The sequence below is a fragment of the Lissotriton helveticus genome, chromosome 1_2, assembly GCF_964261635.1.
Source record: "Lissotriton helveticus chromosome 1_2, aLisHel1.1, whole genome shotgun sequence".
Classification (NCBI taxonomy): domain Eukaryota; kingdom Metazoa; phylum Chordata; class Amphibia; order Caudata; family Salamandridae; genus Lissotriton; species Lissotriton helveticus.
The window spans coordinates 322,378,063-322,450,151 of NC_136058.1; the positions used below are offsets into that span (position 1 = coordinate 322,378,063).

General features: G+C 49.2%; 2 non-coding genes across 2 annotated transcripts; both read left to right on the top strand.

Annotated features, from left to right (window-relative positions):
• The first annotated feature begins 6,150 nt into the window (after positions 1-6,150).
• Positions 6,151-6,222, top strand: TRNAP-AGG (transfer RNA proline (anticodon AGG)). The gene has a single exon. It is a non-coding gene; the product is annotated as a tRNA-Pro (tRNA).
• A 12,522-nt stretch (positions 6,223-18,744) lies between these two features.
• On the top strand, positions 18,745-18,816 carry TRNAE-CUC (transfer RNA glutamic acid (anticodon CUC)). Its single transcript has one exon. It is a non-coding gene; the product is annotated as a tRNA-Glu (tRNA).
• Positions 18,817-72,089: the final 53,273 nt, after the last annotated feature.

Genomic DNA, 72,089 nt, shown 5'->3' on the forward strand with positions numbered 1-72,089 from the left:
TGGAATCAAGATACCACTTTCCACGAAAGGACTTCACGATTTCTTCTTCAAGATTCTCCCTTGTGGCTAAGGAGTAGTCACCCTGCATCCGCAGGCACCATCTAAGAACACTGCGGTCTGCTGCACGTCCTTCCTCCGGAATCCGACTGCCCAGCTCGACGAAACCCAGCTTCCCTGGCACCTCTGACCTCTACCCACCTCTACAGCACAGCTGAGAACCGTGGGTGCGACGAGACCTCGAGGGACCGGCCATCGCCAAGACTGCACGACTTCTGCACAGCAAGCCCACCGAGTAATTTCCTGGTGAGTGCTTTGGGGTCCGAGAAGCCCCCACCCTGAGCAGCTCCAGCACCGAAGAGCAGCCCCCCAGCATCTCCACGATCGGCGTGGGGCCCTTCTGCTTTTTGCTGCTCACCGCGTTGTTTGGCTACTAGCCCGCTGGCTTGTGGCCTTCGGAACGACGCCCAACGACAACACTACTGCTAGTCTGGTTGCTCCAGACTGGCCCTTGCTTCCCTCCATCGGAGAAGTACCCTGGACCCTCCTGGTCCGGCTAAGACGCCATTTTAGGTCCACCGCGTGGGCCTTGCATTTGCCAAGACTTGTTGCCCAATCCTGGGTCCAGCGACGTCGACAGCAAGAACCTTCGTGGGACAGCTCGCACCTCCATCCTGGTCGCCGACAACGCCTCCTGGTCCGAGAGACTGCAGAGCCCAGCAGCACCCACTCACCTGACTGCGGTGACTTCGCCCGGTGCCATCCTGGTGCCCACTTAATCACTGGCTAGTGATTCAAGAACTTGGTCCCCTCTGCTTTCAGGTTTCCTTCTGCCTTGATCCAGGCTTGGATCCATCGAACTTTCCTTCACTGGTCGCCTGCCAGCAACTTCCTTCTTCCAGGCTCCTGGTCCGGCACGAGGATTCCCGACGTCTTTTCAGACCTATGCAGCTGCAGCCCCTGGGCTAGGTAACTTCGGCACTTCGGTGTCCCAGCATAGCCTCACTATTCAAGGGTCAGGATCCACTGTCGTTTTCTCCCTACCAGGTCGGGTTCGCCCGTGAACACTAACTTTGTGAATTCTAGCTTCCATAGACTTTGTCCCGCATCCCGCGTGAGAGTTCACACTCTGCACCCGAGATCCCTAGGCCTCCTGCTAGTAATCTAAAGGTTCAGTAGTCCAGTCCTAGCGATCCCAAAGCCTCTGAGAATCGTTACTTACCTGCTAGTAATTCGCATTCCACTTTTAGAGTATATGGTTTTTCGTGCCCCTCGGGCATTTGTGTATAACGTGCTAACTTAAGTATTTTCATAAGAGTTTTGTTGTGTGCTTAGCACCCTGTCCTCATAAAGAGTACAGGGTTGTTGTGATTCTAATAAATACATTGTTTATTTTCATAACACTTGTGTGGTGTCCTTTCACTGGGTGTTCAAGGGGTAATGTGATGGTAAAACAGCTGGCTTAACACGCCCTCTAGAGTCTTAGCCTTAGACTGCTCGTATCCACGCTACTAGGATAGCTGGTCTATATGGTTGACTTACAACCAATCATCAATAAGGGTTGTTTGGACTGATATATAGTGATCACTAGAATAGTGAACACTGCACATCAGGCCAACTTCTCACAACCTGAATAAGTAGATGCCCCCTGGCAGAGAGGGCGGACATTGCACCTGGATAAGTTGACGCCCCCTGGCAGAGAGTGAGGACATTGCACCTGATTAAGTAGACGCCCCCTGGCAGAGAGGGCGAATATTGCACATGGATAAGTTGACGCCCCCTGGCAGAGAGGGCGGACATTGCACCTGGATAAGTAGATGCCCCCTGGCAGAGAGGGCAGACATTGCACCTGGATAAGTTACGCCCCCTGGCAGAGAGGGCTGACATTGCGCCTGGATAAGTTGACGCCCCCTGGCAGAGAGGGCGGACATAGCACCTGGATAAGTAGACGCCCCCTGGACAGAGGGCGGACATTGCACCTGGATAAATAGACGCCCCCTGGCAGAGAGGGCAGACATTGCACCTGGATAAGTAGACGCCCCCTGGCAGAGAGGGCGGACATTGCACCTGGATAAGTAGACGCCCCCTGGCAGAGAGGGCGGACATTGCACCTGGATAAGTAGATGCCCCCTGGCAGAGAGGGCAGACATTGCACCTGAATAAGTAGCCGCCCCCTGGCAGAGAGGGCGGACATTGCACCTGGATAAGTTGACGCCCCCTGGCAGAGAGGGCCGACATTGCACCTGGATAAGTTGACGCCCCCTGGCAGAGAGGGTGGACATTTCACCTGGATAAGTAGACGCCCCCTGGCAGAGAGGGCAGACATTGCACCTGGATAAGTAGACGCCCCCTGGCAGAGAGGGCGGACATTGCACCTGGATAAGTTGACGCCCCCTGGCAGAGAGGGCGGACATTGCACCTGGATAAGTTGACGCCCCCTGGCAGAGAGGGCGGACATTGCACCTGAATAAGTAGATGCCCCCTGGCAGGGAGGGCGGACATAGCGCCTGGATAAGTAGACGCCCCCTGGCAGAGAGGCCGGACATTGCGCCTGGATAAGTTGACGCCCCCTGGCAGAGAGGGCGGACATTGCACCTGAATAAGTAGATGCCCCCTGGCAGAGAGGGCGGACATAGCACCTGGATAAGTAGACGCCCCCTGGCAGAGAGGCCGGACATTGCGCCTGGATAAGTTGACGCCCCCTGGCGGAGAGGGCGGACATAGCACCTGGATAAGTAGACGCCCCCTGGCAGAGAGGGCAGACATTGCACCTGGATAAGTAGACGCCCCCTGGCAGAGAGGGTGGACATTGCACCTGGATAAGTTGACGCCCCCTGGCAGAGAGGGCGGACATAGCACCTGGATAAGTAGACGCCCCCTGGCAGAGAGGGCAGACATTGCACCTGGATAAGTTAACGCCCCCTGGCAGAGAGGGCGGACATTGCACCTGATTAAGTAGACGCCCCCTTGCAGAGAGGGCGGGCATTGCCCTGAATAAGTAGATGCCCCCTGGCAAAGAGGGCAGACATTGCACCTGGATAAGTTGACGCCCCCTGGCAGAGAGGGCGAACATTGCACCTGGATAAGTTGACGCCCCCTGGCAGAGAGGGCGGACATTGCTCCTGGATACGTTGACGCCCCCTGGCAGAGAGGGCGGACATTGCGCCTGGATAAGTTGACGCCCCCTGGCAGAGAGGGCGGACATTGCACCTGGATAAGTAGACGCCCCCTGGCAGAGAGGGCGGACATTGCACCTGGATAAGTAGACGCCCCCTGGAGAGAGGGCGGACATTGCACCTGGATAAGTAGACGCCCCCTGGCAGAGAGGGCGGACATTGCACCTGGATAAGTAGACGCCCCCTGGCAAAGAGGGCGGACATTGCGCCTGGATAAGTTGACGCCCCCTGGCAGAGAGGGCGGACATTGCACCTGGATAAGTAGACGCCCCCTGGCAGAGAGGGCGGACATTGCACCTGGATAAGTAGACGCCCCCTGGCGGAGAGGGCGGACATTGCACCTGGATAAGTTGACGCCCCCTGGCAGAGAGGGCGGACATTGCACCTGGATAAGTTGACGCCCCCTGGCAGAGAGGGCGGACATTGCACCTGAATAAGTAGACGCCCCCTGGCAGAGAGGGCGGACATTGCACCTGGATAAGTAGACGCCCCCTGGCAGAGAGGGTGGACATTGCACCTGGATAAGTAGACGCCCCCTGGCAGAGAGGGCGGGCATTGCGTCTGGATAAGTTAACCCCCCCTGGCAGAGAGGGCGGACATTGCACCTGGATAAGTAGACGCCCCCTGGCAGAGAGCGTGGACATTGCACCTGGATAAGTAGATGCCCCCTGGCGGAGAGGGCGGACAGTGCACCTGGATAAGTAGACGCCCCCTGGCGGAGAGGGCGGACATTGCACCTGGATAAGTAGACGCCCCCTGGCGTAGAGGGCGGACATTGCACCTGGATAAGTAGACGCCCCCTGGCGGAGAGGGCGGACAGTGCACTTGTATGTGCTCCATAAACCCAGATGCCCTTTCACCCTGCTCCGGAGCAAACACCATCTGACCCATTCCTGACCGGGCGTTATCTCTCATTAGAGTTATACCAAGACGTCACAACCAGTTAGTGTCTTTAGTCTTTATCAGAGTGATGGGGTGTTTATCAGGCTCAGCTCAAAACCCCCCGACTTGACCGTTTGAAATTTAAAGTTCTGGAAGTCTGCACCACCGCTACTTACCTTGGGTATCCTGCATTATCGATGCTCTCCCCTGTAAGTATTTTGGAACTCCGACTCTGCTCCTGTAATTTAGTCTTATATACTAGTGTGGATGTCTCACACCCAGTCACTCTTGTTATATGCAGTAATCAAGGACTGTGCTGCACTGTGAACGACAGATTGATGTTAATATCTCCATTAGTTGTATCGGCGCATTACTTCGTCACTTCTTTGCTGTTTCTTCTCCAAGTAAGTTCTGGGAGATCCGTACTTCGCCCCTAACTTCCAGCCGGACGCATTAGCAGGGATGTCTCACACTCTATCCATCCCACTTGTCCTAACGTATGGCTGTACTGCCCGAATTCTCATAGACACGTCAGGATTATTGCTCATATAACTAGTCTATCTTATGTCTTATGACCAATTGACCTCCAGTCTAGCTAGCAATATATGTAGAACTTTGATGGTTTTCATCATACACTGGCTTAATAAAGTTTTCCCTTGTTCACAGTTTGGGCAATCTATGGATGCCAGTGATCTCTGTGCATAGGTTATGGTCTTCAAGAGACCTCATCTATTTAAAAGTATTAGCCCCACATCCTTGAAACCTCTGTAATGTTGAAACTCCAAGGGAGTAATTGGTATGTTTTTATTATTTTTTTCCCTATATCTACTATATTGTGACACAGGTTTATTCACTTGAGCTTTGGCTTGCACGGTATATTTGGTATTTCATGAATTTCAACACATACCTTCCTGATGTTTTTTCCATCAATATTTCCCTTGCACTTGACTCTTTTAGCACCCACTATTCTGGAGTTATTTTGTGCTCTGGTGTTGGGTTTATCCACAGCCAACCATTATAGTTCTGAACTTTGTACTAAGAGTATATAGCTTTCAAATTATCTCATTGTCCCCTACAGATGACTTACTTCTTTTCACTGAATTTTGAGATTGAGCCCCTTTTGTTTTGCTGCAACAACTTGAATGATTCAAATTGTTAAGGAAAGTCTCGCCCCTTCAGAATTGTATCCATTGCGCCCTGACGAAGGAACTGTGAACACGGGTCCTACTCCGAAACGCGCGTCGGCGCACTTTTCTCTGATGTTACGTTGTTAGTGTAGTTTTGTGAAGTATATTGTTTTTGTTTGTCTTAATTGTGTTATTGACGTTGTGTTGTGTATGGTATGCTTGATGCTTGTGAGGATGTGTGGTGCCTTTGTATGTGTGAATGAAATTTATACATAATCATTGTTTTGGGGCTCCCTTATGTATATGAATTATGTAAACACATGAATTGAACTTCAAGAATACGATATTATTGTACAATGAACATATTTTCTGTTTTATCTAATAATAAAAGATAATTCTGTTAATCAAATATCTTGGACTGGGACAATGTTGATACATATGGAATGAAGGATATGTTTACCTATGTATGATTGTAATACCTGTTTTTGTTCTAGTTTTTTTTCCCTGCCCTCCTCTCCTGGAATCCTTTTATTCGGGGGCCCTCTTCTGTTCATTCAGCTCAAAAACACGCAACACCTCTGCTGCGGGCCCATTGATTATGATGAAAGTTCCCTGTAGGAGCAGTACGATTTTATATTTTCCAAAGGAAAACCCTTCAGGCCCAGGTGAAAAAAGGACTGAACTTTTATAAAGTTGACAGACGCAATGTGTGATCTTCTCCTACAATAGTCTGTGTGGAGCTGTGTTTGGTGGATGTTTCCTTTCTCTTTGCAGTGTTGAATAAAAGGAAGCAGGTATTTGTACTATCGGAGTCAGGAGACCCCGCCATGGAGCGTCCTTCTGTCCTTTGGGAGTCCCGGGCTGTGTCTAAGGTGGGGACAGGCTACAAAGATGTAAAAACACACAATAGAAGTCTGGTGCTTCGGGACACACGATATATTGCATTCCATATGTCACCTGTATCAGCTGGCTCGTTGGTCTAGGGGTATGATTCTCGCTTAGGGTGCGAGAGGTCCCGGGTTCAAATCCCGGACGAGCCCACTTTTGTGTGTCCCCTGACTATGTTGAAAGTCACATTTCGATAAACGATTTTGAAACAGCATTGAGCGTGTTTTGCATTTTAACCCAAGACCTGCCGCGCTCAAAGCAGGAATTTTTGCCCTGGACCACCGAGCCAGCTGCAGAAACAGCTGGAGGGAAGGGGGGGGGGGGCAGCGACGCGCCACATCAGCAGCAGGAGGGATACATTTCTGTTACCTGCGCTGAATGTTACAACAGGGGATGCACTCTAGGGGGCAGCAGTGTGAGACACACTGAGAGGTGTGAGAGGACACCAGCAGCGGGGCTGAGACCCCTCCAGCTGCAGGGGGGGGACGCTCTAAAGGAGTCCAGAGGGAAGTTAGGACGGTCTCTGCCCTCGTCCATTCTGATTGGTGCATCCCGAGGTTCCTCCTCTCACAAGGTGTGAGTGACCCTGCAGCCGGGACTGGGGAGGCTTGGCTGCTGCTCTGGGCAGTACTTCTTCTGCGGGGGTCATCAAAGGCCCCGGGGCTTATTTACAAACCCATTGCGCCACTTTTGCGTCAGTTTTAACGTGGGAAAATGACGCAATGGGGCGGGGCTTGTAAATAGGCCCCCCCCCCATGTGTTTTTCGTTGCAGCCCTGACCCCTGGATGTGGTTGGAAAAGTGTGTAGCTGCATTTTGTGCAATTCAAACTGATGATTTACAGAGCGTCGATAGAAAGACCAATCACCATCCTGAGAATATTTGGTTTAACTACTGTTGTTAGGTCATCAGGTATTGGAGTAAAATTCGCGACCACCCCCTCACCAACGTGCAGCTGATGAGAGAGGATGGTGGACCCCTGAACCTGGGATGAGACACCTGGGATGAGACCCCTGAACCTGGGATGAGACCCCTGAACCTGGGATGAGACCTGTGAACCTGGGATGAGACCTGTGAACCTGAGATGAGACCTGTGAACCTGTTGATGAGACCTGTGAACCTGGGATGAGACCAGTGAACCTGGGACGAGACCTGTGAACCTATTGATGAGAACTGTGAACCTGGCGATGAGACCTGTGAACCTGGGATGAGACCTGGGAACCTGGCGATGAGACCTGTGAACCTGGGATGAGACCTGTGAACCTGAGATGAGACCTGTGAACCTGTTGATGAGACCTGTGAACCTGGGATGAGACCAGTGAACCTGGGACGAGACCTGTGAACCTATTGATGAGAACTGTGAACCTGGGATGAGACCTGTGAACCTGGGATGAGACCTGTGAACCTGGGATGAGACCTGTGAACCTGGGACGAGAACTGTGAACCTGGGATGAGACCTGTGAACCTGGGATGAGACCTGTGAACCTGGGATGAGACCTGGGAACCTGGCGATGAGACCTGTGAACCTGGGATGAGACCTGTGAACCTGAGATGAGACCTGTGAACCTGTTGATGAGACCTGTGAACCTGGGATGAGACCAGTGAACCTGGGACGAGACCTGTGAACCTATTGATGAGAACTGTGAACCTGGGATGAGACCTGCGAACCTGGGATAAGACCTGTGAACCTGGGATGAGACCTGGGAACCTGGCGATGAGACCTGTGAACCTGGGATGAGACCTGTGAACCTGGGATGAGACCTGTGAACCTGGGATGATACCTGGGAACCTGGCGATGAGACCTGTGAACCTGGGATGAGACCTGTGAACCTGAGATGAGACCTGTGAACCTGTTGATGAGACCTGTGAACCTGGGATGAGACCAGTGAACCTGGGACGAGACCTGTGAACCTATTGATGAGAACTGTGAACCTGGGATGAGACCTGTGAACCTGGGATGAGACCTGGGACCCTGGCGATGAGACCTGTGAACCTATTGATGAGACCTGTGATGAGACCTGTGAACCTGGGATGAGACCTGTGAACCTGGGATGAGACCTGCGAACCTGGGATGAGACCAGTGAACCTGGGACAAGACCTGTGAACCTGGGATGAGACCTGTGAACCTGGGATGAGACCTGTGAACCTGGGATGAGACCAGTGAACCTGGGATGAGACCTGTGAACCTGGGATGGGACCAGTGAACCTGGGACGAGACCTGTGAACCTGGGATGAGACCAGTGAACCTGGGACGAGACCTGTGAACCTGGCCATGAGACCTGTAAACCTGGAATGTGACCAGTGAACCTGGGATGAGACCTGTGAACCTGGGATGAGACATGTGACCCTGCGATGAGACCTGTAAACCTGGGATGAGACCAGTGAACCTGAGACGAGACCTGTGAACCTGGGACGAGACCTGTGAACCTGGGATGAGACCTGTGAACCTGGCGATGTAACTTGTGAACCTGGGACAAGACCTGTGAACCTGGGATGAGACCTGTGAACCTGGGATGAGACATGTGAACCTAGGATGAGACCTGTGAACCTGGGATGAGACATGTGAACCTGGGATGAGACCTGAGAACCTGGGATGAGACCAGTGAACCTGGGACGAGACCTGTGAACCTGGGATCAGATGTGTAAACCTGGGTTGAGACCTGTGAACCTGGGATGAGGCCAGTGAACCTGGAATGAGACCTGTGAACCTGGCGATGAGACCTGTGAACCTGGGATGAGACCTATGCACCTGGCGATGAGACCTGTGAACCTGGTATGAGACATGTGCACCTCGCGATGAGAACTGTGAACCTGGGATGAGACCTGTGCACCTGATGATGAGACCTGTGAACCTGGGATGAGACCTGTGAACCTGTGGATGAGACCTGTGAACCTGGGATGAGACCTGTGAACCTGGGATTAGACCTGTGAACCTGTTGATGAGACCTGTGAACCTGTGGATGAGACCTGTGAACCTGTGGATGAGACCAGTGAACCTGGGATGAGACCTGTGAACCTGGGATGAGACCTGTGAACCTGCGATGAGACCTGTGAACCTGGGATGAGACCTGTGAACCTGGGAATAAGACCTGTGAACCTGGGATGAGACCTGCGATGAGACCTGTGAACATGGCGATGAGACCAGTGAACCTGCGAGGAGACCTGTGAACCTGCGATGAGACCTGTGAGACCTGGGGATAAGACCTGTGAACCTGGGATGAGACCTGTGAACCTGGGGATGAGACCTGTGCTCCTGAACATGAATCTTACAGCTTCTCTGATGCTGCAGTGGATCTGCCTGTTATGTTTACTGAAAGGTCACGCTACGACGCATGTAATGAAATGGCCGAAATAGCTCAGTTGGGAGAGCGTTAGACTGAAGTTCTTAAGGTCCCTGGTTCGATCCCGTGTTTCGGCAGATACCTTTTCTTCGGTCCTTGTAGATTGCACAACAGATACCTATGACATACTTTAGAAACCTGAAATATGAGACGTGTCTTTAGTAACACTAAACTTTTTTACTTTCTTGTAACAGGCTACAGCCTTCAATTTCATTGTTTTTCCTTCTTTCTGCTCGTGCTACATAACTCCACACCTCCTGTCCCCCATTTCTCCCTCAATTTCATTATGTTCACGTTTATCACAATTAAGTATCATTTCAGCACAACCCCACTTGTGAGTTTCACACAGAATGCACAGTTGCACTATACCACTAATTGTGATGTTTCTCCCACACTGTAGTCACAATCACACACAGTGGGCGACAGCCTTCAAGCACAATCTCACTAATTGTGTGTCAAGCTCACACCACGTGCCCAATCACACTCAATGGGCAACCGACGTACACCTGGGAAGTCAGTCCCACGTTTTGTGACGTCCACAACCTGGAGCATCTTCTCACTCCTAGGCGTAAAGTTCACTCATTAAATGCAGGTGTGAAACAGCCGTGTGAAACAGCCGTGTGAAACTGCTCACTGTGTGTGACTTGTACACACTGCAGCTCACTTTTAAGCAAAGAATCTACTGTTCCTCTTCTGGGTGTGAGTTCACTTTTTTTTTTTTTTTAAATGAATGAAAACATTTATTGTTCAGTTTCTAAAAACTTACAATTAGAACCAACGGAAAGACATTTCCTTTTAGAAAGCATAATCACTTCTGTATTAGGCCTATGACCCAGTTTTTCTGTGAACCTAATTATTGCTTCAGAAGCCCCTGAAAATTTCTGAGATTTAAGTGGTCCTCCCACTTTGGGTTAGAGTCAAATATGATACCAAGATAATTGAAAAGGGTTCACCTTGGCAACTATGGTCCCATCTATCACATCGTTTTTTGATTTTGAGTTTTTGGGGTCACTGGTCATTTTTTTGTTTGAATATCTTTTATTGCATTTCGTTCTTTGTTTGCAGTGCCTAACATATAAGTAGATGAAAAATCAACGTAACATCCTGCAGCTGTACATGGGTATACTTTTAAACAACAGTTTGCTACAGTAGGTTGCACACTTTCCATATTGCACAAAACGGATATACATACGAGGGTATGGGTGTGAGTTCACTCATGTGGAGGAGGCAGAAAGACAGCGTGTGTGCTGGGGAGGTGAGGGGAGGACTGGATGTATGTGATACCCAAAGCATCCCTTCCAGTGCTCAATTGCAAAGAAGCATTGGCAATGCCAATAGGAATTTCTTTTAATTGAAAACATCTCTTCAGCCAGTGGTGACTATAGGAAAACACAATAGCTCATTATATATCTGCGCTTTCATTCATCCTACCACTCATGCACCCATTCATCCACCTACTGAATCATTCTTGCATTCATCTACTCATCCATTCACGTTAAAACACATACGCTTACCCAATATAAAAGAATAAAAGTAGAAACATTAAACAAAATAAAATCCAACATAGCAGTGGGGTGTCATCATATTTATAGTTCCAGCATGACTGACTGCAGAAGCAGAGTGGTAGCCATTTTGGGATTGCCAAGCAATGGTACTTTAGGGACCGCCGTGTAGTTTAAAAGGATCAATCAATCAACAGCATTTGTAAAGCGCTTCAGTGTCACCCCTCGGGGTGTCTCGGCGCTTTGTCTCTGTCGAAGAGCCAGGTCTTGAGTCTCTTTCTGAAGTCTGCCAGCGAGGGGGCAGTAAGGAGCTGGATGGGAAGGTCATTCCCGGTCTTAGCAGCGATGTAGGAGAAGGAGCGGGCACAGCTGCAGCTACGATGGGTGCAGGGGTGTGTGCGAGGGTGAGTGAAGAGGAGCTCAGGTGCATGAGGGGTTGTGGAAGTTCAGTCGGTGGGTGATGTAGGCAGGTCCTAGATCATGGAGGGCTTTGTATGCGTGCATGAGGACCGTGAATTGGCATCCCTTCTGGAAGGGGAGCCAGTGGAGCTCTCTCAAGTGCGGGGGTGATGTTCGCGAAAAACACCTCCATTTGGTACCACAGCTGGTGACCTGCAGAACTCAGACCTACACATACACTGACCCACCACGCACGCTACCTCAGCATGACCCTCAACAGCAAACTGACCATGAAATGATAAGTCAACGCAGTTACCTCCACCTGCTTCCACACACTTTGCATGTGCCGCAGAATCTTCAGATGGATCCCATTCAACACCAGAAAGACCGTCACTCAGGCCCTTGTCACCAGTTGCCGTTTACTACTGCAACACCCTCTAATCCGGCATCTCCACCCGGCTCCTCAGAAGACTACAGGCCATACAGAACACTGCACAACCGAGGAACACTTTTTAACCCTCTATCTCAACAGGGATGTGTAAATAGTTTCTTTTTCTATTCATTTAGAATTTTGCAGGGCTTCTCCAAATTGTGGAGTCAACACGTTTCAGCTCTTTTTTTGGGCCTCATCAGGACTGGGGGAAAAAGGAAACCTTTTTATAATTCAAAGTGTCTCAAGGATAGGAAACAAGTGACTATCCGTGTAGTAGTGTTGTAGCAGTAGCTGGTCTATTTTGAGATCTGTGTTGAGGTCGCGATTTAGACAATGCAAATAACTTCTTAGCACTACACAGATAACTTCCTCAGGTCATGTTGATTTGAATCTCTTTGTTTGAACACGCCGCGTGACAAACCGTCTGTGCGGCTCAATTCCTTGAGTTTTGTTGGTGTCCGCTGCAGTCGATATAGGCAGAATTTCATCCAGACCTCTCTCGCTCCTCAGTTCAAATTATTCAGTATCTCGACCCCATCTTCCACCACATATTCCAACTGTAATCCATCCCCCCATTTGGTGCTCAATTTCACTACCTGCCCTTGAGAGTCCAGATGACGTATCCGGAAATTATATAGGCCTGAGATCACAACCTTGAATTATCCCCAGGCGTTGGGATAAGTAATCCCCAGAGAGGACGGGATTACCCAAGGTTGGGTACCAAGGGGCAGATTTACAAGCCCAGTACGCCACATTTGCACCGCAGTTGCGTCAATTTTGTGACGCAGTGGTGGCGGAAAGCAAGCGCCATGCTGCGGGGTATTTACAATGTGACGCATCTAGGGAGAGGCGTCACGTTGTAAAGCCCTGAGCCACATGTGGGCATTCTGGCACAGGGGGGGGCGTTCCAATGCAGAAACGCCTCCAATAAGTGGCTGAGTGAAATCTACAAGATTTCACTGAGTCACTTTTACGGCCATACTGCGTCAAAACCCTGCGCCTTCTTGAAGCAGGCATAAGGATTGACGCAGCATGTTGGTAATAGGGGTACCACGAGCATTGCTGGTGCTGCGTCGCGACTCCAGCAATGCGCCGCCTTTCCGCCAGGGGATGCGACACACATCTGCCCATCAGTGTGCCACGGTGCTCCGCATTATAAATGTGGCGCATCAGTGATGGCGCACGGGTGGGCAGATGCGTCGCAACTCTTCTGGCGCATCCCTGCTGATTAGCAGAGATGCGCCAGTAGTCGTAAATCTGCCCCAAGTCTGCGAGTAAGGCAGTAACGCAGCTCAGACTTTGGCGCTTCCCGATTGGAACTGTCACTTTTCAAATTGGGCCCACATAACACTTCTGCAACATTCTCATAAGAATGACAGGCAACAGATCTTTAAATGCTTTATTTAAGTTTAAAGTAAAAATACAGACTATTCTCAGTAAATTTGCAGTGCATAAACCATAATTAAAAAACTCAGTACAGCTCAGAATAAAATCCGGCATAGATTTAGCATCTAAGAATAGGGGTAGAGTCTCTCTGTTGTGAGAGAAATACACACTCATACAGTGCTGTGGACAGAGGAGTTCATACATTGTACGGAAAAAAACATGATTCATCACGTTTAAACAAATAGGAAACCGTCTAAAGGAAACATTTCTACATAGAAGACATTCTGTGATTTTCCACCACCATTTATGATTCGATCATTCTCACAGTCTTGATTATACAGTTTTACTGATGCAATGTTAACACAACTAGAAGGAGCAAGATTTGTCATTGGATTAGTACATTCAGCAGACTCTCTAAGACCTTTTTATGCTGACTAGTGTCTGAATCAACAATAAAATCACATGACATAGGATGACGTCTAAACAGGATGGAAGGCAATGTTCAATATTAGCAGTAGCTCACATATAGCGCTTGATTTCTATTAATAAAAATTAGCGCGCACAACAGTAATATAGCCAAAAGCAAACATGAAACACTCTAAATAAACAAATATAACTAAAACAAACCCCAAATAAAACACTAATCCAACTCCTATAAACCTATTTTGTTTGAGCGCTTTATACAAGATAAAATAACTAATTTTTAACTTTTGGCTTCTAAAAAGAATAAATGTGAATATATAATCGAATTCAGTCACAACTCAGCCACTTTCCATATAAGATGAACTTTCTGGCTGCTTCACAGATTTATCAAGCCGTTAAATTGGTGCTTAGAAACAGAAAGCTGCTTTGAACAACTACGGTATTTTCCAGGCCATATACTTCTGCAACCTTCGAGCCTTTGATAGCTCAGTTGGAGTGTCTGTCATCCTTAGGTCGCTGGTTCAAATCCGGCTCGAAGGACTTTTGCAAACTCTACACTTTTTTAGGTTTTGCCTGGCGAAAGCTGCGCTCTGCGCAGATTTTTCCTGCAGGCGAAAACCTAATGAGTATAGTAGGGGAGACAGGAACGGCCCCGTCTTTTATTGGCTAGCTCCATAAATGGAGGCTAGCCATTGGAAGACGGGCCTGTCCGTCAATGCCGGACCAGATTCGGGGGCGTTCCCGAGAATTTTTGGCTTTTGGCTACGTCACGCTACGTCAGCCGAAAGCCAATTCTTGGGAACGCCCCGAACCCCATTGCGCTTTATTTGTGCCTGCATAGCGCTGGACGTGCTTATATTTCTCCCCCGAGCACTTCATAGCGCTTTTATGCCCTAGCGAGTGCCCACCTCGCTTATTTGTTATTTAATTGTCCCCTGGCAGGCGCCGAGGGACCTTGCCGCTATTGTTTTTTTCACCTCGAGGGAGCCCACCCCTCGGTGAATTCACTCCCCGCCTGCAGTAGCTGAGGCTGGCCGCCGCGCTGCCCGCGGCGACCCGGAAGTGACTAGCCGGCCGGCCAATCCTAGCGCGGCCGGCCGGAAGTGCCCGCCCCCCCCCCCCGCAGCCCGGGGGAAGAAGGAAGACGGCAGCCCAGGAGAAGAAGTATGGCGGCCCATGCGGGGCTCCCGTGGCCTGGAGGGAGCCCCGGGAGAAGCGGAGGACGTTGCCGGTCTCCCATGCTGAAGAGGGAGACCGGAGAAGTGCCCAAGAGATTGCCACCGTCGCAAGGAGCCCCCGCCAGGACGGCGGCCCAGGAGAAGAAGTATGGCGGCCCACGCGGGGCTCCAGTGGCCTGGAGGGAGCCCCGGGAGAAGCGGAGGACGTTGCCGGTCTCCCATGCTGAAGAGGGAGACCGGAGAAGTGCCCAAGAGATTGCCGCCATCGCAAGGAGCCCCCGCCAGAGTGCCCGGTAAGTTAAATGGGCTACCGAGCGCAGCAGCACCACCACCAGAGGCTTGGGGCTCGGAGCCGCACCATGGTGGACCTGAGCGGCTGCCCCAGGAGACACCTCTGCGAGCCCCTGCTGCCCCCCCGCCCTGCTCTGCTGGGCCCTGCTGCTGCTCTGCGCCCCGGAGAGCTCCGCGCTGGCAGACTTCTCATGTAAGACCCTCTCTGCTTCCCAGCCTGTCCTCTCCCAGCCTGTCATCACCCAGCCTGCCCTCTCCCAGCCTGTCCTCTCCCAGCCTGCCCTCTCCCAGCCTGCCCTCTCCCAGCCTGTCCTCTCCCAGCCTGTCCTCTCCCAGCCTGTCCTCTCCCAGCCTGTCCTCTCCCAGCCTGTCCTCTCGCAGCCTGTCCTCTCCCAGCCTGTCCTCTCGCAGCCTGTCCTCTCCCAGCCTGTCCTCTCCCAGCCTGTCCTCTCCCAGCCTGCCCTCTCCCAGCCTGTCCTCTCGCAGCCTGTCCTCTCGCAGCTTGCCCTCTCACAGCCTGCCCACTCCCAGCCTGCCCTCTCCCAGCCTGTCCTCTCGCAGCCTGTCCTCTCGCAGCCTGCCCACTCCCAGCCTGCCCTCTCCCAGCCTGCCCTCTCCCAGCCTGTCCTCTCGCGGCCTGTCCTCTCCCGGCCTGCCCACTCCCAGCCTGCCCTCTCCCAGCCTATCCCCTCCCTGCCCTTTCCCAGCCTGTCCTCTTCCAGCCTGTCCACTTCCAGCCTTCCCTCTCCCAGCCTGTCCTCTCCATGACCTTTCCCAGCCTGTCCTCTCCCAGCTTGTCCACTTCCAGCCTGCCCTCTCCCAACCTGCCCTCTCCCAGCCTGTCCCCTCCCTGCCCTCTCCCAGCCTGCCCACTCCCAGCCTGCCCTCTCCCAGCCGGCCCTCTCCCAGCCTGTCCTCTCGCGGCCTGTCCTCTCCCGGCCTGCCCACTCCCAGCCTGCCCTCTCCCACCCTGTCCCCTCCCTGCCCTTTCCCAGCCTGTCCTCTTCCAGCCTGTCGACTTCCAGCCTGCCCTCTCCCAGCCTGTCCCCTCCATGACCTTTCCCAGCCTGTCCTCTCCCAGCTTGTCCACTTCCAGCCTGCCCTCTCCCAACCTGCCCTCTCCCAGCCTGTCCCCTCCCTGCCCTCTCCCAGCCTGCCATCTCCCAGCCTGTCCCCTCCCTGCCCTCTCCCAGCCTGTCCTCTCCCTGCCTGTTGTCGTGTCCCGGTGGCAGCAGGCAGCAGGCAAGAGCGTGCACTGCGTCCCCGAAGTAACAGCCCTAAAGCAAGCAAGAAGTACGCCCCCCTCCCACCAATCCCTGTTAGGTAGTGGAAACTGTCCAAACTGGGGTGCAGACAGCCCCTCTCACCTTTCGGCCTGGTACCACTGCACCAGCCGCACTACTTCCCTACTGACCGTTCTCCACTTCAGCCCCGTCTAAATTACAATTCCTGCTTGTGACCCTTTTGCCTGCTTGTGCTTGTTTTCGTGACCCTGTTGCCTGCTTGTGCCTCCGTGTGCCCCTGTTGCCTGCTTGTGCCTCCGTTTTCGTGCCCCTGTTGCCTGCTTGTGCCTCCGTGTGCCCCCGTTGTTTTCGCAAAACCATTGCATTGTAAATGCTTGTTCCCTTTTCCCCTCTGCTTACAGTAGAAGGCGCCTCTGTCTCAGACCCTCACACGCCGGGGCTTTTCCTGCCTCCTCTCTTCATCTTTACAACCCAGCTCTCTCCTCCGGCTGGGAGGGGGGTCCCCCCCTGTGTGCAGCCCCCGCCCCAATCCCCCATCATCAGACAGAGCCGGGGCCCCTGGGCTGAAGAGCCAGGCCGGGGCCCCGTCTGGAGCAGCCCTGGGAGCTGGTTGTGGTGACTCTGGCAGCAGGTGATGCTGCTGAGAGCGTCTGCTGGGAGGCGAGAGGGCTGCTGTGAGGTGTGAGGGAGGAGTGTGTGTGTGTGTGTGTGTGTGTATCGTGGGAGAGAGTGTGTGTGTGTGTGTTTGTTCAACATGTTCGCCCCCCCCCCTGTTGGTGTGAAGGAGTTGATAAATGACACGAACCAGTAGCATATCGGGGAGAGGCGGCTTGAAGGTCACATGAGGAGCGGCCCAGCAGGTCGAGATGCATCGGTTCCTCGTTAGTATAGTGGTCAGTATCCCCGCCTGTCACACGGGAGACCGGGGTTCAATTCCCCGACGGGGAGGCTCATAATTATTATTTTTTTAACTAAGCAAACATTTTGACGGTGGGAAACGTTTTTTAAATGCAATTTATAAAATTATACTCATTTTAGAGCGTGCTGATACTTTTTATTTATGGCCACACCTCGTACATGTTCAAAACTTTACTAATGGAATCATAAACCTTTTCAAATCTATCACGGAAGATGTGTAAGTGCAACACCTTTTGGAACGTATTTGTGCCTTTTCATTGTAAGCTGCTGTGTACGTTCTGGAAAATGCAAACGTATAATAGGGGGTTATTACTGAGATAAACATCAAAGTACTACATGATAGATAAAGGGAATGTAAACTAGTATGTTTACGCGCTAAATACATTAAATGTTGGTGCAGGCTCTGAGCGAGTACTTATTTTATACGAGTGTGAAACTTTTCATCTATTTACGGGAAATGGTTTACAACTTACAGACACATTGTAAAATCAAAAGGACCTCTGACACCGACGTGCACTCCCCACCACCGCCATCAGAGCTCAGCTTTTATGTTTCCTGGGTCCAGGCATGACTTCAAACACAGGTCAGGTGTTTACAGTGCATGCTGGGACTTGTAGTCCCGTCTATAACACTCTACAAATAGGGCCACGAGTCACATCACCTAAGGAAGGGGAGGTGTGGGGTGTGGAGGTGTGGGGGGGGGGTGTGTGTGTGTGTGGGGGGGGGGGCGGGGGGGGGGGTGTGTGTGTGTGTGTGTGTGTGTGTGTGTGTGTGTGTGTGTGTGTGTGTGTGTGTGTGTGTGTGTGTGTGTGTGTGTGTGTGTGTGTGTGTGTGTGTGTGTGTGTGTGTGTGTGTGTGTGTGTGTGTGTGTGTGTGTGTGTGTGTGTGTGTGTGTGTGTGTGTGTGTGTGTGTGTGTGTGTGTGTGTGTGTGTGTGTGTGTGTGTGTGTGTGTGTGTGTGTGTGTGTGTGTGTGTGTGTGTGTGTGTGTGTGTGTGTGTGTGTGTGTGTGTGTGTGTGTGTGTGTGTGTGTGTGTGTGTGTGTGTGTGTGTGTGTGTGTGTGTGTGTGTGTGTGTGTGTGTGTGTGTGTGTGTGTGTGTGTGTGTGTGTGTGTGTGTGTGTGTGTGTGTGTGTGTGTGTGTGTGTGTGTGTGTGTGTGTGTGTGTGTGTGTACACACACACACACACCTGTGTGTACCTGGGACACCTCTGAGGTGCCCTCCTGCAGGGAACCCTGAGAAGAAGCTCTGATCACCCTTTTAATTGCACTGTCTATTTTTTTTATTGATGGTGATTGATTCCTGATGTTTCCAGTCTCCAGTATGTGGTGAGGGTGTCAGACGTCCTCAGCGCCGGTGAACTCAACAGATTTCAGCCTATTTAAGGTAGTCACTGCTTTCCTCGTAGTTTGTATCAATGCTGTGCACTTTTGTCTGTTGCTACTGCCCTCCTTTCATAAAGACTACTGTTTACTTCCTACTATAGTCTATGAACGAAAATAAAACCGGAACATACTCAGCCACACTGTGCAGATCTAATGTGCTTGAACAAGCAGCCACGCTCCCTGATGGTCTAGTGGTTAGGATTCGGCGCTCTCACCGCCGTGGCCCGGGTTCGATTCCCGGTCAGGGAACGGATCATTTTTCTTCTTGAAACCTTCTTTAGAGGAGATATATATAATGTCAATTTATATTTATGAATGTGGTTTTCTTTGTATTTGTGTTTTTTACTTTGCTTACTATTTTTACTTGTATGTTTCGATTCTGGCCAGGGAAAGATTTTATTTTTATTGTAGTGGAACACATTTTTTTAAATTTGAAAATTGGAACTGTTTTATTACATGTATTTCTCCTTCAATTGAAGTGTCACCAGTTATAACAACATTCCACACTGAGAGGAAAGCCACTGACAGAGCGAGTGGCTGCTGGTTCACCAGACTGATGATTGGCTTAGTAGATTCAGGAGACTTTCACTGAGAACCTTTAGTGCTGACTAGTGTGAAACTATTAAAATTTATTATTGAAGCAGAATCAGTAATAACAGCAAATGACATAGGATGACGTTTAAAACAACATAAAAGAGAATATACAGAGTTAAATATCAGCAATAGCTCACATATAGCGCATCCTTTTTATAAATCGAAAATTATCGCTTGATCTCCCCCCCACCCCAACCTGAAGATTTCATCATCATTCTAATTCTGTATCGCAGTACATCATCCATTAACTTTGGCTTCTTCTGTTTGGTGTCCTAGAAATCCTTCATGTGATCATAAAGCTCACTTTGCATCCCCTTGACTTTGTCATCAAGTCTCTTTTGTTTTCTTTCTCTCGCTGCTGACCTTTTCTTATTCCCACGTTATTTCCTTTGATGATGAAATTCCTTTGAAACATTTCAAGAAAATAAGCACCTATGCAATTCAGATTAGTATGACAAAAATTGGTGTTAATAGCAGTTACAAAACACTACACTACCTAGCCATTGTCCGATATTTACAAACCTGTTACCAACAGATCTGAAAAATGATCTGAATCCTTCCCGGGAGCATGTCTCTTCTAGTTCAGTTAATTCATGCAATATGTTTATAACATTAACAATATAGCCATTAAGCTTATTATCTATGTGAGGAATGTAAGCATAGCACTGTCGAGCATTGATGACTTTGCAAACTCCACCTTCCTTTCAAAGGAGCGCAAGATGGTTTTGCATCATCATAGCCCACATTGCAAGCATCTCTTTATTATTCACTGTTAAAGCACATGCACTGTTTGTAGGAAGCCTGTCAACTAAGATAGGCAATAGTCTAATCTTTGTATCATTCAGTGCTACTCCTATAAATTGTATTAATGCTCCAAAAATATAATCACCAATCTGCTTGGTGCTTCATCAACTTAATTCAATATACTTGTCGAGAGGTGAATCTAACTTATTAGTAATGCAGCATAGCAACTTCCTACCTAATTAGGTGGTAACTGGGAATAAGGAGATTTACCAGATATATAATACCTGCCTTTACTGGTAGCTTCTACCTTGTAAAAAAATATTTCCTTTTATTAAATAGCTGTGTTCACACTCACTCCATACTAATTTCTTGGCTGTCACATTTTCCTCTGGCTGTCGTACCATACATAATTCTACTTTTTTATTCAATTCAAGACTCAATTTAGTTGGAGGTTCCTTTAAAATCTCATCACCTTAGCCAATAATATGGACAGCATTTGTTCTCTCTTCCCTTTCTTCATCTTCTCTTGTCCTTTCATTCAATTAATCTATGACAATTCTTTTCTCTGCATTAATTTGACATGTTGCACCATGCACAGTATGATCTGTAATGCTTTTGTTAGATAAAGGAGAAAAGAATTTCCTCATAAACTCATGCTGTTCCCTTGATTTAGACCCATTATAACTATTGAACATATCTTTAGTAGCCCACAGATATAGATTCTCGATTTACAATAGGTACATTTTCTAAGGAATTATCACAATTAGAACAAAAGAGTTTTATCAAGTTTAGTTGGTAATATAGATTAACAAAAACAGAACAAGAATAAGATAAAGGAATAAGCTGCCCCTTCAGATGCAGAAGAAGGCAGATAAAAGCAAATAAAACTATTTTCACCTTGCATAACCTTAACGTATTCAGATAACATTTTCTAATACACATTATAACTATAAATATTCTCGTACTGTGGAAAGGGACTTAATCCTTGAAAGAGATGGAGGGCTAGTCACAGAAGCAACAGTAAAAGTATTTAGATTAGGAAGGTCACCCCCGCAAATAGACATGGCACCTGAAACGACTACTGCCATACATACAACTATAGTTTTACAGTGTGACTGTGCTGTGGTCAACTTAACTTTAATTGCTACTCAAAAGGGTATTCTCGCCCACTATCTTCTGTTAGACCTAATAGACCAGTCACCGTCTGCTCGAGAAATAAAAGTATTTCTTTTTAGGCTTACATTTAACCAAGGAAAGTTCTACAATAAACAAGAATTAGTCCTCTAAGGATTAACATATTGTCTCTCCCCTATCTGTTACGACCTTTTATTCTGCATCAGCTGAATGCCTTAAGGGTTTTAACTGTTTCCCTCTCTAATTAATGTTTGTCAGTTGTCAATTTTCAAATCTTTACAGCTTTTTAGTCTTTCTTTGTTTTGTTTCAAGGAGGTTCATCTCAATCTGTCAAAAATCATCTGAATCAAATTTAATTTTTGCATATTATGTCCAGTCTGGACCAGCGTACATTCATTTCCCCTTTCTCTCTTTTTGGTTGTTTTAACTCAACTGATTCACAGTCATGAATGTCTGTTTATATTTGTCTTCCTATCTCACCATCTCCCCTTATCATCTCAGGTCTGGTCTTATGTCTCAATTGTCTCTTTTTAAGAGATGTTGTTTTGGCCAACTTTCCCTTAGAGTGCACAAGTTTTTTGATTCAGATGCAAGTTGTTCACTTTCCAAAGTAGAGTCTTTTTGTTAATTTTCAGACTCTGTCTTTCTGGCAGGTTGTTGTGTCAGATTAGTTTCCGTTTGTCATATGGCTTATGCTTTTCCTCGTAAAACGGTGCATTTGTTGGGCAGCATAAACATCAGCAAGACTGATTCCAAGCACACCCTCAGGAAGTGTTGGCCTAAGCCATGCTAGCTCACAGTGCAGCATCTGTACCCCTAACCGGACAAGGTAACAAATAGAATGTGCAACCTCATAGCATGACAATCCTGACTCCCCAAGGAACTCCTGGTAACAGATCCAGAACCTTTTTGTTTGGTTACTTATGCATACCCAAAGAAGTACACAAGAAATACACAACATGCAGTTTCAATATTTATTCAAGCATTTGGCTTGTTTAGTAAAATATGTGTGCTGCAATAATCAATAGGAGGAAACAGAATAACATAATTCGCATGGTGAGAATGGTGAAGAAGATCAACAGTTCAACCATTGTGCTATAACAGTGAATATATGATAGCATGTAAGTACTGTGACCTAACTCCCCATCACCCGTGGGTCAGTGTCATCAGGCTGCCCGTCTTGGTGACAGCAGTGTTCGTGAGCAGAGTCACATGACAGCAGTGTTCGTGAGCAGAGTCAGTTGGTAGGGTCCATGCCACCTGTCTTCCAGGCAGGATTTTCAGATGTGTTTCATGATGTGGATCCAATCACTAGGGTTCAAATCATGCACCATAAAATCTCATAGTGCTCGAGTAGCCTGGTCATGCTGATAAAAGATGGAACGCACCACATCAGACAATCCTTTGCAGTACTCGAGAACCATGTCATTTGTGATATTCAATAGGGTGGTATAGAGGGCTTACACATAGATTTTCCATCAATATTTCATGCTGATATAATACGGTTCATTTGCACGAGGTACTTCAGATTCTCATGACCTCTAGAGGAATAATCTATGGCCATTTGAGTGATGTAGCAGCACTTAGCTGTAATAGTCTCAATCAGTCTCTCTACCCCTCCAGATGCTTCCAGTCTATAGCTACAGTGGAATCTTTGGTAAATTCCCCATCGCTGTACACTTCAACTACTTAATCTCATTTTTAAAGTGTGTTCCTTGATCAGATTCAAGATGAGCTGGCAAGCTGAAATGTGGTATTTATTCCCGCAACAGTTTTTGGCAACCGGTAGACTGTCACATCTTCAGGTGGGATAACCCTAAATCCATCCGGAGAATAAACAGACAAGCACAAGGATATACCTCCGCTGATTACATTGAGGCATCTCCAAGACATCTATTAGGAGGGGATTTAATGGACCATCTAATTTTCCAATGTGACCCATAGTTAATGCTACTCTCTTACCCACATTTTGCTTTTGACAGATCACACACATACAATAATCTTCTGCCATCATTCTGAACTGAGGATTATACCAATGTGATCTGACGGTAAATACCATCCCATTTCTTCCTACATGGGTATGGTGCACCATAGCTGGTAAAAAAGGGTCTGATAGCACAGGCTTTCCTTCAGTTGAAACGCAAATATTAATAGCATCCTTTATGCATCCCATCCGTGACTGTTTAACTATTTCTATTTCTGGGGCAACATGTTGTACTCCTCTTAGCTTGTTAATAGTGTGTACCGTATTCATTAACATATTTGTCACTGCTTCTCCTTCTACATTACATGGTGTGTATCAGTGAAAGGTCCTGGAAGAGTTCAGTATTGGGCAACTTCATCTGCATATTGGTTACCTCTTTTGAAGAAGTAATTTCCCCTCTTGTGTGTGGCACAATTCATGACAGCAACCTCCTTTGGCAATTGTACAGCATTCGGTAAATGTGAAACATACAGTCCTTTTTTGGTAAGACTGCCAGCAGGAGTTAATACAAATCCCCTTTGTGACCATAGCTGACCGAAATTAAACCCAACTCCAAATCCATACTGGCTATCTGTGTAAATGGTGACTCGTGAATCTTCTGAGGTACAGCAGGCTCTGGTAATGGCAATTAATTCAGCCACTTGTGCAGAAGCTACTTGGTACAAGTAAGAAACTTCTACTAGTCTGCTTAAAGTGCATATGGCATAATCAGCTCTTAGAATAGCACGTCGATCTCTTAGGCATTAACCATCAACCAAAAGAGTATGGTCAGAATTTGTAAGAGAAACATCCAGTATATCTGGTCTTGGTATTGTGCAAAACTCAGTTACATTGATAGATTCATATTCAAAGTAATTTTCATCCTCTACCTCCAGAGCAGCCAATAGAGAAGCTGGATTTAGGGTGTTTCATCACAGTATGAAAACATGCTCGGCTGCCAGAATAATTGTCTCATAGCGGTCGGTTTGAGTGGCTATTCGTTATGTGCTATGTTCTGGAGTGAATCATGAGCATCTCATTTGAGTGAGGTACCATAACAATGTATGTATAACCCATCACAATCCCTTCTTTTTGTTGACTGCTAAGGCTAACCACCGCAACCACTTTGAGACAACTAGGCAAAATTGCGGCCACCGGATCAAGAGTTGCCGGAAATAATTGCCAATGGGATGTTTGGTATAACTAGGAGCACACAGCAGGACACACATTTCACCCCGTCTTCACCGGAGGAAACAGCATCTCCAACACCCACACCACGGAACTCCTGAGGACAGATCACCTCTGCATCCACTTCTCTTTCAAAAAACCCTCCGTACACAAGCACGCCACCATCTCACACACAGAAGCTAGAATAAAGTCACTGAAGACCAGCTTACCTCCGCCTTCATCAGCACCCCACCACCGACTACGTCAGATGCAAAAACCGCAGCACCCAACCTCCACCGCTGGATCACGAACTGCGCCGACACACTCACCCCCCACAAGAAAGCCACCACAAGATACATCAAGAAAGCAAGCTGGTTAACCCCTGCACTCCAAGAATCCAGATGCTCCTGCAGACGACTCAAAAAGAAATAGAGGAACAACAAAACCCCAGACACATGCGCCGCCTTCAAAGCAGCCACCACCGCACACCACCAAATCATCAAATCCACAAGGAAGAAATCCCTCCAAGAAAGAATCCTCACCAATGCACACAACACCAAACAAGCATTGAAAATGCAATAGGTCTCGCAATAGAAGAGTTTGACATTTTTCGTTTTGCAAATGGATGAGTGACACCTATAGCATTTGGAATGCAACATGTTTTGTATTTAGGTGACTTATATGGCAGCTCTGGTCGTTATGCTACATCTCTAGATAGTTTTACCTTTCGCAAATGTGACACCTATTGTAACACAATATGTGTTGTGAGGGTGAGTGAGGGTGAGGGGTTGAGGGTGAGGGGTTGAGGGTGAGGGGTTGAGGGTGAGTGAGGGTGAGGGTGAGTGAGGGTGAGGGGTTGAGGGTGAGGTGTTGAGGGTGAGTGAGGGTGAGGTGTTGAGGGTGAGTGAGGGTGAGGGGTTGAGGGTGAGTGAGGGTGAGTGAGTGTGAGGGGTTGAGGGTGAGTGAGGGTGAGGGTGAGTGAGGGTGAGGGGTTGAGGGTGAGTGAGGGTGAGGGTGAGGGTGAGGCTGAGGGGTTGAGGGTGAGTGAGAGTGAGGGTGAGTGAGGGGTTGAGGGTGAAGGGTTGAGGGTGGGTGAGGGTGAGGGGTTGAGGGTGAGTGAGGGTGAGGGGTTGAGGGTGAGTGTGGGTGAGGGTGAGTGAGGGTGAGGTGTTGAGGGTGAGTGAGGGTGAGGGGTTCAGGGTGAGTGAGGGTGAGGGTGAGTGAGTGTGAGGGGTTGAGGGTGAGTGAGGGTGAGGGTGAGTGAGGGTGAGGGGTTGAGGGTGAGTGAGGGTGAGGGTGAGGCTGAGGGGTTGAGGGTGAGTGAGGGTGAGTGAGAGTGAGGGTGAGTGAGGGGTTGAGGGGGAAGGGTTGAGGGTGGGTGAGGGTGAGGGGTTGAGGGTGAGTGAGGGTGAGGGGTTGAGGGGTTGAGGGTGAGTGAGGGTGAGGCGTTGAGGGTGAGTGAGGGTGAGGGTGAGTGTGGGTGAGGGTGAGTGAGGGTGAGGGTGAGTGAGGGTGAGGGTGAGTGAGGGTGAGGGTGAGTGAGGGTGAGTGAGGGTGAGGGGTTGAGGGTGAGTGAGGGTGAGTGAGGGTGAGTGAGGGTGAGGGGTTGAGGGTGAGTGAGGGTGAGGGGTTGAGGGTGAGTGAGGGTGAGTGAGTGTGAGGGGTTGAGGGTGAGTGAGGGTGAGGGTGAGTGAGGGTGAGGGGTTGAGGGTAAGTGAGGGTGAGGGTGAGGCTGAGGGGTTGAGGGTGAGTGAGGGTGAGTGAGAGTGAGGGTGAGTGAGGGGTTGAGGGTGAAGGGTTGAGGGTGGGTGAGGGTGAGGGGTTGAGGGTGAGTGAGGGTGAGGGGTTGAGGGGTTGAGGGTGAGTGAGGGTGAGGCATTGAGGGTGAGTGAGGGTGAGGGTGAGTGTGGGTGAGGGTGAGTGAGGGTGAGTGAGGGTGAGGGTGAGTGAGGGAGGGTGAGTGAGGGTGAGGGGTTGAGGGTGAGTGAGGGTGAGTGAGGGTGAGGGGTTGAGGGTGAGTGAGGGTGAGGGGTTGAGGGTGAGTGAGGGTGAGGGTGAGGGTGAGGGGTTGAGGGTGAGTGTGGGTGGGTGGGGGTGGGTGAGGGTGGGTGAGGGGTTGAGGGTGAGTGAGGGTGAGGGTGAGGGGTTGAGGGTGAGTGAGGGTGAGGGTGGGTGGGGGTGGGTGAGGGTCGGCAGTCAGACCAAATAGTCCAACAACAAATAAACCTAGCCAAAACGTTCACTTAACCTTCTAAAAAGGCCAGCATAGTTCCCATTAACAGAAACAAACCTAAGGGCCAAAAGACCAATCACACGGGTATTTTCATGTTCGCTGCAGCATGCGATAAATTGTTCCACTAGCAACCAGGTCTCGGTCAGAAGAGAAAAGGGGTAGAGCTGCAGGCATGTGTTTTAACTGCCATCTTGGAGAATCCTTTACATGAGAATCTCACATTGGAGTGAAATGATTGCAGGGTGTCATATCTTGAAAGATCTTTGGCGGAGGTGTAAAGAGATAGTATAACGCGAGGCCATGCATGTTAAAATAAGCTTTAAGGATTTAAAAACACTGCTTTATATTATTCACGTGATGAAATACGATTTCCACAAATGCCAAAATCTTTCAACAGATAGATTTTGATAAAAAATACTGAATTTAATTACCATATTGATTTGCACTTAAGTGGATGGAGGTTTAGCAGGAGAATGCTAAAATTAAGGTACCATCATCTCCAAATCAAGAATGTGCGCAATCATAAAATATTTTTTTGTTTTTTACATTACATGTCTGTGGAAGTCAACCATATAAATTCAGCTTTTGTGTCCCGCTATGGGAAGTCAGAACGGGATTAAGCGTGCCAATTAAGTGATATCACTGCTGATGACGAGCATGGCGCCCGGTCACACGAGACCCAACAGTCCGTTGTGGGCAGAGGCGGAAAAACCTGTCGGGCAGACTAAACAAGCATTTACAATGCAATGGTTTTGCCTTTGTTAAAGTTAGAGCTATTGGCATTGCTCTTGACACTCTGAAGCTCCACTCTGAAGCTCCACTCTGCACTCTGAAGCTCCACTCTGCACTCTGAAGCTCCACTCTGCACTCTGAAGCTCCACTCTGCACTCTGAAGCTCCACTCTGCACTCTGAAGCTCCACTCTGCACTCTGAAGCTGCACTCTGAAGCTCCACTCTGCACTCTGAAGCTGCACTCTGAAGCTCCACTCTGAAGCTCCACTCTGAAGCTCCACTCTGAAGCTCCACTCTGAAGCTCCACTCTGAAGCTCCACTCTGAAGCTCCACTCTGAAGCTCCACTCTGCACTCTGAAGCTCCACTCTGCACTCTGAAGCTCCACTCTGCACTCTGAAGCTCCACTCTGCACTCTGAAGCTCCACTCTGCACTCTGAAGCTCCACTCTGCACTCTGAAGCTGCACTCTGAAGCTCCACTCTGCACTCTGAAGCTGCACTCTGAAGCTCCACTCTGAAGCTCCACTCTGAAGCTCCACTCTGAAGCTCCACTCTGAAGCTCCACTCTGAAGCTCCACTCTGATGCTCCACTCTGATGCTCCACTCTGAAGCTCCACTCTGAAGCTCCACTCTGAAGCTCCACTCTGAAGCTCCACTCTGAAGCTCCACTCTGCACTCTGAAGCTCCACTCTGCACTCTGAAGCTCCACTCTGCACTCTGAAGCTCCACTCTGAAGCTCCACTCTGCACTCTGAAGCTCCACTCTGCACTCTGAAGCTCCACTCTGAAGCTCCACTCTGCACTCTGAAGCTCCACTCTGAATCTGCACTCTGAAGCTCCACTCTGCACTCTGAAGCTCCACTCTGAATCTGCACTCTGAAGCTCCACTCTGCACTCTGAAGCTCCACTCTGAATCTGCACTCTGATGCTCCACTCTGAATCTGCACTCTGAAGCTCCACTCTGCACTCTGAATCTGCACTCTGCAGCTCCACTCTGAATCTGCAGCTCCACTCTGCACTCTGAAGCTCCACTCTGAAGCTCCACTCTGAAGCTCCACTCTGAAGCTCCACTCTGAAGCTCCACTCTGAAGCTCCACTCTGAAGCTCCACTCTGAAGCTCCACTTTGAAGCTCCACTCTGCACTCTGAAGCTCCACTCTGCACTCTGAAGCTCCACTCTGCACTCTGAATCTGCACTCTGAAGCTCCACTCTGAAGCTCCACTCTGAAGCTCCACTCTGAAGCTCCACTCTGAAGCTCCACTCTGAAGCTCCACTCTGAAGCTCCACTCTGAAGCTCCACTCTGCACTCTGAAGCTCCACTCTGAAGCTCCACTCTGCACTCTGAAGCTCCACTCTGAAGCTCCACTCTGCACTCTGAAGCTCCACTCTGAAGCTCCACTCTGCACTCTGAAGCTCCACTCTGAATCTGCACTCTGAAGCTCCACTCTGCACTCTGAAGCTCCACTCTGAAGCTGCACTCTGAAGCTCCACTCTGAAGCTCCACTCTGAAGCTCCACTCTGAAGCTCCACTCTGAAGCTCCACTCTGAAGCTCCACTCTGAAGCTCCACTCTGAAGCTCCACTCTGAAGCTCCACTCTGCACTCTGAAGCTCCACTCTGAAGCTCCACTCTGCACTCTGAAGCTCCACTCTGAATCTGCACTCTGAAGCTCCACTCTGCACTCTGAAGCTCCACTCTGAAGCTCCACTCTGAAGCTCCACTCTGCACTCTGAAGCTCCACTCTGAAGCTCCACTCTGCACTCTGAAGCTCCACTCTGAAGCTCCACTCTGCACTCTGAAGCTCCACTCTGAAGCTCCACTCTGAAGCTCCACTCTGAAGCTCCACTCTGAAGCTCCACTCTGAAGCTCCACTCTGAAGCTCCACTCTGAAGCTCCACTCTGCACTCTGAAGCTCCACTCTGAAGCTCCACTCTGCACTCTGAAGCTCCACTCTGAAGCTCCACTCTGCACTCTGAAGCTCCACTCTGCACTCTGAAGCTCCACTCTGAAGCTCCACTCTGCACTCTGAAGCTCCACTCTGAATCTGCACTCTGAAGCTCCACTCTGCACTCTGAAGCTCCACTCTGAATCTGCACTCTGAAGCTCCACTCTGAAGCTCCACTCTGAATCTGCACTCTGAAGCTCCACTCTGAAGCTCCACTCTGAAGCTCCACTCTGAAGCTCCACTCTGAAGCTCCACTCTGAAGCTCCACTCTGAAGCTCCACTCTGAAGCTCCACTCTGAAGCTCCACTCTGAAGCTCCACTCTGAAGCTCCACTCTGCACTCTGAAGCTCCACTCTGAATCTGCACTCTGAAGCTCCACTCTGCACTCTGAAGCTCCACTCTGCACTCTGAAGCTCCACTCTGAAGCTCCACTCTGCACTCTGAAGATCCACTCTGCACTCTGAAGCTCCACTCTGCACTCTGAAGCTCCACTCTGAAGCTCCACTCTGAAGCTCCACTCTGAAGCTCCACTCTGAAGCTCCACTCTGCACTCTGAAGCTCCACTCTGCACTCTGAAGCTCCACTCTGAAGCTCCACTCTGAAGCTCCACTCTGAAGCTCCACTCTGAAGCTCCACTCTGAAGCTCCACTCTGAAGCTCCACTCTGAAGCTCCACTCTGAAGCTCCACTCTGCACTCTGAAGCTCCACTCTGAAGCTCCACTCTGCACTCTGAAGCTCCACTCTGAAGCTCCACTCTGCACTCTGAAGCTCCACTCTGAAGCTCCACTCTGCACTCTGAAGCTCCACTCTGAATCTGCACTCTGAAGCTCCACTCTGCACTCTGAAGCTCCACTCTGAATCTGCACTCTGAAGCTCCACTCTGCACTCTGAAGCTCCACTCTGCACTCTGAAGCTCCACTCTGAAGCTCCACTCTGAAGCTCCACTCTGAAGCTCCACTCTGAAGCTCCACTCTGAAGCTCCACTCTCCACTCTGAAGCTCCACTCTGAAGCTCCACTCTGAAGCTCCACTCTGAAGCTCCACTCTGAAGCTCCACTCTGAAGCTCCACTCTGAAGCTCCACTCTGCACTCTGAAGCTCCACTCTGAAGCTCCACTCTGAAGCTCCACTCTGAAGCTCCACTCTGAAGCTCCACTCTGAAGCTCCACTCTGAAGCTCCACTCTGAAGCTCCACTCTGAAGCTCCACTCTGAAGCTCCACTCTGCACTCTGAAGCTCCACTCTGCACTCTGAAGCTCCACTCTGAAGCTCCACTCTGCACTCTGAAGCTCCACTCTGCACTCTGAAGCTCCACTCTGAAGCTCCACTCTGAAGCTCCACTCTGAAGCTCCACTCTGAAGCTCCACTCTGAAGCTCCACTCTGAAGCTCCACTCTGAAGCTCCACTCTGAATCTGCACTCTGAAGCTCCACTCTGAATCTGCACTCTGAAGCTCCACTCTGAATCTGCACTCTGAAGCTCCACTCTGAATCTGCACTCTGAAGCTCCACTCTGCACTCTGAAGCTCCACTCTGAAGCTCCACTCTGAAGCTCCACTCTGCACTCTGAAGCTCCACTCTGCACTCTGAAGCTCCACTCTGAAGCTCCACTCTGCACTCTGAAGCTCCACTCTGAAGCTCCACTCTGCACTCTGAAGCTCCACTCTGAATCTGCACTCTGAAGCTCCACTCTGCACTCTGAAGCTCCACTCTGAAGCTGCACTCTGAAGCTCCACTCTGAAGCTCCACTCTGAAGCTCCACTCTGAAGCTCCACTCTGAAGCTCCACTCTGAAGCTCCACTCTGAAGCTCCACTCTGAAGCTCCACTCTGAAGCTCCACTCTGCACTCTGAAGCTCCACTCTGAAGCTCCACTCTGCACTCTGAAGCTCCACTCTGAATCTGCACTCTGAAGCTCCACTCTGCACTCTGAAGCTCCACTCTGAAGCTCCACTCTGAAGCTCCACTCTGCACTCTGAAGCTCCACTCTGAAGCTCCACTCTGCACTCTGAAGCTCCACTCTGAAGCTCCACTCTGCACTCTGAAGCTCCACTCTGAAGCTCCACTCTGCACTCTGAAGCTCCACTCTGAAGCTCCACTCTGCACTCTGAAGCTCCACTCTGCACTCTGAAGCTCCACTCTGAAGCTCCACTCTGCACTCTGAAGCTCCACTCTGAATCTGCACTCTGAAGCTCCACTCTGCACTCTGAAGCTCCACTCTGAAGCTCCACTCTGAAGCTCCACTCTGAAGCTCCACTCTGAAGCTCCACTCTGAAGCTCCACTCTGCACTCTGAAGCTCCACTCTGAAGCTCCACTCTGCACTCTGAAGCTCCACTCTGAAGCTCCACTCTGCACTCTGAAGCTCCACTCTGCACTCTGAAGCTCCACTCTGAAGCTCCACTCTGCACTCTGAAGCTCCACTCTGCACTCTGAAGCTCCACTCTGAATCTGCACTCTGAAGCTCCACTCTGAATCTGCACTCTGAAGCTCCACTCTGAAGCTCCACTCTGAAGCTCCACTCTGAAGCTCCACTCTGAAGCTCCACTCTGAAGCTCCACTCTGCACTCTGAAGCTCCACTCTGAAGCTCCACTCTGAAGCTCCACTCTGAAGCTCCACTCTGAAGCTCCACTCTGAAGCTCCACTCTGAAGCTCCACTCTGAAGCTCCACTCTGCACTCTGAATCTGCACTCTGAAGCTCCACTCTGCACTCTGAAGCTCCACTCTGCACTCTGAAGCTCCACTCTGAATCTGCACTCTGAAGCTCCACTCTGCACTCTGAAGCTCCACTCTGCACTCTGAAGCTCCACTCTGAATCTGCACTCTGAAGCTCCACTCTGCACTCTGAAGCTCCACTCTGCACTCTGATGCTCCACTCTGAAGCTCCACTCTGAAGCTCCACTCTGAAGCTCCACTCTGAAGCTCCACTCTGAAGCTCCACTCTGAAGCTCCACTCTGAAGCTCCACTCTGAAGCTCCACTCTGATGCTCCACTCTGATGCTCCACTCTGAAGCTCCACTCTGAAGCTCCACTCTGAAGCTCCACTCTGAAGCTCCACTCTGAAGCTCCACTCTGCACTCTGAAGCTCCACTCTGCACTCTGAAGCTCCACTCTGCACTCTGAAGCTCCACTCTGAAGCTCCACTCTGCACTCTGAAGCTCCACTCTGCACTCTGAAGCTCCACTCTGAAGCTCCACTCTGCACTCTGAAGCTCCACTCTGAATCTGCACTCTGAAGCTCCACTCTGCACTCTGAAGCTCCACTCTGAATCTGCACTCTGAAGCTCCACTCTGCACTCTGAAGCTCCACTCTGAATCTGCACTCTGATGCTCCACTCTGAATCTGCACTCTGAAGCTCCACTCTGCACTCTGAATCTGCACTCTGCAGCTCCACTCTGAATCTGCAGCTCCACTCTGCACTCTGAAGCTCCACTCTGAATCTCCACTCTGAAGCTCCACTCTGAATCTCCACTCTGAAGCTCCACTCTGAAGCTCCACTCTGAAGCTCCACTCTGAAGCTCCACTCTGAAGCTCCACTCTGAAGCTCCACTCTGAAGCTCCACTCTGAAGCTCCACTCTGCACTCTGAAGCTCCACTCTGCACTCTGAAGCTCCACTCTGAAGCTCCACTCTGCACTCTGAAGCTCCACTCTGAAGCTCCACTCTGCACTCTGAAGCTCCACTCTGAATCTGCACTCTGAAGCTCCACTCTGCACTCTGAAGCTCCACTCTGAAGCTGCACTCTGAAGCTCCACTCTGAAGCTCCACTCTGAAGCTCCACTCTGAAGCTCCACTCTGAAGCTCCACTCTGAAGCTCCACTCTGAAGCTCCACTCTGAAGCTCCACTCTGAAGCTCCACTCTGAAGCTCCACTCTGCACTCTGAAGCTCCACTCTGCACTCTGAAGCTCCACTCTGAATCTGCACTCTGAAGCTCCACTCTGCACTCTGAAGCTCCACTCTGAAGCTCCACTCTGAAGCTCCACTCTGCACTCTGAAGCTCCACTCTGAAGCTCCACTCTGCACTCTGAAGCTCCACTCTGAAGCTCCACTCTGCACTCTGAAGCTCCACTCTGAAGCTCCACTCTGCACTCTGAAGCTCCACTCTGAAGCTCCACTCTGCACTCTGAAGCTCCACTCTGCACTCTGAAGCTCCACTCTGAAGCTCCACTCTGCACTCTGAAGCTCCACTCTGAATCTGCACTCTGAAGCTCCACTCTGCACTCTGAAGCTCCACTCTGAAGCTCCACTCTGAAGCTCCACTCTGAAGCTCCACTCTGAAGCTCCACTCTGAAGCTCCACTCTGAAGCTCCACTCTGCACTCTGAAGCTCCACTCTGAAGCTCCACTCTGCACTCTGAAGCTCCACTCTGAAGCTCCACTCTGCACTCTGAAGCTCCACTCTGCACTCTGAAGCTCCACTCTGAAGCTCCACTCTGCACTCTGAAGCTCCACTCTGAATCTGCACTCTGAAGCTCCACTCTGCACTCTGAAGCTCCACTCTGAATCTGCACTCTGAAGCTCCACTCTGAATCTGCACTCTGAAGCTCCACTCTGAAGCTCCACTCTGAAGCTCCACTCTGAAGCTCCACTCTGAAGCTCCACTCTGAAGCTCCACTCTGAAGCTCCACTCTGCACTCTGAAGCTCCACTCTGAAGCTCCACTCTGAAGCTCCACTCTGAAGCTCCACTCTGAAGCTCCACTCTGAAGCTCCACTCTGAAGCTCCACTCTGAAGCTCCACTCTGAAGCTCCACTCTGCACTCTGAAGCTCCACTCTGAATCTGCACTCTGAAGCTCCACTCTGCACTCTGAAGCTCCACTCTGAAGCTCCACTCTGCACTCTGAAGCTCCACTCTGCACTCTGAAGCTCCACTCTGAAGCTCCACTCTGAAGCTCCACTCTGAAGCTCCACTCTGAAGCTCCACTCTGAAGCTCCACTCTGAAGCTCCACTCTGCACTCTGAAGCTCCACTCTGAAGCTCCACTCTGCACTCTGAAGCTCCACTCTGAAGCTCCACTCTGCACTCTGAAGCTCCACTCTGAATCTGCACTCTGAAGCTCCACTCTGCACTCTGAAGCTCCACTCTGAAGCTCCACTCTGCACTCTGAAGCTCCACTCTGAATCTGCACTCTGAAGCTCCACTCTGCACTCTGAAGCTCCACTCTGAATCTGCACTCTGAAGCTCCACTCTGCACTCTGAAGCTCCACTCTGCACTCTGAAGCTCCACTCTGAAGCTCCACTCTGAAGCTCCACTCTGAAGCTCCACTCTGAAGCTCCACTCTGAAGCTCCACTCTCCACTCTGAAGCTCCACTCTGAAGCTCCACTCTGAAGCTCCACTCTGAAGCTCCACTCTGAAGCTCCACTCTGAAGCTCCACTCTGCACTCTGAAGCTCCACTCTGAAGCTCCACTCTGAAGCTCCACTCTGAAGCTCCACTCTGAAGCTCCACTCTGAAGCTCCACTCTGAAGCTCCACTCTGCACTCTGAAGCTCCACTCTGAAGCTCCACTCTGAAGCTCCACTCTGAAGCTCCACTCTGAAGCTCCACTCTGAAGCTCCACTCTGAAGCTCCACTCTGCACTCTGAAGCTCCACTCTGAAGCTCCACTCTGCACTCTGAAGCTCCACTCTGAAGCTCCACTCTGCACTCTGAAGCTCCACTCTGAAGCTCCACTCTGCACTCTGAAGCTCCACTCTGCACTCTGAAGCTCCACTCTGAAGCTCCACTCTGCACTCTGAAGCTCCACTCTGCACTCTGAAGCTCCACTCTGAAGCTCCACTCTGCACTCTGAAGCTCCACTCTGAATCTGCACTCTGAAGCTCCACTCTGCACTCTGAAGCTCCACTCTGAATCTGCACTCTGAAGCTCCACTCTGCACTCTGAAGCTCCACTCTGAATCTGCACTCTGAAGCTCCACTCTGCACTCTGAAGCTCCACTCTGAAGCTCCACTCTGAAGCTCCACTCTGAAGCTCCACTCTGAAGCTCCACTCTGAAGCTCCACTCTGAGGCTCCACTCTGCACTCTGAAGCTCCACTCTGAAGCTGCACTCTGAAGCTCCACTCTGAAGCTCCACTCTGAAGCTCCACTCTGAAGCTCCACTCTGAAGCTCCACTCTGCACTCTGAAGCTCCACTCTGAATCTGCACTCTGAAGCTCCACTCTGCACTCTGAAGCTCCACTCTGAATCTGCACTCTGAAGCTCCACTCTGCACTCTGAAGCTCCACTCTGAATCTGCACTCTGAAGCTCCACTCTGCACTCTGAAGCTCCACTCTGAATCTGCACTCTGAAGCTCCACTCTGCACTCTGAAGCTCCACTCTGAATCTGCACTCTGAAGCTCCACTCTGCACTCTGAAGCTCCACTCTGAAGCTCCACTCTGCACTCTGAAGCTCCACTCTGAAGCTCCACTCTGAAGCTCCACTCTGCACTCTGAAGCTCCACTCTGAAGCTCCACTCTGAAGCTCCACTCTGAAGCTCCACTCTGAAGCTCCACTCTGAAGCTCCACTCTGCACTCTGAAGCTCCACTCTGAAGCTCCACTCTGAAGCTCCACTCTGCACTCTGAAGCTCCACTCTGAAGCTCCACTCTGCACTCTGAAGCTCCACTCTGAAGCTCCACTCTGCACTCTGAAGCTCCACTCTGAAGCTCCACTCTGAAGCTCCACTCTGAAGCTCCACTCTGAAGCTCCACTCTGAAGCTCCACTCTGCACTCTGAAGCTCCACTCTGAAGCTCCACTCTGCACTCTGAAGCTCCACTCTGAAGCTCCACTCTGCACTCTGAAGCTCCACTGAAGCTACACACCGCGCAGGGCAGCTCTGGATGCTGATGCGAGAGGCCAGCTGGGAGGCGCGCTGCTCGTCTTCCTGCTCGTGCTGACTCGGAGAGAAAACTTGTTTTCATTGGGAGAGCGGCCTTCAAAGACCCGGTCACTGCGCCTCTCCGAGTGTTTAGCTTGGGATAAAATGGGCGCAGTGTTGTGGTGATGACAGTAGAGCAAGGGAGGTGCCGGCAATGCCGGACCAGACTCGGGGGCGTTCCCGGCGTCGCGTGACGTCGGCAAAAGGCAAAGAATGTCAGGAACGCCCCCGTGTCTGGTCCGGCATTGACGGACAGGCCCCTCGTCCAATGGCAAGGCTCCGTTTACGGAGCCAGCCAATCAATGACGAGGGCCGACCCAAAGCACCCTACAGTTCTCAACAGGATTTCGCCTGCGCGAAAAGCTGCGCAGAGCGCAGCTTTCGCTAGGCAAAACCTAAAAAAGGCTTACGCTAAACGCGCCTGGTGCTGTGTATACACCCCCGCAAGGGGAGAATAGTCCACCCTCCGGCAGGACTTCCATCTGTCTCACATGGCGGCACCTAACAATGAGGTCGAGGCGCGCGACCGGACGGGGGTAATATCACACCCTCAGCATTGAGCCGATGCTGGGAAGCCTGCGCCCATACCACAAAAACACCGGCGCCGCGCTTTGGAGAGGTTTGTGCATGAACAAGCACTGGCATTGTTTGTGTTACTGAATAACCAGCCCGCGCAGTGCAAGCGCGTAGTAGTGCCAACAAACAGCGCTTCCGCCTGCCAGATGGAGCCCGCCCGCCCACCTGTACTGAGCCAGCCACCAGGGGCATCCTAGTTTACTCAGCCCAGAGAGAGGGAAAGAGCCGGGTAAGAGATCGAGGTGAATTGTATAACTTGATATTTAAACAAAGCACGACAGTCAGATCGTATTGGGGAATGTCACCAGTCAAACAAAGCAGCCAGAAAATAATCCCAAATATTAATCAAGTACACAAATCGAGATGGAAGGTTTCACTATGCCTTCGATTTGTAGAGTTGTTACTTACATTTTTCAAGTCATATTCATCACACCGTGTAGATACCGATAGGCAACTTTATCAGAAAGCTCTAATTTATTTATATTACTTAACTAATATTACTTCTTGCTGACATCAAGAATACTGATTCTATCATGCCTATTAGTAGTAAGGATGAGAAGCAAGGTGGTAACATTTTTAAAAAACACAATCTTAGTGATTTATGCGCCTTAGAACTATATGGCACGTCATCACTTTCATTTCACACTAAACAGATGTTAAAAGGCAATTAGCTACAATGCCAGCGAACGCAAAATTAACAGGACTGCTATGAACAGCGTTTTAATTTAAAGCAGTGTTTAGCTAACTATGGGTTCCCAAGAGCAAACCCACAAGACACAAACTTATGCTAACACAAAGGAGAGGCTGAAGTCGATCTTGAATTATGTAGGAGGAACAGCACACCCCCTTGAAGGCAATACTGTGTGATTTTTTTAGGGGCAGAAGACAGTCATGGAAAACTGACATTAGGAGAGACTGTGGTTAGGGGTGTGTTATGGTAAGTGGGGAACACCGTAAACAGTTTCAGAATCCCACCCACTGTATTCAGAGAGAACCACGGGGCCGGGAGGGGTGGGGGAGTCGAGCTTACTATCACACACCCGGAGCATGCACAGAGCAACACTGCAGGCCCCCCAAAGGAAAAAGACTGAAAAGCTGGTAATGCAAAAAAAAAAAACAAGACGGAGGGCATTGCTGTGGGGAGGGGGAGGAGGAGAAATGCACACGGCGGGCAGGGGAGGGGGCGGAGCGGGGAGAGCGGCATGTGGGTGTCAAGAAGCCGGGGCCTTTGAAGTGAAGCTAAGCTTCACTTCAAAAGGTGTCGGAGGAATGCGGCTGAGGGAACAGACGGCGATTGCGGCTGAGGGAACTGATGTGCACGCGCTTTTAAGCTCAATGCACATGCGCATTGAGCTTAAAAGTCACGGGCACTGCAAGGAATCGCCAAGATTCCTTGCTTGTTAGTTAAAGAGTGGTTAAGCCGCAATAGTCTCGCAAGCTCGATGCGCATGCGCATCGACAGGCGAGACCTAAAAACTCTTCTCCATCATCAAGGAATTCACCAATCCAACCAGCGAAACAAGATGTCCCACCCTCCCAAGACCTCTGCAACAGACTCAACACCTTCTTCCACCACAAGATCAAGATGATCTATGACAACTTTGGAAACCAAGACCACCTCACCGCTCTAGCTCCCCCCTCATGCGATGCCATCCAACATACCCTGCTCTAATGGATCCCGCTCAGGATACAAAGCACCTTGAAGAGCATGAAAAGCATCCACGCTGGAGCACCCTCAGTCCCCTGCCACATCTTCCACAGAGCCCTCTGTGCCATCGCACCCAAACTACATCGGACGATCAACTGCTCCTTCGAGTCCGCCACCTTCCCCAACAACTGGAAACACATCGAAGTCAACCCCCTCCTGAAGAAGCCTGTTGCGGACCCAATGGACCCCAAGAACTTCAGGCCCATCTCCCTACTTCCCTTCACAGACAAGGTCATCGAACAGGCCGTCAACTCCCAGCTAGCAAACTTCATCAAAGCTAACAACGTCCTGGACATCTCCTAATCCGGATTTCGAAGCGATGACAGCACCAAGACTGCCTTACTCGCCACCACTGATGACATCCGCTCTCTCCTCGACTAGGGCGAAATGGCAGCCCTCATCCTCCTGGATCTCTCGGCTGCATTTGACACCATCTCCCACTGCACCCTCACCTCCAGACTCCACAACGCTGGCATCCATGGCAAGGCCCTCGACTGGATCCGCTCCTACCTCACCGGTAGAACTTGTTGGGTCAAACTCCCTCCCTACCTATTGGATCTGTCAGAGACCAACTGTGGAGTGCTCCAGGGCTCCTCCCTCAGCCCCACCCTCTTCAAAGTTTACATGGGCCCCCCTTGTAACCATTGTCAGAAACCACAGGTTCATCATTGTCTCATACGCCGTCGACACCCAGCTGATCCTCTCCCTCACCGAAACACCCAACATCACCAGACACAACTTCCAAGATGGGATGGACGCCGTCGCCACCTGGATGAAGAACAGCTGCCTGAAACTCAACTCAGAAAGACAGAAGTCCTCATCCTTGGCTCCAGCCCCTCTGCATGGAACAACTCCTGGTAGCCTCCGCCCTCGGATATCCCCCCCCAATCCGATGGGCCACGCACGAAACCTCGGCATCATACTTCACTAATTGTTCACAATAAACTGCCAGGTCAATGCCGTCTCCTCGACCTGCTTCAATACCCTCCGCATGCTTCCAAAGACCTTCAGATGAATCCAACCAAATCCAGAAAAACTGTCATGCACGTACTCATCAGCAGCAGACTGAAATACAGCAACGCCCTCTATGCCAGAATCAACAAGAAACTCCTTTGCAAACTCCAGAATGTCCAGAACACTGCAGCCAGACTGATCCTCAAAATCCCCCGTTGCAGTCACATCACTCAACACCCGTGCAATCTCCACTGCCTTTCAGTAGAAAGAAGAATAACCTTCAAACTCCTCACCTACGCATACAAGGCCCTGCACAACACTAGATCTGCATACCTGAACAGCCGACTTTCCTTCTGTGCACCCAAAAGACATCTCCAATCAGCTCAGTCTCACTGGCCACCATCCCACTAGAACATGAGGAAAGTCCTTCTCCTACCTCGCATCCAAATCCTGGAACACCCTCCCCCTCCACCTCCGGTAATCTCCCACATTGTCCCAGCTGAGGAAGGACCTCAAGTCCTTGCTTTTCTGGTGAACCCAGCACTCAACTGAGCTGCCTCCCCTCTCCCCCCAGCACCTAGAGACCCTCAAGGGTGAGTAGTTGCACTTTACCAACCATTATTGATTGATTGCTTATGGGCTTGAGTTACTACAGACAATGCGCACCCATCTCTTTGGTGACAAACAAAGCACAAAATCATTTTAATAGTTTGGCATTCCAAGAGCGGGTGCACTGCAAAGTAAATATTTAAGCTCTTGGAAGGCTTCCATGCATTCATCATCCTTTCCTATCAGGGCATTGACATTGTTGTGCGTCAGCCTTATCAAAGGCTTCACAACCAAAGAAAAGTTTTGTTTCCATTTTCAGCAGCAGCCGACCATTCCCATAATGTTCTCACTTCTTTCTGACTACTTGGGAATTTCATTTTAAGGATTGTCTCTATTCAATCATGGGACACTCATCTCACTGCTTTTTATTTGTGGAGACCTAGGTACATGACTACCTCCTGATAGTACTGTAACTTCTAGGGTGAAACCTTCTGTCCATTCTCAGCTAAGTGATTATATAAAACAATGGTGTCTTTTTTGCAAGCTTCCTTTTTCATTGAAGCGATCAGTAGAACATCAATGTAGTGGGTTAGGGTTGAACTACAAGGTAACTGCAAAGTCTCAAAATTTTCTTTAAGAACTTGATTTTAAGTAAGAATGACTCTCTGTATAACCTTGTGGGGCACAAACCCACACAAGGGTTTTCTCCTGGAACTAAAACACGAAGAGATACTGACTCTCTTTCTGCAACAGAACAGAGTAAAATGCCTGGCTAAGATCAATGAGAGTAAACCACTCTGCATCTGAGGGATTCTGAAACAAAATCACAGAAGAGTTTGGTACCATAGCATAGAATGAGGAGGTCTTGTATTATCGTCCATTCTTATTTGATTTTTGTAAGGGCAATCTGGGAGAATTGTATAAACTTCCAATTATTGTGACATACAGCAAACAAGCACAGAGAGTTGACGCAATGAACACAGCCAGGATCCCACAGGCGGCACTGTCAGGATTCAATGACAAGGCATATACAAGTCTGGAGAGGTATGCCACAGTATCCCAATTGTTAATTGCATCTGAGGTGGATTAACTTGTAGTCAGCAGGATCACTGATTGAGGGTGTAACAGTACACTCTGTAGGCTGCGACAGAGGAGCATATTAGCAAGAACCTCATTAGAATTATCCCCGTTTTAGCGGCAGGAAACTGCAGCTAAAACGTCGATAATAGGCTTGCTAATATGCGTTATAGAATTCCAATAGAAGCCCAGGTTAGATGTCCTGCACATCTAACCTGTGCTTCTATTGGAATTCTATAACGCTTATTAGCAAGCCCATTATCGCCGTTTTAGCGGCAGTTTCCTGCCCCTAAAACGGTGATAATTTTAACAAGGTTCTTGTATTAATTTGTACTTTTGACATTGTCTTAAGCGTGCTGTGGTGTAAACAGTGTGGCTGCTATTGAAAATATATGAACAAATACTTCAGTGCTCTGTTGGACAAAAATAGAGTTGTTAACATTTGGACAGGATATATATCTACACATTGCAGCACGCTTATCTTTGCATTTCAGCGTGCTATGATGAAAGAATAGTGCCGCGGACCTGTGGATGTGAAATTACTTTCTTACGTGTGCTGTGCTGAAAAAGAATAAACACTTCTATTAATATGGAGCAATTATTAGTGTATTTTATGCTTGCTGTTTTAACAGGGGTTCTTCATTGAGTTATGGGTTGCTGACTCTCCCCATGTGACACAAGGCATTTGATCCTCAATGGGGGGCCCTGAACATGTTCTTTAAACCTAGACTTTAGTAGAGAAATACTGTTAAGGTGTATAAGTAGGATGGCATACGAGTGCTCTGACTCATTTGCATCACTTTCGAAAACCATCATTAGGAGTTACTTTGACAGGAACTTTGGTATTCCCTACTTCATTAATATTAGGCTGGGCTTTTATTTTACAGCTATTTGCATATGGTGATGTCATGCATATATGTGTTGGGGCAATACGTAACAACGCTGATGGTGTATTTTTCTCTTTAGGTCTCCTTCCTTGCTGTTCCCATCTTTTCTTTTTCCCTTTTCTCAATATTATGTGCTTTTCTAGCATTCGGAATTGAGGCTGTCGATGGTGGACCTTATAGAGCAACAAACTGATTCCGAGGAATTTGTCAGGCTGATAATTTCTTCCTTCAACATTTCTTGATCTATCATATTTTCAATAACTGGGTGATTCCATCAATGGCTTCTAATGTCATTTTATATTGGCGACTCTGAGGGAAAACAGCATTAGGTCCAAGAGTACTCTTGGGAGGCTTAGCACCTTTAATCAACCTGATCTCCTTTCCAGTAAAATCCTTTCCAGTAAAATCCCAAACTTCTTATATACCAGTTTCTCTTAAGTCAATAAGCAAATCTTCAGTAGCGAAGACTGGATAGAGCCTGATGATGGACTCTGGTGATTGTAGTTTGAACTCCGCATCATTTGCTTGGGTCTCAATCTCTACACCATCCTGCATGCAATATATGACACAGTTCAATTTACAAAGATCTCTCCCTAAAAGGTTTACAGGACTCGAATCACAAGTTACAAATTGATGGTGTTCGTTGATATCTCTTATCTTTACTAATACTGGGCCAATAATCTGATTCGTACGTTCCTGATTAGTGATATCTACATCCTGGACTTCTTTTCCAGAGTGGGGATAGGTTAGGGACCTCAACAGTTCTGACTGTCGAACAAGTTGCTCCTGCATCTATAAGGAAAGATATGGGATGTCCATTTACCTCTCCTTCAACATATGGTCCACTCTGATCCACTTCTAGGACTTTGCCAAGTCGCACTCCTCCTCCTATCTCAGACACCATCATTGTTCCTGATTTAGGGCATTTTCAAACATTATGGGACCTGGGCCTCCTTGCATTTTCCCAGGGCTTTGGGAAGCTCTGTACTTTTCCTATTGGTGAAAACGACTTCCCTGCATCTGTAGTTGGTTGTAACTGTTTCATAACGCTCCAGTCTTTGGAACTTTCTGAATAACAATAGGGGGTGTAGGGAATGGCAGCATGTCTTCTTGACTAATCAGATGTACCTCTTGATAGAGTGGCCTTGCGTTGTTATGCGATGGCTAACTCTAAACTGGCTGTAACGAACCCTGGCATGTTTGCTATCAAACATGTTGGAATCATACTCCAACACCATAAACGGTGTTGGAGGTTTGATTCCATGCACTGTAGCGCTCCTCCGGGAAGCCCTCAGTGCCCCCGGTACCAGTCTTCCAGACCCAGACAGCAAACTATGGCTGCTGCGGATCAGAGACATGATTCTGCCCTCCTGCTGCTATGCCAAGCTCAAGCAGTGGAAGGCAGGAAAATAGGTTTCCAGACAGAACTTAGTGTATTGGGACAGTGTGTGTGCGCTTGCCAGCGCCACTAGACTGCTTTGAAGGGCACATTTGGTGCCTCCTTGCATACTCCAGTTGAAACCAATTCAGGGAGCCATTGTCTCATGATCTTGTGCAAAACTGGACACAGGACATGGGAGTATTCTCCCCACTGTCCATCCCCTCCTGTGGGAGGGACCCCTGAATCATCGCAACCTTTCCTTAGGGTACTTAAGGGCTTACCAGTGGGTGGGTCCTGAGATTCATAGTGGGACAAGACTCGGATCCGAAACCACTTCATCTTCAACCGCTTGGGCACTTGGGACTTTGTTGGACTTTGCCTCAGGAACAGAGACTGTAACTGGTAAGACTCCTGTTGCTCCTGGTCTTGTCATCCTGCCAGTCTTCTGCATCGTCTGTGCCTGTGCCCAATACAGGTTCCTCTATAGGCGTGTGGACATCCAAGACACCCTAAGGAATCTCTCTTTGAGTGAAGGAGTCGCTCCCCTACACCAGCAGGCACCACAATGAAGCTGACCGGTCTGCTGTTCCTGAGCTCTCATGGACTCTGAAAGGCTCAGCAACACAGATGGTGGTTCTGCAACTCCCTTGAGACATGCACTGTCTCTCAGCAAGTGTGAAGCTAGCATCCCTCATCGGAATCACTGGAGCAGGACCCCTGTGCACTGCGATTGGTTGATGTTGTCAAGGCTTGTTGGCTTTATTTTCCAGAGATCTTCGGGCTCCAAGAAGTTCCAGCCTCCAGTATCTCTTGCTACCAAGATCTTTGTCCTCACTGCATCCTATGCACCGTGGGCCTTCATCATTGGTAGGCTGCTCGAGATCCTCTTGCGACTCCTGTGACTCCGGCCTATGGGTTCTCTTGTGGGTCTTCTTTGGCTCCAGTGGGCTCCCCTGGTTTATCGGGCCTGCTCTGACTTACTTGCTCGTGGTGAGTCCCTTGGACCTTGCTGGTCCCGACATGGCATCTTTTTTGTCTACTACGTTTGTTGCTGTTGCCAAGGCTTGTTGGTTCTCCCGGAAGACACTGTCCCCCTGGGTCTTGACATCTGATGTGGGACAGCTCGTGAATGGCTCTTGGTCTTCCACAGCATCGCCTGGTCTGCACGGCTGCAGCTCCAAGGTCTATTCATCTTCTGTTCCTCCTGGTCACTCCTGAGTGGCATAGACTCTGCCCCCTCTGCTTGCAGGTGCCTCTCTTCCTGAATCCACCTTTTGGGTTCCACCGGACTTTTTCACCTTCTTTGCCAGCTGCATATTCACTGAAGTCCTCGATTGTGGTCTATGGCGGTTTCCGACAACACTTCGCACCTATGCACCCTGGTGTAGGTATCCTGGTTCCCAGGGTATCCACGGGTAGGGTGACTCTCCAACCTTCCATCTTCCATGGTGCTTCTTCAAGGTCCCCTGCGAAGGGTCCTTCTTCTTTAAAACTGCAAGCCCGACATACCCATTGACTTGTATTGAGCACGCGGTCATGTTCCCACTTTGCACACGGCCTCTGGGGAGTTCCTGGGTACTTACCTTGGGTGGTTTCTTGGATCCTACGCACTTCTATGTCTTCTGGGTCCAGGCTCTACTTTGGTTGTGGTTTGCATTTCACTTTATTAGTATATGGTTTGGTCTCCCCCTAGGGACCACTGTGTATTTATGCTACTTACGTGTTCTATTGTTGAAGTATTGTGTGTATTGTGATTATATCTCCTTGTAGGAGATATTGCAATATGTTAGTGAGTGTTTATAATAAATGCATATTTTTATAACTACACTGTGTGGTTCTTTTTCACTTATCATACACTATATGATAAGTAACAGTAAAACTAACTGCTTTACACTCCTTCTGGACTAAGCCTGAAGGCTGCTCTCCAGAGCTACCACTTAAAGAGCGTTTTATGGTTGTTTAGGACCATTATAATCACCAGAAGCATTGTCTGGATTAGTACAGGGTGCTACACTTATATCAATCAGGGGTTTGTATAGCGCAGCTACTTACTTGTGAGGGTCTCAAGGCACTGGGGGGGAGGCTCCGTTGGGTGCTGTGGTCATCTGAAGAGCCAGGTCTTGAGGTCCTTCCTGAACTGGAGCAGTGTAGAGCTTCGCCGGAGGTGGATGGGGAGGCCGATCTAGGTATTGGCTGCGAGGTAGGAGAAGGACTTTCTCCCCGTTTTTGTCTTGTAGATGTGTGGAATGGTGGCCAGAGAGAGGTCAGCTGATTGAAGGTTTCTCCTGCGTGCCTGGAAGGAGAGGCGGTTGTTCAGGTATGCTGGTCTGATGTTGTGGAGGGCCTTGTATGCATGCGTTAGGAGCTTGTAGGTTATTCTTCTTTTGATGGGGAGCCAGTGGAGGTTGCGGAGGTGTTGGGAGATACAGTTGCCGCGTGGATGTCTAGGATCAGTCTTGCTGCGGTGTTCTGGACGGTCTCAAGCTTGCAAAGGAGTTTTTTGTTGATTCCAGCGTAGAGGGTGTTGCCGTAGTCCACTCCGCTAGTGAAGAGGGCGTGTGTGACCATTTATCTGGATTTGGAGGGGATCCATCTGAACGTTTTCCGGAGTTTGCAGAGGGTGTTGAAGCAGGCCAAGGATACAGCGTTGAACTGGCAGTTAATTGTGAGTGATGAGTCCAGTATAATGCAGAGGTTTTGTGTGGGCTCTGTCGTGGTGGGGGGGAGGGTCCATGGGCAGGGGGCCACCAGGTGTCATCCCATGCTGGGGGGGTAGAGCCAAGGATGAGGACTTCTGTTTTTCCTCAGTTGAGTGTGAGGCAGCTGTCCTTCATCCAGGTTGCGACGGCTTTCATCCCTTCTTGAAAGTTGTGCCTGGGGATGTTGGGTTCCTTGGTGAGGCAGAGGATGAGCTGGGTGTCGTCAGCATAGGAGACTATGTTGAACCCATGGTTTCTGACGATGGTTTGCGAGGGGGGCCATGTAGATGTTGAAGAGTATGGGGCTGTGGGAGGATCCCTGTGGCACTCCACATCTGGTCTGTGTGGGTTCTGAGAGGTAGGGTGGGAGTCTGACTCGCTGCGTTCTGCCTGTGAGAAATGAGCCTATCCAGTCAAGGGCCTTTCCTCGTATGCCAGCGTCTTGGAGTCTGGTGGCAAGTGTGAGGTGGGAGACGATGTTGAAGGCAGCTGAGAGGGCCAGGAAGATGAAGGCTGCCGTTTAGCCCTGGTTGAGTCGGTGGCGGCGAGTAGGGCGGTCTCGGTGCTGTGGTTGCTGCGAAGTCCAAATTCGGATATGTCCAGTATGTTGCTGGCATTGATAAAGTTTACTAGCTGGGGGTTGACAGCCTTTTCAATGACTTTGGCTGCAAATGGTAGCAGTGAGATGGGCCTGAAAGTCTTGAGGTCCGTCGGGTCTGCTGAGGGTTTCTTAAGGTGGGGGTTGACTTTGGCGTGTTTCCAGTCGTCGGGGAAAGTGGCGATCTCAAGGGAACAGTTGATGATCCGGAGTACTTTAGGTGCAAAGGCTGTGGCGGCTCTGTGGGAGATGTTGGGGGACAGGGATATGAGGGTGCTCCACAGTGGATGTTTATCATGGTCTTTAAGGTGTCTTCTGACGTGACATTAAGGTGTCTTCTTACATAAGTGAGCACCATATACTAAGGCAGCCTCCTACACTTATTTTACATCTGTTTCTCTTTTTGATAAAGGATTCCCTATTTTAATTATGATCACAAGTAATCCTAGTTCAAACTTTTAAACCTTTCCGCACTGACAGTTTCTGTAACTCATTCACCAATCCCAGCACATCTATGTCAAAGGTCATCCTATCACAGCGCTGCTTCACTACTCCCTAGCCAATCACAGTGCAACACAGCAGTAATGCAATACTCCAAATTGCAGCTCGGCACAGCAATGATACAACATCTCAATCACTTCAATGCCTCCAACTTTATTCCATTTGCCTGTATCGACTATAAAAGTTTTTTGCTCTCTCACTAACATGAACTTTCGACCGGCGAAAGTCATAACTCACTGTGTCCACCCCTTGTGTACTCAGGAGCAAATCACTAACAAGCTCTGTTAATAAATTCACACTAGAAATGTTATTCTTCTAACTTGGGGTGGCTGATAGCGCTTCACAGTATACCTCTCTAAATAGGCAGGATTTCACCCAAGGTAGTTCTTGCATGGGCCAATCAACAGCTCTGTTACATTCTGCCCACTAGTCTTTGGGACCACAACTCCAAACAACACTGCATAATATTCCCACAAAACTATTGATATGGTCACAATCTGCTCCTCTTAGTATACCATTTATTAGGATTCTCTCTAAGTTTTGAAAGAGTATTAGTAAAATGTAAGCAGTCTGAATGAGACCACGGAACTAGTATGGATACTCCTCCCTGAACTCTCGTAGTGGAAACTCCTTAAACTTTTCACCTAAAGCATTTTTTTCCCCTTTAGCTTAGTTTGAACCTTCTCTTTTTTTTACCACTATTCTCTGAGCCTCTCTGTTTCACTCCATTCTCTAATATTCTCAATTAACTCCTTCCTCGCAATTCCCATGCCACTTACCTTTTTCAGAGCCTGCGTTGGCTCCCGGTTAGGATGAGGATCTTTTTTAAGATACTCCTCGTTACTCAGAAAGCTCTCTACGGAACTGACCTGGCCTACCTATAAGATAGAATCAAGTTCTATGCTCCCCCAAGAAATCTCTGTTCTGAAAATCTCTGCCTAACAACCGTTTTGTGAATTAGAAAGTCACAATCAGGGGGTAGAGCTCTCTCCTTTCTGGGACCCTCCATCTGGAACAAGCTCCCATTGACTTTCGGGTGCATTAAGGCGACATCTGTGTTTTGGAAGGAATTCAAGACATGGCTTTTCTCCTCTCCCTAGACCTGCTCTCCTTTCCTACTGATGGTCTTACTGCTATAATACCAGGACGCTCTTCGGAGTAACAGTTGTGCTTGATAAATCCTGTACATAGCCATAGACGTAGCCATAGACATGCATTCTCAGTGCTCTAACCTTCAATATTTACAGCTCTTATCCAGTTGCATCCATTTTAGCATTCCTCCGCAGTTTATTTTGTTGCATTATATCAACAGCATATTTATAACCACCTTTTCTATTTTACCATATACCTCTCTCGCCACTCTTGATGCTTTTGTGAAAAAAAACCAGCATCTCTTTTTACCCACAATATCCTAGGTAAGCCATTCCCACATTTTCCTACACAAATTCTTCAAATTCAGTTTTTAATTGTATCAAATTAATTGTCTGGGTGGGTATCCCTTTACCGGGAGAAGCAATCGACAAATCTGTATTAGTTCATTGTCCCAGACTTTTTCTACCAATTATATTTTCCCCTTGGTAAGTGTTAGATTTGGGGGTCTCTAGTTGGCATAGGTAGGTACCTGTGACAAACAGGGACCCTTGCGTCTAGTCAGGGAAAGGGGGTACACTCCTAAAAGAACCCCTGCTCACCCCCTTGGTAGCTTGGCACAAGCAGACAGGCTTATCTCAGAGGCAGTGTGTGAAGCATTTATGAACACATACAGTAACCCAGTGACAACACTACAGATGGACACCACACTTAAAACTAAGTATTCTTTATATAGATTTAACACAAGACCACAAACGACAAGAATCCACAATACTGTACTTAAGATGGTAGAATTAGCTTAGTTCTATTTAGATCTTAAAATGCGACACTTTGAGTCAATGTACCTTAAGATGCGTAACGCAGGGCAACGAAAGTGTTGCAGGGAAGGTGATGCGGTAGTCCCTTACAGGCAAGGATGGTGATGCGCTGAAGATCTAGTGCAAAGAAACAAAGATGGTGCTTTCTTCTTGATGCAACATGCTTGCCGTTGATGTGGCAGCGCCTGCTGCAACGTCAATCCTCTTCTCTGGCGATGTGAGATGCTTTACATGATGCGAGCCGCGACAGGCCCTGCGACACTCTTCTCGGTGATGCAGCGGCATCTGCTGCGATGTCGATCTTCTCCGATGATGAGTCGCAACAGGCCCTGGGACACGATTCTCGGAGATGCAGCGGCGTTTGATGCGACGTCGATCCTCTTCTCCGGTGATGAGCCGTGACAGGCCCTGCACATGCTTCCCAGTGATGCGGCGGCATCTGCTGCAACATCGATCCTCTCTCCTGACAATGCGAGGCACTTCGGGGGCCCTGCGATGACTCAACGATTCTTCTGTGACACGCTTCCCGGTGATGCGGCGGCGACTGCTGCGAAGTTGATCCTCTTCTCCAGCGATGCGAGGCGCTTCGGGTTGTGAAGCGGCAGTGGCAGTTCGGCGACAAGTTTTCTGTTCTTGAGTCACGCTTCCAGCTCTTTGCGACACCCAAGTCCTCAAAAAGTCCAACACAACTGCAGACACTTCAAAAGAACTCTTGGGGAGCTGGTGGGTGAAGTCTGTTGTCCCTGAGACTTCAGCAGGAGGCAAGCTCTGTTCTCAAGCCCTTGAAGATCCTTACAAGTTGATGAAAGTACACACAAAGTTCCTCTATCCTTTCTTTGGCAGTCAGGCAACCACTGCAGGCCAATCCTCCAAGCAGCACTTCAGCTTAGGGATAGTCTCTCCTCAGTCTCTCTGGCTCCACTCCTCAGCAAAAGTTTCTTCTTCTTGTCCAAAAGTGATCTAATTCTCTGGGGTTTGGGTCCCCTCTTTTATACACAGTTTCTCTTTGTTCTCTGAAGGCAGATAGACCTTTGCCTAGTCCAAACCAGTTCTGGTCAGTCCTGAAGCACTCTGTGTACATAACTCCTTCTTTCCTTTCAGTGCAGGGCAGAGACATGAGACAGGAGGCAGGAGCTAACATTATGGAGGGAAGCCACAGCCCTGTTCAGGTCCCAGGTGCAACTCCTCCCTCCCATCTAGATGCAGATCTCTCTATTCAGCACTGGGCTGACTCACCCTGTCTCCTGGAATCCCCCAGCCCCTGTCACTCAAATTCCAGACAAGGAATACACAACCTAGTAGAGGCAGGCTTCGATAGTTAGACAAGAAAATACCTAATTTCTAAAAGTGGTATTTTGTAACACAGAATGTTAAAACCAACTTCACTAAAAGATGTATGTTATCATTCTGAGTTCAGGCATACACAACTCAAATTTATACCTTATTCCCTGAGTCAGTTAGGATTATAAGATGTAATAATCAAACTTCCCATTCTGGCCTATGGGGAATAGGTAGCCTTGCCAAGCATTTACAATGCAATGGTCTCGGCATTGTTAAAGTTAGAGCTATTGGCATTGCTCATGACATTATTTTTATTTATGTTTTTGTTTTTAAAACATATAAATAAATGGCATTGTCATTTACAATGCCAATAGCTTAAACGCTCGCAAATGCGAGACCTATTACATTTGCACCCACACACAGAGCCACACACACACACACAAACACAGAGCCACACACACACAGAGCCACACACACACACACACACAGAGCCACACACACACACACACAGAGCCACACACACACACACAGAGCCACACACACACACACACACAGAGCCACACACACACACACACACACAGAGCCACACACACACACACACAGAGCCACACACACACACACACAGAGCCACACACACACACACAGAGCCACACACACACACACACACAGAGCCACACACACACACAGAGCCACACACACACAGAGCCACACACACACAGAGCCACACACACACAGAGCCACACACACAGAGCCACACACACAGAGCCACACACACACAGAGCCACACACACACACACACACAGAACCACACACATACACACACAGAACCACACACACACACACACACAGAACAACACACACACACAGAACAGCACACGCACACAGAGCCACACACAGAGCCACACACAGAGCCACACACAGAGCCACACACAGAGCCACACACAGAGCCATACACAGAGCCACACACAGAGCCATACACAGAGCCACACACAGAGCCACACACAGAGCCATACACAGAGCCATACACAGCCACACACAGACACAGGGCCACACACACACACACACACACAGACAGAGCCACACACAGACACAGACAGAGCCTCACACACACACACAGACAGAGCCACACACACACAGACAGAGCCACACACACACAGACAGAGCCACACACACACACAGACAGAGCCACACACACACACATATCGTCTGGGGAGTATTGCCCTCAGGGAAAATGCAATAGCCAACATTTTAAATCACATTTTCACCCCACTAGAAAATCACTTTAACCACTGGCTTAGAGAGACAGGGGGAGAGAGACAGAGAATACGGTTTAAAAAAAGTGGAATTTCATTTTAGCATGAATTTAAGTGAAACTGTGTGCTACTGACATAGGAAGCCTAGGATGGAATTCACAAAGAATTTGCCCTTTCACATTAAATTGCAAAAGTTTAAAAGAGTTTAAGCTAAAGTAAGATGTGATTTCACTATTTGCAATGATACAATTTCCAACAAAATGTTTCAAAAAAGAAATTAAAAAGTGATTTAGAGCGATATCAGCGACAGGACTGTTCACACTGAAATGTGAAATTAGAGTAAATGAGAACATGAGGGTTGTGTGTTTTTGTTGGATTAGCCCGTAATCTTTATAAGGCTGTCTGGGTGCTTTTACTGGTTTATGGTAGAATTATAACACCTACTGCCAGCTATTACCACAATCATTTATAAAAATGGATGCGTTTACCACAAATGTAACCTATTCTATATCACACATATACTAGGCAGCCTCACAACCACAGAGCACAACCCCATCAATTCAGAGAGTGCGCAAAAGTTCACAAATATCTTAATACAATGATTCTAGGTAACCCAATCTTATTTTCACAGGCGTTTTGTTTTTAATGGGTAGGCATGCTTGAGGCCCAAAAGAAAGCTGGTATTCTACTCCTTCCAGAGCATCAGGCACGAAGTGAAAAGCACGAGAGGAGAGCAAGCACAACCAACGAGGGGGAAGGGGAGCAAGCACAACCAACGAGGGGGCAGGACAGCAAGCATAAGCAACGAGGGGGCAGGAAAGCAAGCACAACCAACGAGGGGGGGGGCAGGACAGTAAGCACAACCAACGAGGGGGCTGGGGAGCAAGCACAAGCAATGAGGGGGCAGGACAGCAAGCACGAGCAACAAGGGGGCAGGACAGCAAGCAAAACCAATGAGAGGGGGGCAGGACAGCAAGCACAACCAACGGGGGGGCAGGACAGCAAGCACAAGCAACGAGGGGGCAGGGGAGCAAGCACAAGCAAAGCACAACCAACAAGGGGGGGGCAGGACAGCAAGCACAACCAACGAGGGGGGGGCAGGACAGCCAGCACAAGCAACGAGGGGGCAGGGCAGCAAGCACAAGCAACGAGGGGGCAAGGGAGCAAGCACAAGCAACGTGGGGGCAGGGGAGCAAGCACTAGCAACGAGGGGGGGCATGACAGCAAGCACAACCAATGAGGGGGGCCAGGACTGCAAGCACAACCAACGAGGGGGGGCAGGACAGCAAGCACAACCAACAAGGGGGGGCAGGACAGCAAGCACAACCAACGGGGGGGGCAGTACAGCAAGCACAACCAACGAGGGTGGGCAGGAAAGCAAGCACAACCAACAAGGGGGGTGGGGGGGCGGGACAGCAAGCACAACCAACCTATTCCACTCCCCGTAGTAGGCGCGAGTCACTCTGGATCAGTTTATCTGTCTCCGAAGTCAGATGTGGGGATGCCGCGAGACCGAGAGCCCGGCGGCAGCAGCAGCGACGGTCCCCAGTACTTTAGAATGACTCGGAGTACGGGCCGGTGATCTAGTGGCCGGACCCTTCTGTCCAGCACCGTGAAATTGGTTCATAACAGGACAGGGAGGGTAGTACTCCGGGATGACCACCTGCGGCCACCTTCCCACACGTTCCCTTGGAAGCGGGCAGTGAGAGATGCGCTGAGCTGCGCAGAGAGGACGAGCGAGGCGCTGCCGACGGGCCACACACCCCGGGAGCTGAGGATGCACAGTGGGGCTGGGGGAGAGCGGGACCTGGAGACAGCAGCACCGCATAACCGAGGGACTCTGGGGCATTGGATGAGGACACTAGAAGATGGGGGCACCTGCACTGAAATATTTTAGCACCAGGAAACAGATTCCTTTAGATATAAAGTTATCTCACGCCAGTGGGTCCTGTGAACAGTGGGACTCGGGCACACCCCTCTAACAAGAAGTGCACCTGGGATCACCGTGACTCGGGGACGGGGGGACTGGAACAGCAGCACTCTGGGGATGGCCACTCTTCCCGTTAGTGGTGCTTAACAGCCGGGCAGCGTTACACACGTGTTGAGCATTTAAGACAACAAATACATGAATGGTTTAGGCGCTAGGCTCTCTTTGATAGCAAGGAGGCGCGCCCCCTATACACGGTGTGGGCATTCAAAGCACTGGTGAGCACAAGCAACGAGGGGGCAGGACAGCAAGCACAAGCAAAGAGGGGGGCAGGAGAGCAAGCACGAGCAATGAGGGGGCAAGACAGTAAGCACAAGCAACGAGGAGGGGCAGGACAGCAAGCTCGAGCAACGCGGGGGGGCAGGACAGCAAGCACGAGCAACGAGGGGACAGGACAGCAAGTACTCACCGGAGGACTCGGCAGCTTCTCAACTTCTTCTGGCGCCGGTCGGGCTGAAATGGCTTCAGCAAAGCGCCGACATTTTCCGATTCGGGGGCGTGGTTTTCATTCTCTCCTCTTCCCATTGGCTGGAAGGTAAAATTCCAGGCAATTGTTGACAATGGTTCTGCTTTGCCACAAGATCACCCTGACTGTGACCGTCTTTTCAAGATTCGGCCTGTCATTGATCATTTTGTTGATCGATTTCCTGAGATCTTTGCTCCTGGAAAGAAATTGCAGTGGATGAGTCTTTGCTGTTGTTCAAGGGCCGCTTGGTATTTCGGCAATACATTCCTAGTAAGAGGGCACGCTATGGAATTAAGCTTTATATGCTGTGTGACAGTCGGACTGGATATGTCTCTAATTTCAGGGTGTACACCGGTAAGGAATCCAGGATTAACCCCCCCTGGTTGTCCGTCGACTTTTGGAGTGACTGAGAAAATTGTGTGGGAACTTGGTCGAGGATTTTTTAACAAAGGCCATCATTTATATGTAGATAACGTCTACACTGGTGCGCGGTTGTTCAGGGAATTGGCCAAAGTGGACACTGTTGCTTGTGGCACAATCCGCTCTAACAGTAAAGGTTTCCCAAAATAACGTGTTTGTCAAAAGCTTGCTCGGGGACAGTGCAGTGCATTGCGTTGTGAGGAGCTTCTAGCTGTGAAGTTTTCAGACAGGAGAGATGTCTACATGTTGACTTCCATACATGATGAAAGCACTGAACCGGTGACTGTTTGGGGTCAGGTTGCAGAAGCGCGCAATTTTAGACTATAATAGGCACATGGGTGGTGTTGACAGAGTAGATCAGAGGTCGGAACCGTATGCTGCTCTTCGTAAGGCTTACATTTGGTACAAGAAGTTGGCTATCCATTTTTCCCACTTGGCTCCTTTAATGCTTTTGTTGTGTTCCAGCAATCTTGTCCCCAGTCAAAGATGACTTTTGTAAAGTTTCAGGAGTCTGTAATAGGCAGCCTTGTTTTAGTGGAACAAGCAAGTGTTCGTAGAGTTGGAGTGGTGGAGGATGTTGCCAGATTGAAAGATCGCCACTTTCCTGATCAAATTCCTCCTACAACCTCTAAAGACTTTCCCAGTCGGAGATGTAGAGTCTGTTGGCGAAGAGGTTTGTGGAAGGAGGTTCGTATGTACTCCCACGACTGTCCTTCAAACCCTAGGCTGTGTGTACCTGCTTGTTTTAGAATGTACCACACGCAAAAAAAAATTGGGAGCATCCATGAGTAGTAAAGTGAACTGGCTGGTCTATATTCTTTAAAACTTATTGTTCAGTTTTAAAGTTGGCATTTGTGTAGTGTATTTAGATTTAGTTGTTGTGTTAGTAGATTTGTATCAATTTGCAATTTGTTTTTGTTTTTCATTTGTTTTGAAAAAAACCTAAAGTGTGATGTTGGTTTGCGTGTAATGTCCATTGACTGACGGTATGCATGGTTTGGCGCTTGGCTGACGGTGACTGTGGACTGGTGCTTGGCTGGCGGTGTCTGTAGACTGGTGCTTGGCTGGCGGTGTGCGTGGTCGGTAAACATCCTTTACAACGCAACTTTTACCACGCAGTGCCTTTACGACGCAACTTTTACAACGCAAACCATTACAACACATTGCGCTGGGGGGCGCTCTAGGATAGGGAATAGGTTTAATGTACTATCCAACACCTTCCCTACTAGCCACGGGGACTGGAGTTGGAATAGTAAATTAAACTATTTACTATCCAGCGCCCAAAAGCACTATTCGTTGTAATGGTATGCGTTGTAAAACTTGCGATGTAAAGGTAGGCGTTGTAAAAGTATGCGTTGTAACGTCATACATCCGCGTGGTCTGGTGCTTGGTTGTCGATGTTCGTGGTCTTGCGTTTGCCTTGTGGTGTGTTTGGATTGGGGCTTGGCTGGTGGTGTGCCTGGGCTGGAGCTTGGCTGGTGGTGTGTGTGGAGTGGCGCGTGTCTGGTGGTGTGTGTGGACTGGTGGTGTGTGTGGTCTTGTGTTTGGTTGGCGGTGTGCGTGGTCTCGCGCTTGCCTGGTGGTGTGTTTGGATTGGTGCTTGGCTGGTGGTGTGCCTAGACTGGTGCTTGGCTGGCTGGGTGTGTGGAGTGGTGCTGTCCTGGCATTGTGTGTGGCGTGGTGCTGTCCTGGCGGTGTGTGTGGCCCATCACTTACACACGCCCACATTTCTGACACAGCAACTACACAAACTCATGGATTACATGGAGTGGCACTCAACTAGCACTGTGTGTAGTAACCAGCATTAAGTCACTTCCCACACACCGCCAGCCAAGCACCAGTCCACGCACACCACCAGCCAAGTACCAGTCCACACACGCACCGCCAGGAAAGAACCAGTCCACAGACACCGCCAGCCAAGCACCAGTCCAGGCACACCACCAGCCAAGCACCAATCCAAACACAACACCAGGCAAGCGCAAGAGCACGCACACCACCAACCAAACACCAGACCTCGCACACCGCCAGGCATGCACCAGTCCACACACACCGGGTGGGCCAAAGCAGAACAGGCCAAAAATGTATTTTTTAAAAATTGTAGCGTTCGGGATTGACAAATAAAGCACAGAGAATTCTACTGTTTTGGGGTCATCCTAGTCACAGGCCTTTGGCACACCCACACAAGTGAGGTATCATTTTAATTGGGAGAACAAGGGGAACGCTGGGTGGTAGGACATTTGTGCCGGCACGGAGATCCCACGCAAAAAAGTATGGAAAAGTGATTTTTTTACCTAATTTTAAGGTTTGCAGGGAATGCTGGGTAGGAAAACGTTGGGGGACCCATGCATGCCATACCTCCCTCGACTCCCCCGGGTGTCTAGTTTTTAGAACTGTTTGGGTTTGGTTGATTCCAAAGATGGCCGCCGAGCCCCGGGCCAAAAACTCAGGTGCCCCCCCCAAAAAAAGGTAGTTTTGCTATAGGTTATTTTAAAGTCTCCACCGTACGATTTGGGCCTTTTCCTTTTGCAGCCACTATGCCTACCCACGCAAGTGAGGTACCATTTTTTTCGGGAGACCTGGGGGAACGCGGGATGGGTGGAAATTTGTTTATCCACGCAGATTCCAGAACTTTCCACCACAGAAGTGTGAGGAAAATGCGTTTTTTTTGTCAATGTTTTAGCTTTGCAAGGGATTCTGGGTAACAGAACCTTGTGGGAGGCAGTTGAGTAACCCCATCCTGATTTCCCCTCGGTGTCTAGTTTTAAAAAATGTATAGGTTTGCTAGGTTTCCCTAGGTGCCGGCAGAGCTAGGGCTAAAAAACGAAAGGTAGGCTCTTTGCCAAAAGAGGGCCCGTTTTCACTGTGAAATTGCGGTGCGACCACGTTGCGTTTTGCGCTGTTTCCTGTCGCAGGCACTAGGCAGACCCAGGCAAGTGAGGTATTATTTTTTGGGGGAGAACTGGGGGAACGGGGGGTGGGTGGAAATTTGTTGATCCACGCAGATTCCAGAACTTCCCGCCACAGAAATGTGGAGAAAATGCGTTTTGTTTGTCAATTCTTTAGATTTGCAAGGGATTCTGGGTAACAGACCCTGGTGGGAGGCAGTTGAGTCACCCCATACTGAATGCCCCTGGGTGTCTAGTTTTCAAAAATGTATAGCTTTGCTACGGTTCCCCAGGTGCCGGCAGAGCTAGGGTTCAAAAACGAAAGGTAGGCACTTTGACAAAAAAGGGCCCGTTTTCACTGCGAAATTGTGGTGCGACCACATTGCGTTTTGTGCTGTTTCCTGTCGCAGGCACTAGGCACACCCAGGCAAGTGAGGTACCATTTTTTTCGGGAGACCTGGGGGAACGCGGGGTGGGTGGAAATTTGTTGATCCACGCAGATTCCAGAACTTCCCGCCACAGAAATGTGGAGAAAATGCGTTTTGTTTGTCAATTCTTTAGATTTGCAAGGGATTCTGGGTAACAGAACCTGGTGGGAGGCAGTTGAGTCACCCCATCCTGAATTCCCCTGGGTGTCTAGTTTTTACAAATGTATAGTTTTGCAAGGTTTTCCTAGGTGCCGGCAAAGCTAGGGTTCAAAAACAAAAGGTAGGCACTTTGCCAAAAAAGGGCCCGTTTTCACTGCGAAATTGCGGTGCGACCACGTTGCGTTTTACGCTGTTTCCTGTCGCAGGCACTAGGCAGAACCAGGCAAGTGAGGTACCATTTTTTTTGGGAGACCTAGGGGAACGCGGGGTGGGTGGAAATTTGTTGATCCACGCAGATTCCAGAACTTTCCACCACAGAAATGTGAGGAAAATGCGTATTTTCCCCCAGTATTTAGGTTTGCAAGGGATTCTGGGTAACATAACCTGGTGGGAGGCAGTCGAGTCACCCCATCCTGATTTTCCCTGGGTGTCTACTTTTCAAAAATGTATAGGTTTGCTAGGTTTCCCTAGGTGCCAGCAGAGCTAGGGTGCAAAAACTACAGCTAGCCACTTCGCCATAAAAGGGTCAATTTTTAACTGCAAAATTGAGGTGTGACCACGTTGCATTTTGCGCCGTTTCCTGTCGCAGGCACAAGGCCGACCCACACAAGTGAGGTACTGTTTTTATCGGGAGACTTAGGGTAATTCAGATTTGTAAATCAACTGTTATTACCTATTGAGTTTTCATGCATTTCTCCCTTCCCAATGAAAGACATTGTGTAAAAAAAAATCTTTTTGAAAAATGACCAATAATTCTCATGCTAGTATGAGTATTCCCAATTATGAAAATGTGCAAATATATACTGTTTCTAAACTCTATAATTTGTACCCAATTCAGAAATACATAGGTGTCTTTCATACCGATTTTTCCATGTATACATTTTCCAAGAATAAGTGCTCCATACCCAGTAAATAATAAAATACCATTGCAAATTGCTGCTCAGTTTTTGGCTCTGGGTTCTTCGGGTTCTTGGTAAAACTACAAGTCCTATATATCCCCACAACCAGCAAAGTCAAACTTGCATTCAAAGAGCTGTCAAAATTACAAGAAGTTACAGGTGAAAACGTTGAGACAAAAGGCTGTTTTTTTCAACTAATTTTCAATTATTCCAATATTTGCCTGTTAGTTTCTATAAGGAAACCTTCATGGATTTAGACAAATGACCCCTTCCTGAATTAAGAATATTGTCTACTTTTCGTAAATGTATAGCTTTCCAGGATCCATTATTGCTTCCAAACTCATTTCTACCATTAACTGGAAGGAGGTTGAAAGCTATAAAAATAGCAAAAATAGGCTATGTCCCAGAAAAATGCCAAAACTGTGTGAAAAATGTTGGTTCCCTAACAAAAGACTGTCATTCCCTAAAAGCTGAGAAAATGGAGATTTCAGCCCCACAAAACCTTTTTTATTAACATTTGCAGGGAAAACCCCAGAGGCTTTCATTTGCAGCCCGTTTTTCCCAATTTTCTGAAAAAAACTAAACTTTTACTGTATTTTGCTTAATTTCTGGGACCCCTGCAAGGGAATCCACAAACCCTGGGCATCTTTAGAATCCACATGATGTTGGAAGAAAAGGACGCACATTTAGTGTGGATACCTTATGTGGTCAAAACGTTACAGGGGCCTAAGCGCGCACTGCCCCAAATCGTCAAAAAAAGGCTTAGCACAGGAGGGGAAAAGGCCTAGCAGCGAAGGGGTTAAAGTTCTGTGTACATATGCTGACACATGCACAGTTAAATACCAAAATGCTTACTGGATGCAACAGATTGCATTTGCATAAAATAAATAATATTCTACTGACAACTGGCCAATGTCATGTCATACAGACAGCCTTAGCCAGTCCTAGTTTTCAGGCAACAATACTGCATTGCTGGCAGTTTCAAAACCCAAACCTTGGATGGAAATATCCAAATAGAAGGCCGAGAATGGAAAGTGATGCAGTTGATTAGAAATCTTACTATTTAATACAACATCACTTGCTTCCGGTTCCAAACTGTAGACAAAGTGCTGGTTAGAGAGGTTGATCTGTACACAGCCTTGCTCATTGCTAAATATAAACTTTTGCAACCTCACCTGCATTTGAGTGCTACCTCCTTAACCACAAGGTTACTTTCCACATTTAGTTGCCACTCTTGCTACCAATTTTGCATGCATGCACGTGCTATGACCTGTTAGTATCACCGACTAAATCGCTTACTTGTTCAATGCAGCTTCCGGTTCTGTAGACAACGACAACGCTGTTTTAAAGTGAGGTTTTATTTTGTACCGTGTACACAGCCTTTCTCATTGCTAAATATAGATTTTGTGACCTCACCTGCATATGAGTGCTACCTCAGGGTTACTAACTTTCCATATTTAGTTGCCACTCTCGCTACCATTGTTCTGCGTGCATGCACGTGCTAACCTTAGTGTCCTGTCACCGACTAAATCACTTACTTGTCAGAGACTTTGCCGGTCCGTGTCTGCTGCTGCATCGATGGTGCAGCCTGTTCTTCATCCAGGCTCTGCTGGCCACTCTCGTCCCGGCGGGCCTGCCCCGGCACCGCTCCCGCTGGCCAGCATGACTGAGCCGGCTACACTAGTGTTTTGCGCTACCGTCCGCCCACCGCAATGCGATCGATCATGCCTCTTGCGTGGCGGGCGGCCATGAGAGAGAGAGACTCGAGCCTCGTGGACTGACTCAGATCGAGTCTGCCGCTGAGTCTGCCTACTTCCTTTTCCTTCGGACGTGACAGCACTCTACCGGCACATCCGGATTATTAATCTCAGCCCCCATGGTGTGGCACAGTGACTGTTAGCAGTAGTATAAACTGCTGAGGGGGCAGCCCCTCCTCCCCCTAATTGGCAGCAGAGTGAGTCGACTGTGTTGTAAACCATGCGGAACGCCGGCGCAGCAGCCAGAATATTGCCTCATTGTTGCCAGGTGACACAGCAGGCAGCTGGGCAGAGTGAGTTTTTTTTTATACATTGATACATTGATACATGGTAGCACTCTCAGCCACTCCAGAGCTGAGAGCAGATGGTATAACTATTTAGGAACTCAGCCCAGCAATGCAGCACCTCCCTCGGGAGCAGCAGAGAGCCGGTGCACAGGCGCCGCTGGTGGCGCGGGCTGGAAGGTGGCAAATGCGTGACAACGCATTTCAGTGCGGTGATGTGGAACACCCCACTAAAATGCGTGAGCGTCACACCTGATGCGTGATACTTGGCAGGACTGGTGGATATGCTCCTACTGTTTATTTATTTTATTTTTTATTTAATGCATTTATATAAAGCGCGGACTTTACCCGAAGGTGTCAGAGCGCTGTACAATAGAACCAGTTATGTTACATGAGAGAAATGTTACAAAATAGAACGTTACAAAAATAGCAGGACACAGTATCAAACACAGCAGGCAAGAGGAGTTAGGGAAAACATAGAGGGCAAGAACAGAATATCAAACACAGCACTTTAGAATGACTAACGAACTTCCTGGCAGGGTCTGAGAGTGAAGGAATTAGTTCTGAAAGTGTCTTTGGAATAGAAGAGATTTGAGGTCAGCTATGAAGATCCAGATGGAGGTGGTGGCACGGAGCAATGGAGGAAGCGAGTTCCAGATTCTCACTGCATTACCTCAGAACGATTGAGCCATCGATTTTTCCCTATTGAAGGAGGGGGGCTCAAGCAGAAACTTTTCCGCATTCCGAGAAGGTCTCAAACCTCCAGAAAATTTCAGTTTGTTTGCCAGATAGCAAGGAGAGGAAGTGTGCAAGGCTTTGTGGGTGAGGTCGGCCGTTTTGTAAATAGCTCTTGCCTCGATGGGAAGCCATCGGAGAGAAGACAGGATAGGAGTGATGTGGTCACTTTGTTTGGACCCTGAAATAAAGGGAGCTGCTGAATGGAGGACGGATTTGAGGGGGTGAGAGGTGAGATTTGGTTAGGCCATTCAGAAGAGAATTACAATAATCCAGTCTAGAGAGAACTAGCGATTGGACCAAGGTTTTTAGGTCCTTCTCCGGGAAGAACCGACGAATCCCCTACAGAAGGCGCAGCTGATAACGTGCGTTCTTGGCAATGGAGTTGATGTGTGAGATTAGGTTGAGTCTTTTGTCAAGCATGACACCTAGGGATTTAGCACAGTCGACAATGATGGCTTTAACTGTTGAGTAAATTCAGCTGATCCATCCAGGAATGAACAGGAGGCGGGGAGAGAGGTTAATAGGAGGAGGAATTCAGTTTTGGAGGGATTGAGAATGAGTTAGTGAACTAACATCCAGTTGTGAACAGAGTTGAGAGTAGAGTTGAGTAGTGAGAGATCTTGTGAGGAAGACTCCTTGAGGTAGATTTGGGTGTCATCTGCATAGAGATGGTAAAGGATTCCAGCTTTGCTTAGGAGCTTCCCTAATGGTTTCAGACAGAGATTAAACAGAGTGGGTGCAAGGATAGAACCTTGAGGGACTCTTTGACCAACCACCAGTGGAGACGAGAGACTGTTTGCAATCTTGATCATTTGGGATCTGTCTGAGAGGAATGAAGCAAACCATTTAAGCACTGTGCCTTCCACGCCCATTCTCTGTTGAAGAGTGTTAAGGAGGAAGTTGTGATTAACAGTGTCAAAGGCTGCAGAGAGGTCAAGAAGAATCAGAAGGCACGATTCCCCCGAATCGAGTATATGCAGTGCATCATCGAACACTTGCAGCAGGGCTGTTTCAGTGCTGCAATTTTTAAAAAAGCCAGACTGGAACACGTCAAGTAGATTATTGACCATAATGTGTTGGGAAAGTTGTTTTGCAACACGTTTTTCTGGGATTTTTGAAAGAAAAGGGAGATTGGTGATGCGGTGGAAGTTGTTGAGGTCGTTCGCATCTGTGGAGGTTTTTTTTAGAAGAGGTGTAACCCTTCCTGTTTTGAGGACAGCTGGGAGGGATCCTTGACTGAGGCAGAGATTAACTAGCCTGGTCCAAAAAGAGAGAGTATTGGTATAGAAATGTATGGCGATAACACTAGGTATGGGGTCAGAAGAATGGTTGGAGGGTTTAGTTTCGAGGATGCATTTTAGGAGGTCATCTGAGATGGCGGCAAAGTTCTGCCAAGTAATTAAGGATTTTCGCTCCTCAATGGGGGTGGGTTGGGTGACCTGATCCAACAGTGATTTGACCTTTTCATCAAAGAATATAGCAAATTCAGTTGCTTTCTTTGAAGCATCCTCAGGATTGATGGTTTGGGGAGAGCAGTTTGGGGTTTTGATGAGGTCGAAACGTTTTTTGGGTCCGTTTTTAGAAGAGTCGAGGAGGGTTCTGAAATGTGATGCTTTTTCATGGAAGATGTGCTTGTGGTATTTGGATCTTGCTGAACGTAAACGAGAGAGATTGGGGGTGGATGGAGATTGTCTCCACTGTTTCTCCAAGATTCTAAGGTTTTTCCTTTCGTCATGGAGAGCTTTATTGAACAAGGTGCTGAGGGGATGGGTCTTTTCCTTTTGCTTTGAAGTGGAGTGACAATGTCGATTTCAACTGCTAGGATAGAGAGGCAATGGGGGTGAGATCGTTGACATCCGCGTTGGGTCTGGACTAGGAAGTGAACGCATAGCAGAATTACACAGTCTCAAGATCAATGTTTTTAGTGTTGCGGAACCAGGTAGAAGCCCTTTTAGGTTGGCCAAGAGTTATACTGTGCGAAAGGTGAACGGAAGGGAATGGGGAAATTATCTGACCAGTCTACATGGATGGGGAGCAGTGGTAAGCAGGTCTGATTTAGAAATAAAAAGGTCCAGAATTGAGCCGTTCGTGTGTGTAGTTTCCGAGCAGTGTTGGACAAGATCGTTTGCCAAGAGAAAGGTGGCAAGCTGGTTGGCAGCCGAGTTTCAATAACTTTGTCTCTCCCCTTTCTCTGCCTTTCCTCCTCTTGTTCTTTTTTCCATGAATGAGCCCTAAGTCTAATTTAGAATTTGAACTTCTTACTCCTTTTTTTAATTTACCATCAGCTGCCAAAGATTGAAAGCCCCAAATTGAGTTCATACGATTCCCCATTTAAATTATGATCTCAATCCTAGTGCAAACTTTTCAACCTTTCTGCAGACATTCTCTATAGCTCATCCACCAATCCCAGGGTGTCTCAGTCAAAGGTTGTCCTATAACTGTGCAGCTTCATTACTCGCTAGCCAATCACAGTGCAACACAGCAATAACACAACACTCCAATCGCAGCTCAGCATAGCATTGACGCAACACCTCAATCACTTCAACGCCTGCAACTTTATTCCGTTTGTTTGTATCTACTTTGCAAAGTTTGCTAGAAGAAGGATTTCCTTTCTACTCTCTCACTAACATGAACTTTCGACCGGCATAAGTCATAACTCAGTGTGTCCACCATTTGAGCGCTCAGGTGCAAATGACTTACAAGCCCTGTTCATATATTCGCACTAGAAATTGTAGACTTTTAACTTGGTGTGACTGATAGCGCTTCACAGTGCATCTCTCTTAACAGGTAAGATTACCAATTCAACTTCTACATGAGGTACCTCTCATCTAAAATTATTTAAAAAATCATCTAAACCACAGTAGCAAGAACTCCAATAAGATCAAGAATCAAAGACATATGATATTCCTCCTCAATTATTATAGCATCCCTCTCTCACAATGCTTACTACAACTCCCAACATGCAATACGCAGCTTACTTCATGCAATCCCAATTGATACCTCGTTGTTCTGTCGCCCACCTCTTGTATCTCTGGAACCAGGACCAATTTGGGGGGATTTAAATCTCGGGGAAAATGTTTGGATCATGAAGGTACTGGACCCGGTTCTACATCTCATTAATATCAAAACCAAGGTCTGCTCCAATCGTATCCATCCTTTTCCACCAAGATCTGTTGGCATGTGAAACTCCTATAAGATTCCTAACTAAAGCCAAACAAATTTAGCGACTGAGGTTCAACCTCCAGAGTGAGGCAGTCCCTGGAGCTTGGACTTTAGTGCTCTCCAATTGGAACTGTAACTTTTAAAATCAAATCGGGCCCACATAGCGCTTCTAAAACATTCTCACAAGAATGACAGACAATAGATCTTTTAGATGCGTTATGTACGTTTTAAAGTTAAAATACAGACAATTCCATTAGTAAAATAGCAGCATAGTATATAAATTATAAGTAAGGAACTCAGTACAGTTCAGTATAAAATCCGGCGTAGACTGCCCATCTAAGAATAGGGGTAGGCAGGGCTTTAGGTGGGGGTGGAGGGGTCTGTGGGGATCTGAGCATGCCCAGTTTTTTGGGGGGGGCATCAACACGGGTCTCTAGTTGGCTCTATTTTTGGGCCTCAAAGGTCAAAATTAGGGTGACTAGACGTCCCAGTTTTTGTTGGTGTTTCAGGTGAGTATGCACGCGCACTGCTTAAGCAAATCAAGCTAATGCGCTCCCAGTACCCCTGGCATCCCACACCAGCTCGATCAGAGGCACAACTAGAGTGCCCACAACTTCTTGGGAGTGTGCTCTCATCGCACCATTGTGTCGATCAATGGTAACTCAAGTCAATCAATCATTTGTAAAGCGCACTACATACCCGTGAGGGCCTCAAGGCTCTGGGGAGGGTGGGCCGCTACTGATCGTACAGCCAGGTCTTGAGTAGCCTCCTGAAGGTCAGCAGGTCCTGGGTCTGTCGTAGGCTCCGTGGGATGGTGTTCCATATCTTGGCGGCGAGATGGGAGAAGGATCTCCGACCGGTGGGTGTTCTTCGGATGCGCGGGACGGTGGCGAGTGAGAGGTCGGCGGAGCATAGATGGCGGTTGGGGATAGAGAAGGAGAGCCGTCTGTTGAGGAAGGCTGGGCCAGTCTTGTGGAGAGTCTTGTGTGCGTGTGTGAGGAGCTTGAAGGATATCCTCTTGTTGACGGGGAGCCAGTGCAGGTTTCTCAGGTGGGGGTGATGTGGCAGTGGCGTGGTACGTCGAGGATCAGTCATGCCGAGGCGTTTTGGATGCGTTGTAGGCGTTTGATGAGCTTGGTCGGGACTCCCGCGTAGAGGGCGTTTCCGTAGTTGAGTCTGCTGCTGACGAGGGCCTGGGTGACTGTCCATATTGTATCTGTCAGGATCCATCTGTAGATCTTGCGGAGCATGCGGAGGGTGTTGAAGCAGGAGGAGGAGACGGCGTTGACTTGCTTGGTCATTGAGAACGTTGAGTCGAGGATGATTCCCAGGTTGCGTCGTGGTCGGTGGGTGTCAGGGCTGCCCCCAGTGCCGTCTGCCACCAGGAGTCGTCCCAGGCTGAAGGGTTGGAGCCGAGGATGAGGACCTCCGTCTTGTCCGAGTTCAGCTTCTGACGGCTGTTCTTCATCCAGTGGGCGACGGCCTTCATTCCTTTGTCGAGGTTGGCTTTGGCGGTGATGGGGCCCTTGGTGAGGGAGAGGATCAGCTGACTGTCGCCAGCGTAGGAGATTATGTTGAGGTTGTGCTGCCGGGCTACGTGTGGGAGCGGGGCCATGTAAATGTTGAACAGCGTCGGGCTCAGGGAGGATCCCTGGGGTACGCCGCAGATGATCTCGGAGGCTTTGGAACGGAATGGGCGGAGGCGGACGCTCTGGGTTCTGCCGGAGAGGAAGGAGATGGTCCAATCCAGAGCCTTGTTTCGGATCCCTGCGTCGTGGAGGCGTGCGCCTAGTGTGCGGTGGCAGATGGTGTCGAAGGCGGCAGAGAGGTCTAGGAGGATGAGTGCTGCGGTCTCGCCGTTGTCCAGCAGGATCCTAATGTCGTCGGTGGCGGCGATGAGGGCAGTCTCGGTGCTGTGGTTGCTGCGGAACCCTGACTGGGAAGGGTCCAGGATTCTGTTTTCCTTGAGGTATCGGATTAGCTGTCTGTTGACGGTTTTCTCAATGACCTTGGCCGGCAAGGGGAGCAGAGAGATGGGCCGGAAGTTCTTGAGGTCTCTTCGGTCTGCCTTAGGTTTGTTGAGTAGGGCGCTGATCTCGGCGTTTTTCCAGCTCTCTGGGAAGGTCACGGTCTCGAGGGAGAGATTGATGACGTTGCGCAGGTGCGGTGCGATGGAGCTGCTTTCTCTGTTGAAGATGGGGTGCGGGAATGGGTCTGACTGAGAGCCACAGTGGATTGAGCGCATGGTCTTGATGGTGTCATCGATGCTCATGCTGGCCCAGGCTAGCAGGGGGTCATGGTCGATGGTGTACAGAGGGTCTGTTGTGTTGCTGTCTGTTGTGTTGCTGTCTGTTGAGGCTGTCTGGGTGTTGAAGCTGTCGTGGATGTCTGCTGTCTTGCGGTAGAAGAAGGTGGCGAGGGAGTCGCATAGGGCTTGTGACAGTGGGATGTCATTGGTGTTGGAGCTGAAGTTGGAGAGTTCCTTCACGATGTTGAAGAGCTCCTTGCTATTGTGTGCATTGTTGTAGAGGCGGTCTTTGAACGAGGTTCTCTTGGCCGCCCTGATGAGGTGGTGGTGGTTGTGGATGGCGTCTTTGTGTGCTGAGTGGCTGTCCGGAGTTTGTTCACTGTGCCATTTCTTCTCTAGTTTCCGGCAGGCTTGCTTGGAGGCTAGGAGTTCTGGGGTGAACCAGCTGGCCCTCTTTCTGGTGTCTCTGTGGGGGGGTTTCTTGAGCGGGGCGAGGGTGTTGGTGCAGTCCTCGATCCAGCGTCTGAGGCTGTGGGCAGCACCTTCGATGTTGGAGGTTTCAGTGGGTGGGCAGAGAGCGAGGTTTGCGTGTAGTTGGTCTTCGGTGATTTTGCTCTAGCAGCATCGGGGGATCTGTTGGGTGCGGTGGGTTTCTGGAAGGCAAAGTGGATGCAGTGGTGGTCGGTCCAGAGGAGTTCGGTGGTGTGGCTGATGGAGACGTACGGGCTTGAGGAGAAGACGGTGTTGAGCATGTGGCCAGCGGAGTGGGTGGGCGTTGTGATGAGTTGCTTCAGTCCGAGGTTGGCGAGGTTATCGATCAAGGTTGTGGAGTTGTTGTTGTTCTCAAGGTGAAAGTTCAGGTCTCCAAGGAGGATATAGTCGGTGGAGGTCAGGGCGTGCGTGCTGATCAAGTCGGCTTGAGTGGCTGAACTGGGGGCAGGGTCCGGGGGGGGGGGGCGGTAGACGAGCGTGCCTCTGAGGGTGGAATTAGGGTCTGTGTGGATCTGGAAATGCATGTGTTCGGGGGTGCTGAGCGCATCGTCGGTGTTAGTCGAGACCCTGATGCTGTTCTTGTGGACAATAGGGATTCCTCCTCTGACTCCGTTGGTGCGGTCTCTGCGGGTGATCTTGTAGCCGTCTGGGATGGCTATGGCGATGTTGGGTGTGGAGGAGTCATTAAACCAGGTCTCTGTCAGGAAGGCGACATCCGGGGAAGTTGTGTCGAGCAGGTCCCAGAGCTCGACAGCATGCTTGAGTGCGGATCAGGTGTTCAGTAGTATGCATCGGAGGTGGTTGGGGCTTGTCTTGGTGGGTGGCTCTGAGGCTGGCATCGTAGTAGCGGCGATCGTTGTGGCGGGTGCGGGGGCCTGGGGTTCCGGCCCTGGGTGCGGTCCAGGTGCAGACGGGCACAGATGGGCTCGCCTTAGGCGCAGAGGGGCTCGCCTTAGGCGCCGAGGGGCGCGCCAGCGGCACGGCCGCGCAGCAGCCGGCATATATGGGGAGGTGGGAGGGAGGTCCCCTGGGAGGCAGGAGCAGCGAATAGGGAGTTAGGGGGCCGGGGATGCAGCGGCGAGGACGGTGAGGGACAATGAAGGTAACAGGAGAAAAAGGGGCACAAAATCGAGGGTAAAACGAGTGGCACAGAAGGCAAAAGGGCACAAAAAACTAGCGGAACAGAAGGCAAAAGGGGCACAGAAATGAGGGAAAAACGAGTGGTACAGAGGGCAGAAGGGCACAAAAAAACAAGTAGAACGGAGGGCAGAAGGGCAAAAAAACAAGTGGAACAGAAGGCAAAAGGGGCACAAAAACAAGGGGCAAACGAGTGGCACAGAGGGCAGAAGGGCACAAAAAACGAGTGGAATAGAAGGCAGAAGGGGCACAGAAATAAGGGGAAAACGAGTGGCACAGAAAGTAGAAGGGCACAAAAAACTAGTGGAACAGAAGGCAAAAGGGGACAAAAACGAGGAAAAAACGAGTGGCATAGAGGGCCAAAGGGCACAAAAAAACGAATGGAACACAGGGCAGAAAGGCACAAAAAATTAGTGGCACAGAAGGCAAAAGGGGCACAAAAACGAGGGAAAAAAGAGTGGCACAGAAGGCAGACCGGCACAAAAAACGAGTGTAACAGAAGGCAAAAGGGGCACAAAAACGAAGAAAAAACGAGTGGCACAGAAGGCAAAAAGGGCACATAAATACCGGAAAAACGAGTGGCACAGAGGCAAAATACAGAATACAGAAATACAAGGGCAGCTAAGAACAGAAGGCAGAACGGGCAGAGAGGCACTGGGGCAGCGAGGGGAACAGAAGGGAAAACCGGGCAGAGACACAGGGGCAGCGTGGGGTACAGAAGGAAAGACCGGGCAGAGAGAGCACTGGGACAGCGAGGGGAACAGAGGGAAGAACAAGGGGCACGGACCACGTACAGGCAGCGGGGGAAGACAGACAACAGCAGTCACAGACACAACAATGAAAATACAGGCAATACAATAAAAGCAATAAAGCGGAGGATGAACAAACCTACCTACGGCCTATCACTGGCCACCAGGGATGAGGCGCAGGTGGTAGCCTGCGGATGGTGGGGGGCCTTGAACTTCCTCAGCAGCGGCAGCTGGGGAAGGAAGGCACAGGCAGTGCTGTGCGGAGGGGGAGTGACCTACCTGGTGGGGTCAAGGGTCGCTCCCCCTATCCAAAGGTGGGATCATTTAGCAGCTTAAACCACTTTGTGTGAGAAACTGCATACATTTTGATATCTCTTCTTTACTTCTGATCATGGGAAACTTGCTTGTTAAAGTCCAGTCAAACAAAAGTTAGATGTGAAATAATACAAACGTGTTTGCATAGAAGGAAATTTTATGTGACCGCATCATAACGAGGATGTGACAGCCCTGTTTTGCAAGTGTGAGAACAGCAGGCTGATTTTGTGCCCTGCGACGCTGGCCTGCAGCATCGCCCAGTTGTTTGGAACACCACAAGTCTCTCAGCGTGTTTACCGCCAGTGTTAAAGCCACAGAGGGGGCTATTCAGTGTCCTGGCGACAAGCACCCACTGGCATACCCACGGGGCAACGAAGGGGAGGAGGGAGCATTTGCATTGTTGAACAAAACGCCTGTGGGCTCAGTAGTAGGAAGTGTGGAGATGCAGGGGCTCTAAGAAAGAGTGAAAAAACGACAAAGAATCATTAACATGCAAATGGTCTTTTAAAGGCCTGTGAAGTACTCGGGTGTGGCTGTGTGGGGGCCCTGGAAGCTGTCTCAGCCTGAGCTGCCACACAGAGGGACTGGGGTGGGGGCCCTGAGGAGTCCTAGAGCTGACGACTTGTCAGGGCCGGGGGTACTGCTACACTAGTTATCTTTATTTAGACCACACCTCTACTTAGATAGGACACACCCCTTTGAGGCGCCCGCCCCTTTTAGAGCACCCCAGTTTTTTCCCACTTAAAGCCCTGGGGGTAGGGTCTCTCTATTTTAAGAGAGATACACATTCATTTCATTTTTATTTCATAAAACTTTATTCGGTTTTACAGCAAGTAAACCATAAAAGTCATAATAACAGTACACAATCCTTAAAAAATACTTACATTAAAAAAGATAAAATTCATGTTTACCGAAACATGAATAAAGTGCTACGGGTGCAAAAGTTAAAAGTTAAATGTCAAAATCTCGCCGAGCACATAAAACACATATGTGTGATGAAAGGTGCAACACCCCATGGTTGGCTAATATTCTAGGCATGCCCTGGTTCTCATCAGTAATTTTAGGTACCCAACAATAAAAATAATGCACTCCGATTTCAGCATCTGGAGGTACAAGAGAGCTGGACGCACCTGACTAAAATTGAGCCTCCTTAAGAGGGGGAGTAAAAAGTGTCTCCGGGGCACATCATAATATTTACAGAAGAGGGTGAAGTGAAGCAAATCCTGTGGAGACAAATTGTCGCAGCCACAGGGTGCTAACACTTGACCTCTTCTGGACCCCTTAGGCATCGCGATCAGAAGATGAAAATAATCTAATTGGAACCTAGTCAGTAAAAAACGCTTGTAGGTAGTTAGGGTCCCAAAAAGACAAGAGACTGTTGATTGCTCCGTTATTCAAGTCAAGTATTTACGTACACTGGGTTTACATGATTCTTGGGCATCCCTTTCCAACCTCCTTCTAGAAATGAATACATCTTTAACAGATACAACATCTTTTCTTGTAAAGGTTGAAGGTTTAAAAAAGAGGTCAGGGCGACCCAATTCTGAGAGATGACCTTTAATATAACATAGCCAGGGGATTCGGGACATATGGTCCAGGGACATACAGTCCATCATAATTTGCTGGGTTCGTTTTAGGTCCGTATTAAGCCAGCACTTAAGCCAAAAAACAAAAGGGCGCAAGGCGAGAATGTCAGATAAAAAGGGGATCCCCAGTTCTTCATGGGCTATAAGGTTCGGTAGGCAAGTGGGCATTCCCAGAAGGCATTTTAGAAATTTGTTTTCTACCACCTGCAATGGTGCTGCCGTGGTATACCCCCACACTTCACTGCCATAGCCAACGAATGAAGCGCCCTTCGCTTTGTAAATTTTCAACATCGCTGCAATTGGATGCTTGCCCATCTTAGCGGCAAAGCTGAAAATTGCACCCACTGTTCTGGTGAACCCCCCCCTTTTCCTTTGGATGAGAGGCCTCCGCTTCAAGCGCTCATCCAGCAATACCCCTAGATATGAGAAGATGGGAATTGTGGGGATCTTCTCGTGGCCTACTGAGAAACAGAATTTTTTCCTTTGTCGTGGCCCCACCTGCATAATGTAGGATTTAGCATTGTTGATCGTTAGATCACAAGACCCCATAAAATTCAAAAAGGCATCCAGTAGGCATTGCAAACCTCTTGGGGTTCTTGCTATCAGGACGGCGTCATCTGCATATAGGAGGACAGGTAGACCTCGACTACCTACATACGGGAATTCAGCCCCGCCACTACCAGTGCATCTTCCAGGTCATTGATATATAAATTAAAGAGGAAGGGTGCAAGGATGCATCCCTGCCTCACCCCTCTCTCAACATCAAATGTCCTGGATACCCGGAGGTCCTGCGAGTATCTGACATTTGCTTTAGTTTCTCTATGCACATCCATCAGAAAGTCCACGATAGGGGCCTCCACCCCCATGGCCCTCATGGACTGCCACAACCTGACCCGATTAACGCTGTCAAATGCGGACGCTAGGTCCATGAAGGCCATGTAGATTGTACCAGGGCGGGCCATTGTGTACTTGCCAAGGACCAGGTACAGATTTAGACATTGGGCCACCATTGACTTTCCTGCCCTGAACCCATATTGGGAATCGGAAATTATGTTGCCTTCCTCTGCCCATGAAGATAGTCT